Genomic DNA, 63,994 nt, shown 5'->3' on the forward strand with positions numbered 1-63,994 from the left:
CCTGAGATAATGTGTCCGACAAACCCTCTGCTGCCATAGTTTTATGGGATCTCTCTGTACAGACTATGAGCAAACTTAGGGGACTGTTCCTGCTGAATTGTGCTTAGTACAGGGAATACCTATGCTGCCATAGTTTTATGGGATCTCTCTGTACAGACTATGAGCAAACTTAGGGACTGTTCCTGCTGAATTGTGCTTAGTACAGGGAATACCTATGCTGTCATAGTTTTATGGGATCTCTCTGTACAGACTATGAGCAAACTTAGGGACTGTTCCTGCTGAATTGTGCTTAGTACAGGGAATACCTATGTACCATAGTTTTATGGGATCTCTCTGTACAGACTATGAGCAAACTTAGGGACTGTTCCTGCTGAATTGTGCTTAGTACAGGGAATACCTATGCTGTCATAGTTTTATGGGATCTCTCTGTACAGACTATGAGCAAACTTAGGGGACTGTTCCTGCTGAATTGTGCTTAGTACAGGGAATACCTATGCTGCCATAGTTTTATGGGATCCTCTGTACAGACTATGAGCAAACTTAGGGACTGTTCCTGCTGAATTGTGCTTAGTACAGGGAATACCTATGCTGTCATAGTTTTATGGGATCTCTCTGTACAGACTATGAGCAAATTTAGGGGACTGTTCCTGCTGAATTGTGCTTAGTACAGGGAATACCTATGTACCATAGTTTTATGGGATCTCTCTGTACAGACTATGAGCAAACTTAGGGACTGTTCCTGCTGAATTGTGCTTAGTACAGGGAATACCTATGCTGTCATAGTTTTATGGGATCTCTCTGTACAGACTATGAGCAAACTTAGGGGACTGTTCCTGCTGAATTGTGCTTAGTACAGGGAATACCTATGCTGTCATAGTTTTATGGGATCTCTCTGTACAGACTATGAGCAAACTTAGGGGCTGTTCCTGCTGAATTGTGCTTAGTACAGGGAATACCTATGCTGCCATAGTTTTATGGGATCTCTCTGTACAGACTATGAGCAAACTTAGGGACTGTTCCTGCTGAATTGTGCTTAGTACAGGGAATACCTATGCTGCTATAGTTTTATGGGATCTCTCTGTACAGACTATGAGCAAACTTAGGGGACTGTTCCTGCTGAATTGTGCAGGTCACTCAGGATCACAGATGGAGGGCCGCCCATGCACAGCTTCATAAATACAAATCAATCCTGGTATTTGCAATTTATTGTTCCAGGATCCGGTCAGAGTAGAAGGTTCTACAGAACACAACCTGCTCCGGATTAAAGGCAAAGTAAAAAAAGAAACCCAGAATGGAAGAAATGAAAAATCAAAGTCAGATAATAAAAGGTTCATACGAGGCTCTGCCGGCCAATCTCCATGGAGAATTCAGGGGATTTGGAGCAGCCCCGCCCAAAATCAATAAAAATTCCTTCTGAGTCTGAATCAATAGATTCCAAGATCTGATCGACTATTGTCTCTGGACTGGAGGAGGGTGCGGGGAGTAGCGGGGAGTCTCTTTGGCTGTTGTACAGTCCCTGTTGGCTGTCGCTCAGGTTATGGAGTGGGGGGAACTGCCCGTTGGATATGGGGGGTCGCTCCCCCTCTTCGGGGGGTTTGGTACCAGCCATAGACAGTTTGGAGGTGGAGTCGGTAGTGAGGTTGGAGTAGCCCATTGGCAGTTCCAATACGGAAGTCATTTCCGACACTGAGTGTCTCCGGATCCCCGAGCCGTTGGCCACCAAGTTCTCCATCTCGTACTCGGCTACTGGAGTCAGCAGGGGGTTGTTATAACTTTTGGATCGGACCACCGGGTTCTTGGTGAGGATCTCTCCGGATTTGGGGCAGCGCCGGAACATTCGCTTCTCTGTGGGACACAAGGAGGGCTCATTAGCCAATCGCAGGGCTTTAAATTCACTACTTACCAACCGACTACACGTGTAGGTCACATGATCTCAGGTAGGTACAGGGCAATTGCACTCTGGGTAAAAGATGAGTCCCCCTCTAGGTAAGTGAATCCAATATCTCTTAGTACTTACCCAGGTACAGAGCTCTGAATTCTCTGCCCATGGGCTGCTCTCTTACCTGTGGTCAAACAAGAACCTACCTCTGGGTAAGTGATCTGATTCACTGTACTCACTGCTTCTGGGCTCTTTCCCATGAAGTACAGAGAATCACTTGGGTAAGTACTGGGGGAGATTGGAATCACTTACCCAGGGGGAGGTTCCTGTCTGACCATGGGAAAGAGAACAGCCCAGGAGCAGGAAGTACAGAGAATCAGAGCTCTGTACCTGGGTAAGTACTGGGGGAGATTGGATTCACTTACCCAGGGGGAGGTTCCTGTCTGACCATGGGAAAGAGAGCAGCCCAGGAGCAGGAAGTACAGAGAATCAGAGCTCTGTACCTGGGTAAGTACTGGGGGAGATTGGATTCACTTACCCAGGGGGAGGTTCCTGTCTGACCATGGGAAAGAGAACAGCCCAGGAGCAGGAAGTACAGAGAATCAGATCTCTGTACCTGGGTAAGTACTGGGGGAGATTGGATTCACTTACCCAGGGGGAGGTTCCTGTCTGACCATGGGAAAGAGAGCAGCCCAGGAGCAGGAAGTACAGAGAATCAGAGCTCTGTACCTGGGTAAGTACTGGGGGAGATTGGATTCACTTACCCAGGGGGAGGTTCCTGTCTGACCATGGGAAAGAGAACAGCCCAGGAGCAGGAAGTACAGAGAATCAGAGCTCTGTACCTGGGTAAGTACTGGTGGAGATTGGATTCACTTACCCAGGGGGAGGTTCCTGTCTGACCATGGGAAAGAGAACAGCCCAGGAGCAGGAAGTACAGAGAATCAGAGCTCTGTACCTGGGTAAGTACTGGGGGAGATTGGATTCACTTACCCAGGGGGAGGTTCCTGTCTGACCATGGGAAAGAGAACAGCCCAGGAGCAGGAAGTACAGAGAATCAGAGCTCTGTACCTGGGTAAGTCCTGGGGGAGATTGGATTCACTTACTCAGGGGGAGGTTCCTGTCTGACCATGGGAAAGAGAACAGCCCAGGAGCAGGAAGTACAGAGAATCAGAGCTCTGTACCTGGGTAAGTACTGGGGGAGATTGGATTCACTTACCCAGGGGGGGGGGTTCCTATATTATAATACCTAGTCCCGCCAACACAACTTTTGTGTAATTTAATTTCTGCAGAAGAATTTCAGACTTTTATTCAGTTTATAAGAGTCACGTGACCGCTTTTTACCCATAAAAAAAAAAAAGACTTTTGCACTTTCCCTACAGATACACCAGGTGGCACCAGATCTCTGCCATAAAGTGTAGGAAATGTAAGAAATTTCTGTAATGGGAGGGGGAGATATATTTATATTTTCATTGATTAGATTTATATGCAAAAGCCAACGCTGTGTTGTACATAGACAAGACTGGGTGCTGCATAGAGAGACTGCTGAGAGTTGTAGTTCATACCTAAGATGCAGGAGGAGTGACAGAAAGGCGCCTCGTTGGAATAGAGCCCGTAGGTGCCCAGGTAGGGCGACACCACCTTCTGTATGAGCGACTCCAGATTCATATACTCCTCAGTCACCCCTTTGGATTCGTGGACTCCCTGCAACAAAGTGTTAGGTGCCGTCAGTCTACAGACAAGTTGCAATTGGTCTGTGAGACTCATTACAGACGTAAGTTAATGGACCTTTACTTTGTATGAAATCATGTGCTGCAGGGCTGCTTAGAATTCACAGCGGTCTGCAGCAGAGATGCCCATTATTACAGGGACAGTGACATTAGCATTCTGATTGGCTGCTGTCCCCTTAATAGTTCCCACAATATCATGTTGCTTTACTGCACGTACCTGCAATATGAGCAGCATCTGAATGATGGATGGGGGGACGCGGGCACGGGGCCGGGATAAGGCATCGTCCAGTTTAAGGTTGAGGGTAATTATGTTGCGGAAGTGCAGGAGGGCCAGCTGGCGGATGGAGGGCTCCTTTCCCTAAACCGGGACAGACACAAGAATATGAATCTGGGATTGGCTAAACCAGAGCTGCCGTACAGACTGGACAAGTGGAATTACCCAATAAAGGAGTTGTTCCCCTTTAAATTAACTCTTAGTATGACGTAGAGAGGGATATTCTGAGACCATTTGCAATTGGTCTTCATTTTTTATTATTTGTGGTTTTTGAGTTATTTAGCTTTTTATTCAGCAGCTCTCCAGTTTGCAATTTCAGCCGTCTGGTTACTAGGGTCCTAATTCCCCTAGCAACCAGGCATTGATTTGAATAAGAGACTGGAATATGAACAGGAGAGGCCTGAATAGAACGACGAGGAATAAAAAGTAGCAATAACAATACATTTGTAGCCTTACAGAGCATTTGGTTTATGAGATGGGGTCAGTGACCCCAATTTGAAATCTGGAAAGAGTCAGAAGAAGGCAAATAATTCAAGAACTATAAAAAAAGAAGGCCAATTGAAAAGTTGCTTAGAATTAGCCATAACATACTAAGAGTTAACTGAAAGGTGAAGCGCTGCGACCAATCAGCAGGTGGCATTTAGGAAAACAAACACCTGATTGGTTGCTAGGGGATACGAGCCTCGGCTGACACTTTGTCCCAGTTCTTACGGCAGCCTGAGTAAATAAGTGGGTGACACTTGGGTGGAGCTGCTCAGCCTGTTTGGCTTCAGGTCGGAATTCCTGGGAATCATTATAGGAAAACTCCTCCAACATGATCTCCTACTTCTCCTCCAGTAAAACTGACAGTCAGAAGCTCTTCTGTGTCATTAAAACAACGTCTCTGCCTTTTTGAATTCCCATTCAAACAGTTGCAGTACCACTTGTCACCACTATCAGCCAAATCTCCCATAGAGTTACATTAGAATAGCGCCACCGTCTTATTCCTGGGTCACAGTTACTCTATTAAATGGGGGAGGGGTAATTATTGGGGCAGCGAGTTACCTGCACGGGGTAGAAGATCGCTTGGAGCATCGGCAGAATATCACTGAAGAAGAAATCCCACGTTTCTGCTAATGAATCCAGAAGCTTCTGCCCTGGAACATGAAATACAATCATTATATTATGTCTATAATCTCTTCTCTGCACTGCTGCTTCTGACTCCTGATACAACTTCCCAATATCCATTCATTCCTCATTCTCACTGGGTTTATAGTTCTGTGTAACTGTCATTGTGTCTGTCCCTTTCTCTGCACTGCTGCCTCTGACTCCTGATACAACTTCCCAATATCCATTCATTCCTCATTCTCACTGGGTTTATAGTTCTGTGTAACTGTCATTGTGTCTGTCCCTTTCTCTGCACTGCTGCTTCTGACTCCTGATACAACTTCCCAAATCCATTCATTCCTCATTCTCACTGGGTTTATAGTTCTGTGTAACTGTCATTGTGTCTGTCCCTTTCTCTGCACTGCTGCTTCTGACTCCTGATACAACTTCCCAATATCCATTCATTCCTCATTCTCACTGGGTTTATAGTTCTGTGTAACTGTCATTGTGTCTGTCCCTTTCTCTTCTCTGCACTGCTGCTTCTGACTCCTGATACAACTTCCCAATATCCATTCATTCCTCATTCTCACTGGGTTTATAGTTCTGTGTAACTGTCATTGTGTCTGTCCCTTTCTCTGCACTGCTGCTTCTGACTCCTGAAACAACTTCCCAATATCCATTCATTCCTCATTCTCACTGGGTTTATAGTTCTGTGTAACTGTCATTGTGTCTGTCCCTTTCTCTGCACTGCTGCTTCTGACTCCTGATACAACTTCCCAATATCCATCATTCCTCATTCTCACTGGGTTTATAGTTCTGTGTAAACTGTCATTGTGTCTGTCCCTTTCTCTTCTCTGCACTGCTGCTTCTGACTCCTGATACAACTTCCCAATATCCATTCATTCCTCATTCTCACTGGGGTTTATAGTTCTGTGTAACTGTCATTGTGTCTGTCCCTTTCTCTGCACTGCTGCCTCTGACTCCTGATACAACTTCCCAATATCCATTCATTCCTCATTCTCACTGGGTTTATAGTTCTGTGTAACTGTCATTGTGTCTGTCCCTTTCTCTGCACTGCTGCTTCTGACTCCTGATACAACTTCCCAATATCCATTCATTCCTCATTCTCACTGGGTTTATAGTTCTGTGTAACTGTCATGTGTCTGTTCCCTTTCTCTGCATGCTGCTTCTGACTCCTGATACAACTTCCCAATATCCATTCATTCCTCATTCTCACTGGGTTTATAGTTCTGTGTAACTGTCATTGTGTCTGTCCCTTTCTCTGCACTGCTGCCTCTGACTCCTGATACAACTTCCCAATATCCATTCATTCCTTCATTCTCACTGGGTTTTTAGTTCTGTTGTAACTGTCATTGTGTCTGTCCCTTTCTCTTCTCTGCACTGCTGCTTCTGACTCCTGATACAACTTCCCAATATCCATTCATTCCTCATTCTCACTGGGTTTATAGTTCTGTGTAACTGTCATTGTGTCTGTCCCTTTCTCTGCACTGCTGCTTCTGACTCCTGAATACAATTCCCAATATCCATTCATTCCTCATTCTCACTGGGTTTATAGTTCTGTGTAACTGTCATTGTGTCTGTCCCTTTCTCTGCACTGCTGCTTCTGACTCCTGAAACAACTTCCCAATATCCATTCATTCCTCATTCTCACTGGGTTTATAGTTCTGTGTAACTGTCATTGTGTCTGTCCCTTTCTCTGCACTGCTGCTTCTGACTCCTGATACAACTTCCCAATATCCATTCATTCCTCATTCTCACTGGGTTTATAGTTCTGTGTAACTGTCATTGTGTCTGTCCCTTTCTCTTTCTCTGCACTGCTGCTTCTGACTCCTGATACAACTTCCCAATATCCATTCATTCCTCATTCTCACTGGGTTTATAGTTCTGTGTAACTGTCATTTGTGTCTGTCCTTTCTCTTCTCTGCACTGCTGCTTCTGACTCCTGATACAACTTCCCAATATCCATTCATTCCTCATTCTCACTGGGTTTATAGTTCTGTGTAACTGTCATTGTGTCTGTCCCTTTCTCTGCACTGCTGCCTCTGATTCCTGATACAACTTCCCAATATCCATTCATTCCTCATTCTCACTGGGTTTATAGTTCTGTGTAACTGTCATTGTGTCTGTCCCTTTCTCTGCACTGCTGCTTCTGACTCCTGATACAACTTCCCAATATCCATTCATTCCTCATTCTCACTGGGTTTATAGTTCTGTGTAACTGTCATTGTGTCTGTCCCTTTCTCTGCACTGCTGCTTCTGACTCCTGATACAACTTCCCAATATCCATTCATTCCTCATTCTCCATCGGAGCCTCAGACAAATGTGCTGTTGTGCGTATGAAGCTCAGGCTGTAATGTAGCAGGGGGGCCCCGCAGACTCACACAGGGGCCTTTGTTTGGAAGGAACAATATTGTCCTTTTCCGGCCGCTAATCCCAGTGGGAAGGGATGGAATTCACCAGCGCAGTTTCCACGTTCCGAACTGACACAGGGACTCGACTAGAAACCTGCAGCCCCTTATCCAGTTTAGGGGTCACACACTGAACATGGGGGGACGGGGGGGGTCACAGGTGGAGTTATATAGGGGGGACATGTCTGGATCTTGTCAGCCACAGGGTCTGCTCCCCTATATACTACTTAGCTGGGGCCCCCAATAATAAGCCCACTGGTCGTCGGCATGTTGGGCCCTCCAACCAGTAAAATAGGGCCCCAATGCCCCTCATACACACAGACCCCTGATCTACAATGTCAATTCCCCAAAACTCCGCCCATGATGCAACTAAACTCCTCCCAGAAGCCCTGCCCCTTTTGAACCTCATTATTTTCCATATTGGGGCCCCTCTGCCATAGGGACCCTGAGCTGCATAACTGCAACCAATGAATGGAAGGAATATCCCCGAATCTTCCCTGTAGGGAAGCGAAATACATTTACATCTCTGGCACAGGAACCCTTTACACACACAATCATATACAAGTATAGGACCTGTTATCCACATAATGGATCTTTCTGTAAATTGGATCTTCATACCTCAAGTCTACTAGAAAATCATATAAACATGAAATAAACCCAATAGGCTGGTTTTGCCTCCAATAAGGATTAATTATATCTAAGTTGGGATCAAGTACAGATATGGGACCTGTTATCCAGAATGTTCAGGGCCTGGGGCTTTCTGGATAACGGATCTTTCTGTAATTTGGATCTTCATACCTTAAGTCTACTAGAAAACCATATAAACATGAAATAACCCCAATAGGCTGGTTTTGCTTCCAATAAGGATTAATTATATCTTAGTTGGGATCAAGTACAAGCGACTGTTTAATTATTACACAGAAAAAGATAATTATTTTTAATAATTTAGATTATTTGATTATAACAGAGTCAATGGGAGACGGCTATCTTTTAACGTTGAGCTTTCTGGATAACGGGTTTCTGGATAACGGATCCAATACCTGTCCTGGCATCAGCCCACAAAGACTATGCTATAACATATTAAGGGGAACTGAACCTTTGAAATGTAGAAAAAATTCTTACCTTCATAAAACCGAATCTTGTCCCTTAGTATCACCATCCCCTTGGTCAGTAACTGGTTCTGGAATAAAGAAATCAGGGCAGTAATGAGATTTACATTAAAGTCTTTTATTAGAAAGCAATAAAACCAAAAACAAATGAGAATGAAACAAACCCAGTGAGAATGAGGAATGAATGGATATTGGGAAGTTGTATCAGGAGTCAGAAGCAGCAGTGCAGAGAAGAGAAAGGGACAGACACAATGACAGTTACACAGAACTATAAACCCAGTGAGAATGAGGAATGAATGGATATTGGAAGTTGTGTCAGGAGTCAGAAGCAGCAGTGCAGAGAAAGGGACAGACACAATGACAGTATAAAACCAGAGAGAGGGAATGAATGGGAAGTTGTATCAGGAGTCACAGCAGTGCAGAGAAAGGACAGACACAATGACAGTTACACAGAACTATAAACCCAGTGAGAATGAGGAATGAATGGATATTGGGAAGTTGTATCAGGAGTCAGAAGCAGCAGTGCAGAGAAAGGGACAGACACAATGACAGTTACACAGAACTATAAACCCAGTGAGAATGAGGAATGAATGGATATTGGGAAGTTGTATCAGGAGTCAGAAGCAGCAGTGCAGAGAAGAGAAAGGGACAGACACAATGACAGTTACACAGAACTATAAACCCAGTGAGAATGAGGAATGAATGGATATTGGGAAGTTGTGTCAGGAGTCAGAAGCAGCAGTGCAGAGAAGAGAAAGGGACAGACACAATGACAGTTACACAGAACTATAAACCCAGTGAGAATGAGGAATGAATGGATATTGGGAGTTGTATCAGGAGTCAGAAGCAGCAGTGCAGAGAAGAGAAGGACAGACACAATGACAGTTACACAGAACTATAAACCCAGTGAGATGAGGAATGAATGGATATTGGGAAGTTGTATCAGGAGTCAGAAGCAGCAGTGCAGAGAAGAGAAGGACAGACACAATGACAGTTACACAGAACTATAAACCCAGTGAGAATGAGGAATGAATGGATATTGGGAAGTTGTATCAGGAGTCAGAAGCAGCAGTGCAGAGAAAGGGACAGACACAATGACAGTTACACAGAACTATAAACCAGTGAGAATGAGAATGAATGGATATTGGGAAGTTGTATCAGGAGTCAGAAGCAGCAGTGCAGAGAAAGGGACAGACACAATGACAGTTACACAGAACTATAAACCCAGTGAGAATGAGGAATGAAATGGATATTGGGAAGTTGTATCAGGAGTCAGAAGCAGCAAGTGCAGAGAGAAAGGGACAGACACAATGACAGTTACACAGAACTATAAAACCCAGTGAGAATGAGGAATGAATGGATATTGGGAAGTTGTATCAGGAGTCAGAAGCAGCAGTGCAGAGAGAAAGGGACAGACACAATGACAGTTACCAGAACTATAAACCCAGTGAGAATGAGGAATGAATGGATATTGGGAAGTTGTTATCAGGAGTCAGAAGCCAGCAGTGCAGAGAAGAGAAAGGGACAGACACAATGACAGTTACACAGAACTATAAACCCAGTGAGAATGAGGAATGAATGGATATTGGGAAGTTGTATCAGGAGTCAGAAGGCAGGCAGTGCAGAGAAAGGGACAGACACAATGAAGTTACAGCAGAACTATAAACCCAGTGAGAATGAGGAATGAATGGATATTGGGAAGTTTGTATCAGGAGTCAGAAGCAGCAGTTGCAGAGAAAGAAGGACAGACACAATGACAGTTACACAGAACTATAAACCCAGTGAGAATGAGGAATGAATGGATATTGGGAAGTTTGTATCAGGAGTCAGAAGCAGCCAGTGCAGAGAAGAGGGACAGACACAATGACAGTTACACAGAAACTATAAACCCCATCGTGAGAATGAGGGAATGAATGGGATATTGGGAAGTTGTATCAGGAGTCAGAAGCAGCAGTGCAGAGAAAGGACAGACACAATGACAGTTACACAGAACTATAAACCCAGTGAGAATGAGGAAATGAATGGATATTGGGAAGTTGTATCAGGAGTCAGAGGCAGCAGTGCAGAGAAAAGGGACAGACACAATGACAGTTACACAGAACTATAAACCCAGTGAGAATGAGGAATGAATGGATATTGGGAAGTTGTATCAGGAGTCAGAAGCAGCAGTGCAGAGAAGAGAAAGGGACAGACACAATGACAGTTACACAGAACTATAAACCCAGTGAGAATGAGGAATGAATGGATATGGGAAGTTGTATCAGGAGTCAGAAGGCAGCAGTGCATAGAGAAAGGGACAGACACAATGACAGTTACACAGAACTATAAACCCAGTGAGAATGAGGAATGAATGGATATTGGGAAGTTGTATCAGGAGTCAGAAGCAGCAGTGCAGAGAAGAGAAAGGGACAGACCACAATGACAGTTACACAGAACTATAAACCCAGTGAGAATGAGGAATGAATGGATATTGGGAGTTGTATCAGGAGTCAGAAGCAGCAGTGGCAGAGAAAGGGACAGACACAATGACAGTTACACAGAACTATAAAACCCAGTGAGAATGAGGAATGAATGGATATTGGGAAGTTGTATCAGGAGTCAGAAGCAGCAGTGCAGAGAAGAGAAAGGGACAGACACAATGGACAGTTATCACAGAACTATAAACCCAGTGAGAATGAGGAATGAATGGATATTGGGAAGTTGTATCAGGAGTCAGAAGCAGCAGTGCAGAGAAGGGACAGACACAATGACAGTTACACAGAACTATAAACCCAGTGAGAATGAGGAATGAATGGATATTGGGAAGTTGTATCAGGAGTCAGAAGCAGCAGTGCAGAGAAAGGGACAGACACAATGACAGTTACACAGAACTATAAACCCAGTGAGAATGAGGAATGAATGGATATTGGGAAGTTGTATCAGGAGTCAGAAGCAGCAGTGCAGAGAAGAGAAAGGGACAGACACAATGACAGTTACACAGAACTATAAACCCAGTGAGAATGAGGAATGAATGGATATTGGGAAGTTGTATCAGGAGTCAGAAGCAGCAGTGCAGAGAAAGGGACAGACACAATGACAGTTACACAGAACTATAAACCCAGTGAGAATGAGGAATGAATGGATATTGGGAAGTTGTATCAGGAGTCAGAAGCAGCAGTGCAGAGAAAAGGGACAGACACATGACAGTTACACAGAACTATAAACCCAGTGAGAATGAGGAATGAATGGATATTGGGAAGTTGTATCAGGAGTCAGAAGCAGCAGTGCAGAGAAAGGGACAGACAACAATGACAGTTACACAGAACTATAAACCCAGTGAGAATGAGGAATGAATGGATATTGGGAAGTTGTATCAGGAGTCAGAAGCAGCAGTGCAGAGAAAGGGACAGACACAATGACAGTTACACAGAACTATAAACCCAGTGAGAATGAGGAATGAATGGATATTGGGAAGTTGTATCAGGAGTCAGAAGCAGCAGTGCAGAGAGAAAGGGACAGACACAATGACAGTTACACAGAACTATAACCCAGTGAGAATGAGGAATGAATGGATATTGGGAAGTTGTATCAGGAGTCAGAAGCAGCAGTGCAGAAGAGAAAGGGACAGACACAATGACAGTTACACAGAACTATAAACCCAGTGAGAATGAGGAATGAATGGATATTGGGAAGTTGTATCAGGAGTCAGAGCAGCAGTGCAGAGAGAAAGGGACAGACACAATGACAGTTACACAGAACTATAAACCCAGTGAGAATGAAGGAATGAATGGATATTGGGAAGTTGTATCAGGAGTCAGAAGGCAGCAGTGCAGAGAAAAGGGACAGACACAATGACAGTTACACAGAACTATAAACCCAGTGAGAATGAGGAATGAATGGATATTGGGAAGTTGTATCAGGAGTCAGAAGCAGCAGTGCAGAGAAAGGGACAGACACAATGACAGTTACACAGAACTATAACCCAGTGAGAATGAGGAATGAATGGATATTGGGAAGTTGTATCAGGAGTCAGAAGCAGCAGTGCAGAGAAAGGGACAGACACAATGACAGTTACACAGAACTATAAACCCAGTGAGAATGAGGAATGAATGGATATTGGGAAGTTGTATCAGGAGTCAGAAGCAGCAGTGCAGAGAAAGGGACAGACACAATGACAGTTTACACAGAACTATAAACCCAGTGAGAATGAGGAATGAATGGATATTGGGAAGTTGTATCAGGAGTCAGAAGCCAGCAGTGCAGAGAAGAGAAAGGGACAGACACAATGACAGTTACACAGAACTATAAACCCAGTGAGAATGAGGAATGAATGGATATTGGGAAGTTGTATCAGGAGTCAGAAGCAGCAGTGCAGAGAAGAGAAAGGGACAGACACAATGACAGTTACACCAGAACTATAAAACCCAGTGAGAATGAGGAATGAATGGATATTGGGAAGTTGTATCAGGAGTCAGAAGCAGCAGTGCAGAGAAAGGGACAGACACAATGACAGTTACACAGAACTATAAACCCAGTGAGAATGAGGAATGAATGGATATTGGGAAGTTGTATCAGGAGTCAGAGCAGCAGTGCAAGAGAAAGGGACAGACACAATGACAGTTACACAGAACTATAAACCCAGTGAGAATGAGGAATGAATGGATATTGGGAAATTGTATCAGGAGTCAGAAGCAGCAGTGCAGAGAAAGGGACAGACACAATGACAGTTACACAGAACTATAGAGAGCCAGTGTAGAATGAGGTATGAATGGATATTGGGAAGTTTGTATCAGGAGTCAGAAGCAGCAGTGCAGAGAAAGGGACAGACACAATGACAGTTACACAGAACTATAAACCCAGTGAGAATGAGGAATGAATGGATATTGGGAAGTTGTATCAGGAGTCAGAAGCAGCAGTGCAGAGAAGGGACAGACACAATGACAGTTACACAGAACTATAAACCCAGTGAGAATGAGGAATGAATGGATATTGGGAAGTTGTATCAGGAGTCAGAGCAGCAGTGCAGAGAAAGGGACAGACACAATGACAGTTACACAGAACTATAAACCCCAGTGAGAATGAGGAATGAATGGATATTGGGAAGTTGTATCAGGAGTCAGAAGCAGCAGTGCAGAGAAAGGGACAGACACAATGACAGTACACAGAACTATAAACCCAGTGAGAATGAGGAATGAATGGATATTGGGAAGTTGTATCAGGAGTCAGAAGCAGCAGTGCAGAGAAGGGACAGACACAATGACAGTTACACAGAACTATAAACCCAGTGGAGAATGAGAATGAATGGATTATTGGGGAAGTTGTATCAGGAGTCAGAAGCAGCAGTGCATAGAAGAGAAAGGACAGACACAATGACAGTTACACAGAACTATAAACCAGTGAGAATGAGGAATGAATGGATATTGGGAAGTTGTATCAGGAGTCAGAAGCACGCAGTGCAGAGAAGAGAAAGGGACAGACACAATGACAGTTACACAGAACTATAAACCAGTGAGAATGAGGAATGAATGGATATTGGGAAGTTGTATCAGGAGTCAGAGGCAGCAGTGCAGAAGAAGGAACAGACACAATGACAGTTACACAGAACTATAAACCCAGTGAGAATGAGGAATGAATGAATATGGGAAGTTGTATCAGGAGTCAGAGGCAGCAGTGCAGAGAAGAGAAAGGGACAGACACAATGACAGTTACACAGAACTATAACCCAGTGAGAATGAGAATGAATGGATATGGAAGTTATCAGGTCAGGCAGGCAGGACACTTACCTGAAGATATTCTGTGAAAAATGACCCCAGTTCAGTTTTCAGCAGTTGCCTGTGACACGAGGGACACAGAGTTACTTGGGGGACAGACAGACAGACAGACAGAACATTGATATATCGGAAAGCTGCTTAAAATGAAAGTTAAGTCCATTGTGGGTGAAGTTCCCCTTTAAAGTAACAGGCTGAACTCCCAGCAGAGAATGTGACTTCGGGGCCCCCTCCCCCGGGGAGGAAGAGTGTGATTAGAAGTCAGTGCGACTCCCACTCAAACCTGCCGTGAGTTTCCACTCAGTATAAAAACCAGATGTTACATTCCAGCTGTCAGTTTGCAGGGGATGCTGGGAGTTGTAGTAAAGCAATAGACTGGAGAGGTCTCACCAGACCCCAATTGTTCAGAAGTTGAATCCCTTTCCCTCCTCCAATCAGCTGCTGAGCTTTCAGAGTTGAGGGCTGCACTCAATAGGCCAGTTTATAAAGTTGCTTATAGGTGGGGCAATAAAGCCTCGGGGACCCCAGAGTCACCTAAACCTCACCCCCAGTTTTACTGCTCCGAGGAGGAAGCGGATATTAAACCCACACTGATTGGAGCTGCCGCTGGGATTGAACCGCCCAGGAATAATATGAACCAATGGAATCATCAATAACCGGGGTCAGGAATCCTCAGGGGCGGGGAAACATCTAGAGGAGCTTCTTTCAATGATTCCAATAAGGGTTAAAAGGACACTGGAATAACGAGGTCATTGTGTTATTATAGCGCTAACGAGGCCCAGGCCAATCAAGAATCAGCTCAACTGAAAACGAGAAAGAAATTCCTCGTAAAATTATTTGTAGCGTTTGGCTCCGGTCACGGGACAGAGAGACGCGCCCGAACTGCGACCAATACAACTAACAGCGTGCGACTAAACCGACAATCTAAGGTCCCTATCACATTCCCATCGGTCCCTGCCCCAGTGAGCTTACAATCTAAGGTCCCTATCACATTCCTATCAGTCCCTGCCCCAGTGAGTTTACAATCTAACGTCCCTATCACATTCCCATCAGTCCCTGCCCCAGTGAGCTTACAATCTAATGTCCCTATCACATTCCCATCAGTCCCTGCCCCAGTGAGCTTACAATCTAAGGTCCCTATCACATTCCCATCAGTCCCTGCCCCAGTGATCTTACAATCTAAGGTCCCTATCACATTCCCATCACTCCCTTACCCAGTGAGGTTACAATCTAAGGTCCCTATCACATTCCCATCACTCCCTGACCCAGTGAGCTTACAATCTAAGGTCCCTATCACATTCCCATCACTCCCTGCCCCAGTGAGCTTACAATCTAAGGTCCCTATCACATTCCCATCAGTCCCTGCCCCAGTGATCTTACAATCTAAGGTCCCTATCACATTCCCATCACTCCCTTACCCAGTGAGGTTACAATCTAAGGTCCCTATCACATTCCCATCACTCCCTGACCCAGTGATCTTACAATCTAAGGTCCCTATCACATTCCTATTGGCCCCTGCCCCAGTGACCTTACAATCTAAGGTCCCTATCACATTCCCATCAGTCCCTGTCCAGTGAGCTTACAATCTAAGGTCTCTATTACATTCCCATCAGTCCCTTACCCAGTGAGCTTACAATCTAAGTTCCCTATCACATTACTATCAGTCCTGCCCCAGTGAGCTTACAATCGAAGGTCCCTATCACTTTCCCATCAGTCCCTGTCCAGTGAGCTTACAATCTAAGGTCCCTATCACATTCCCATCAGTCCTTGCCCCAGTGAGCTTACAATCTAAGGTCTCTATCACATTCCCATCAGTCCCTGTCCAGTGAGCTTACAATCTAAGGTCTCTATCACTTTCCCATCAGTCCCTGTCCCAGTGAGTTTACAATCAAAGTTCTCTATCACATTCCCATCAGTCCCTGTCCAGTGAGCTTACAATCTAAGGTCTCTATCACTTTCCCATCAGTCCCTGTCCCAGTGAGCTTACAGTCTAAGGTCTCTATCACTTTCCCATCAGTCCCTGTCCAGTGAGCTTACAATCTAAGGTCTCTTTCACATTCCCCATCAGTCCCTGTCCAGTGAGCTTACAATCTAAAATTCTCTTGAATGAATGTAGCATCCACCACGTTTGTCATTCATCCGCCACATTGTTTCAGCAGTCAGAACCAGCAGTCCAGGGAATATAAAACAGAAAATGTGCTTTTTAACAGAAACTGCAGGATTGGGCCCTAAAAATATCCCTTTTCCTCTTTCCTTCCCCAAGATAAAGACTTTCATTCAATTTCTTCCTCTGTCTCCAACAAATGGACTCGATTGCTAGCGAGGAGACAAGTAACAAGGAGATTTATTGCTTCCTCCTCGGATTCCTGACCCCGGATGAACAAGCGCCCCCCCCCCCCGATTGTGTTAAAGGGGAACTAAGAACGTTATTAAGATGCAACATATTTATTTGTTTGAGAAACCCTGCCCAGAAAGGGGAAGCTGAGCGGCACCTGCAGGGGATTCTGGGAGTTGTAGTCAGAGGGATACAATGTATATATATATTATGAGATGGGCCAGAACTCACCGGACTCCTTCATTGAGGCTGTAGAGCTCGTGGTCGGCCAACCCTTTCTTCTGAAATACTGAAATTACTCCATTCTGGATACTGGAACACAGAACAATAAACATTATTGGACAGCTGCAAATATTCTTCTATAACAGCCAATCAGATTGGGAGGGGGTGGGGATACCTGTCATACACAGGCAGTACATTGGCCGGCTTGTTCTCTGACTGGTTGTTCTCCGCCCGGTTGTTCTGACTCATGAAACAATGTAGCAGAAACCAGACGATTCACAGACCTCAGAAGGGCCTTCTGCTACTTTTTGTACTTATGGAAGAACTGAGTTTACTTTGCCTTTAAGAGGTAAAGTTCTGTAAATAAATCAGGGGCCCCCCAGTGACTGATCGAAATTTCAGGGGATTGGGGGGGGGGCAGAAGCCACAGAGGGAGGGTCCCAGCAGAGTTTGGGGAATGTCATTTATTTACCAGAAATTCCACAGAAAATAAACAGTGAGGCCCCCGGGCAGATGAACCCCTCAAGAGTTTAGGAGGGTCCCCTGAAAATGCTATAAGGGGGGGGGGCTGTATCTAATTCTGTTTATTCTTCTGCACATTCTGCACCCTGCGATTGTAACTGCCCCTTAGAAGGATACACTCAAAGGTTCTCATCAGTCCCTGTCCCAGTGAACTTACAATCTAAGGTCCCTATCACTTTCCGATTAGTCCCTGTCCCAGTGAGCTTACAATCCATGCTCCCTATCACTTTCCCATCAGTCTCTTACCCAGTGAGTTTACAATCCAAGGTCCTTATCACTTTTCCATTCGTCCCTGCCCTAGTGAGCTTACAATCAAATATCCCTATCACTTTCCCATCAATCCCTTACCCAGTGAGCTTACAATCTAAGGTCCCTATCGCTTTCCCATCATTCCCTTACCCAGTGAGCTTACAATCTAAGGTCCCTATCACATTCCCATCAGCTCCTGCCCCAGTGAGCTTACCATCTAAGGTCCCTATCACACTCCCATCAGTCCCTGTCCCAGTGAGCTTACAATCTAAGGTCCCTATCACATTCCCATCAGCTCCTGCCCCAGTGAGCTTACCATCTAAGGTCCCTATCACATTCCCATCAGTTCCTGCCCCAGTGAGCTTACAATCTAAGGTCCCTATCACACTCCCATCAGTCCCTGTCCCAGTGAGCTTACAATCTAAGGTCCCTTTCACACTCCCATCAGTCCCTGTCCCAGTGACCTTACAATCTAAGGTCCCTATCACATTCCCATAAACTCCTGCCCCAGTGAGCTTACAATCTAAGGGCCCTATCACTTTTCCATCAGTCCCTGTCCCAGTGAGCTTACAATCTAAGGTCCCCATCACATTCCCATCAATCCCTGCCCAGTGAGCTTACAATCTATGGTCCCTATCACTTTCCGAACAGTCCCTGTCCCAGTGAGCTTACAATCCATGCTCCCTATCACTTTCCCATCAGTCACTTACCCAGTGAGCATACAATCTAAAGTCCCTGTCACATTTCCATCAGTCCCTGTCCCAAAGAAGCTTACACTCTAAGGTCCCTATCACTTTCCCATCATTCCCTGCCCCAGTGATCTTACAATCTAAGGTCCCTATCACTTTCCCATCGATCCCTTACCCAGTGAGCTTACAATCTAAGGTCTCTATCACATTCCCATCAGTCCCTGTCCCAGTGAGCTTACAATCTAAGGTCTCTATCACATTCCCATCAGTGAGGTCCCAAAATTTATTAATGAGAAATATTTAAGGAGGGACCATTGTTACCATGACAACCAGGAGAATACCCTGTTACATTGATGATGGGTGTTTGTCTATTAAACCTCCTCGGCCCAATTAATTAATCAAGGGCCGCGCCACTGTGTCCTGTCCGGGGGGGATCACATAGATACAGGGAGTGCCGAGCAGCTGGGACCCCACCCAGACAGCTGGGAAATCCTCCCGTGGGAGTGTCGTTTATACAGAGGAACAACTGCTGATAAAATTATTTGCCCCAGGGGCCTCTTGAGGGGAACAACAATCATGAAATCTATAAAGGTCACTGATTGGAAGTTCAGATTGGGGCCCAGTCACATGACCTCCATCATTTCCAGGTGCAACAAACTGACTCACCCGTGTGATGGCAACTGCCAGTTTTATTGCACAACCCCAGACAGTTGCACCAGTAAAGGGAGGCCGAACAATAACAAACATTAAAGGGGAACTGCACCTACAGCTAGAAATTACATTTACACAGGATGGGAATATGGATTGCTAGTGTGGGGGGCTACAGTCCTGAACAAAGACCCTCTGTCTGAGCCCCCCCCCACTACAGGCGACAGGATAAACCCCCCGGGAGATGCACAGGGTGCAGGGAGTTGAGCAGTCCCAGTGGTGGCAACCGTCTCCCAAATACACACGATCAGCCCCTTAATCCTGCCCATTCCCTTCCTTAATCCTCGATTTAGTGTGTCATTCCTCCCGGCTCAGCACATGCCGGGATTAGGGAGAAGGGGGAATGTGTGACACTGTTTGGGTGCCGCCTTCTTCCCATTTATTCACTATATATTAGCCAATCAAGAGCCACGAGTCTCACGTGATTTTGTCTCCGATTCTGACCTTTTGTGTTAAATATATTTTATTTGATTTAACATAAACAAGAAAAATTAAATTTAGGAGACTGTTCCTGCTGAATTGTGCTTAGTACAGGGAATACCTATGTACCATAGTTTTATGGGATCTCTCTGTACAGACTATGAGCAAACTTAGGGACTGTTCCTGCTGAATTGTGCTTAGTACAGGGAATACCTATACTGCCATAGTTTTATGGGATCTCTCTGTACAGACTATGAGCAAACTTAGGGGACTGTTCCTGCTGAATTGTGCTTAGTACAGGGAATACCTATGCTGCCATAGTTTTATGGGATCTCTCTGTACAGACTATGAGCAAACTTAGGGACTGTTCCTGCTGAATTGTGCTTAGTACAGGGAATACCTATACTGCCATAGTTTTATGGGATCTCTCTGTACAGACTATGAGCAAATTTAGGGACTGTTCCTGCTGAATTGTGCTTAGTACAGGGGATACCTAATAAGCCTTGCAACAATGGAGTCATATGTAAGCCTGAAACTAAAGCTCAGCCAGTCAAATTTCTATAGTAACCAGGGAAATAACTCCACATCCCCCTCTTAGTTTATCCTTTCATCCTTCATTCCGATGTTCAGACAAATTGTTGTTTCTAGGGTGAGTGAGCCATAGCAACCATATAGCCTGTTCCATAAACACTTGATTTTAGTACTTAAACCTTTGCCCCACAGTGGTTGATTGACTACAACTCCCAGCAGCCCCTGACAGCTGAAGGCGCCCAGTTGATAATAAGAGGAGCCAATAACATACTCTGTACCCCAGGAATCATTCAGCCTACGCCCCAAAGGACTTTGCTCCCCTCTGATGTCACAGGTAGAACAGTCCAGCGATATCTCATGGTGTGGCCCTCGGACTGTGATTGGCGTCATAAAAACAGGAGATAAAGCTTAGATTAAAGGTTCTCAGATCAGAGAGTGCTGTGGGGGCCCCGGGGGCCCAATATGTGTTTATGAGACATTTCCCTCTGGGTCCCCCAGTTCCTCCTAAAACATTCCTGATGAAACTGTCACTTTGATTGTAAGCTCCATGGGAGGGAGAATAAGAACGAGCTGCGCTGCTGTATACGTTGGTGCTATAGAAATAAAGGAGAATAACTGTACCTGTTCCAGGTGGCGTTGGCCCCCGCTCGCTTCTGCTGTGTCCCCCTCTCATCCAACGCGGCTGCTGCTGTCGCCTCTCGTTTGCCCAAGTCGCTGAGGGTGGGCGAACTCATGAATTTCGACCTGCGAAGATTCCTCATAGTGAGCGATCGCCCGAGCATTTGCTACTCGCCGGCACGGGAAACAGAAAGCAGGGGGCGGGCAATAAAAGTTGCCAAGACTTTAATCGGACGGGCCATAAACCCAAAGCCCTGGAGGGGGGGGGGGGGCAGAGCTAATAATATTCCCTGGGGGGAGAGAAAGAACTAAAAGCTTCCGCCAGTGTCAGAGTCTTCAGCGTTACGTGACTCTGTAGTCTCTGTCTCTAGAGGTGGAAATGAGAAAGCGGAAGCTCAGAAACACAGAGAATATTAAAGAGTTGCACAATGTCATCCGGCCAAACTCCTGACAACATTCACCCCCCCGGGGGTCTCGTCTGGCACAGAAATGCCCCCTCCTGGCATCAGAGAAACACAGGGGGGGCACAGAGACAGAGAGAGACAGACAGACAGAGAGAGGAGAAGAAAAGAAAAGCACGATAAAAGCCGGAGGAGGGAGGTGTAGGATGCAAAGGGGGTGACGATTGGCTGCAATAAACAATAGACACCAATATCCCCCCCCTCCTTAACTGATCTCCCCCCCCCTAGGTATTTGCATCTGAATAAAGCCCGACGTTATGTATCAACTCACCCCTCCAGCTAAATAGACCCCCCCAATCTAACACTGTCATTGGAACTGCCGAAACAATAAATCTGAATATGAAACAATAAATCAAGAGTATGAAACAATAAATCAGAGAATTATACAATGAATCAGAGTATGAAACAATAAATCAGAGTATGAAACAATAAATCTGAATATGAAACATTGAATCAGAGTATGAAACAATAAATCTGAATATGAAACAATAAATCAGAGTATGAAACAATAAATCAGAGTATGAAACATTGAAGCAGAGTAAGAAAAAATGAATCTGAGTATGAAACAATAAATCAAAGTATAAAACAATAAATCAGAGTAAGAAACAATGAATCAGAGTAAGAAACAATGAATCAGAGTAAGAAACAATGAATCAGAGTAAGAAACAATGAATCAGAGTAAAGGTGGCCATACACGGGCCGATAAAAGCTGCCGACAGACCGTGTCGGCAGCTTATTGGCCCGTGTATGGGGGCCCCCGACGGGCTTCCCCGATCGAGATCTGGCCAAAAGTCGGCCAGATCTCAATCGGATGGGGTTAAAAATCCCGTCGGATCGTGGCCGCATCTGTTCGTTGATGCGGTCCCGCGATCCGACCGCCCGTTTGCGAACGTGAAGGATCCAATCGTTGGGCCCTAGGGCCCACGATCGGATCAGTCCGATATTGCCCACCTCAAGGTGGGCATATCGGAGGGAGATCCGCTCATTGGCGACATCGCCAAACGAGCGGATCTATCCGTGTATGGCCACCTTAAGAAACAATGAATCAGAGTAAGAAACAATTAATCAGAGTAAGAAACAATGAATCAGAGTAAGAAACAATGAATGAGAGTAAGAAACAATGAATGAGAGTAAGAAACAATGAATCAGAGTAAGAAACAATGAATCAGAGTAAGAAACAATTAATCAGAGTAAGAAACAATGAATCAGAGTAAGAAACAATGAATGAGAGTATGAAACAATGAATCAGAGTAAGAAACAATGAATCAGAGTAAGAAACAATGAATGAGAGTAAGAAACAATGAATCAGAGTAAGAAACAATGAATCAGAGTAAGAAACAATGAATCAGAGTAAGAAACATTGTAGCAGAAGCCTGACAATTAACAGACAAGGTGGAGAAGTGACTTCTGCTACATTGTTTCAACAGTCGCAACTAGAAAGTGAACCATTTCTATTCACAAGACCGAATACACTTTAAAGGGTAAGTAAAGCCATAGTCCTGCTGCACGTGCCTCATGGCAGGTTTCTTGTATCCTCCCAGATCAGCAGCAAAATCCTGTCTCTCCTGTTCCACTGAGCTCATGTTGCTGCGGGAGCTGCCATACTAGTGATACTGGAAGCGCTGCCTTTCCAAAAGCAGATAACAGACTACCAGGTGCGACTTCACCTTTAACTAGAGACTATTATGGAAATAAGAACCTGCAAGGCTCTGGGGGTGTAACTATAGGGTGTGCAGAGGACACTACCGCCCCACAGGGGCCCCACAGGCTCAGAACAAGATAAGATCTCAGGAGCCAAAATAACAGTCAGCTGACTTAAAGGGGTAGTGTGCCTTTAAATTAACTGTTGATGCTGACAGAAATACTGTTAATAAAGTTTATTAATTAGCATTCTGCTCCTCGGCTATCTGGTTACTAGGGACTAATATACCCTGGCAACCAGGCATATAAATATGAATCAAGCACAACTACAATTCCCAGCAGCCCCTGACATCCTTGTTGAGCCACATTAAAACTTATCTTTCTGCTGGTTGTTCTCTTACTCAAAGGGTTAATAAAGCAGAAGGAGAGAACGGGGAGTGTTTGGTATTTAGGGTGGGGCGAAGTGCAACATCTCACTGTGTCCCCATGCGGGTTACTGTACTGAGGACGTGCCCAGTCTCAGACGCCTCAGATTCTGCTACAAAAGCTAGAATCTCAGCTGCCATAAAGCAGGACAGGACTGCTGCTTACAATGGGGATCAGATAGGATCTGTGCAGCCACTGGGACAGAATGTTCTGTTATACAGATAGCTAGAATCTCAGCTGCCATAAAGCAGGGCAGGACTGCTGCTTACAATGGGGATCAGATAGGATCTGTGCAGCCACTGGGACAGAATGTTCTGTTATACAGATAGCTAGAATCTCAGCTGCCATAAAGCAGGACAGGACTGCTGCTTACAATGGGGATTAGATAGGATCTGTGCAGCCACTGGGACAGAATGTTCTGTTATACAGATAGCTAGAATCTCAGCTGCCATAAAGCAGGACAGGACTGCTGCTTACAATGGGGATCAGATAGGATCTGTGCAGCCACTGGGACAGAATGTTCTGTTATACAGATAGCTAGAATCTCAGCTGCCATAAAGCAGGACAGGACTGCTGCTTACAATGGGGATCAGATAGGATCTGTGCAGCCACTGGGACAGAATGTTCTGTTATACAGATAGCTAGAATCTCAGCTGCCATAAAGCAGGACAGGACTGTTGCTTACAATGGGGATCAGATAGGATCTGTGCAGCCACTGGGACAGAATGTTCTGTTATACAGATAGCTAGAATCTCAGCTGCCATAAAGCAGGACAGGACTGCTGCTTATAAATCTGATATCTCCGCCATTATTATCATTATTTCAATGCTCACCTTCTATTGTACCAGGACGGCAAATTAAATGGCAGAAGGGCTCATGTGGGCAACCCCAGGGCTAGTGAAATCGGAGATCTGTAGAGGTTCCAGCGCAATCTCTGTAAAGAGAAACAAGAATTTAACTGATAATTCCACTTTAGTACATTTAATAGATTCTCATAGTAACAATGAGGACACGAGTCACTTTAGGGCAGAGACACACGTGGAGATTCAGGCAATTTAGTCGCCCGTGGGGAGAGGAAGAAGCCCAGCAGGGTATTATGGGAATTCGATGGAGGCTACATGGCTCCGCCCACCTTATAAATAATTCGTTGGTACAAGAGAACCTGCTCAGAGTCACATGAAGGGAGAGGTAGGAACATGCAGGTATGGGACAATGTGGTTACACCTAAAACAGCTGAAAAGCCTGATGGGTAAGTGGGTGTAACAAGTGGTTTATATTGGGGTGTCCCATGTGACCCTTAGAATTAGAATGATGAGTAAGTGGGTGAATCAGAGAGAGAGAAATATGAATAAATATATTTATAATCCTAATTTGCCTCTCACTTCTGCTTTTAGCTGGGACCATGTCACATGACTGCCAAAATGCAACAATAATTGTAAAGGTGAACTTCCCCTTTAATTTCCCCCCATAGCCATCAGTAATCAATAGAAAACAATGGAAGGTCGGGTTATTTACGGAGCAGGAAAGAGAAGTGACCTATTTGCTGTGGGTGTCGCAGGGTTACAGGGCCCTCTATAGGGAGAGGATTCGACTGCAGCCCCCCAGCTCTGCCCCCCCACCCCCGCTCTACAATCTGCCGGAAACCAGTAAAATTAGCAACTTGCTTTTATTAATAGAAAAGAGAGAAATTGCACAAACAGCTGCACCGAGGAGGGACCTACAGCCAGACACAATAATACCTGATCTACAGAGAGACCCGGCCTATACATCACCCCCAACCAGTTGTATGAAGGATTATAAAGGGAAAATTGCTCTGCACTGCCTGTTCCGACACACGACATTTATACCTTGTTCTTACTTAAAAGAATTCAACTTCTTTAACATATGGTACTGTATGTATATATGTGTGTGTCTGCCCTTTATATGGTCACAGAACAACCCCTCAGTGACTTCTAATATCCTTATCATTTACAGTAGGGGGTACATTATCCCTTATAATACATGAGTGATACTCAGAGTTCCCTGTATAACTCAGCCTGCAGCCTTGTGTCTTTATATGGTCACAGAACAACCCCTCAGTGACTTCTAATATCCTTATCATTTACAGTAGGGGGTACATTATCCCTTATAATACATGAGTGATACTCAGAGTTCCCTGTATAACTCAGCCTGCAGCCTTGTGTCTTTATATGGTCACAGAACAGCCCCTCAGTGACTTCTAATATCCTTATCATTTACAGTAGGGGGTACATTATCCCTTATAATACATGAGTGATACTCAGAGTTCCCTGTATAACTCAGCCTGCAGCCTTGTGCCTTTATATGGTCACAGAACAACCCCTCAGTGACTTCTAATATCCTTATCATTTACAGTAGGGGGTACATTATCCCTTATAATACATGAGTGATACTCAGAGTTCCCTGTATAACTCAGCCTGCAGCCTTGTGTCTTTATATGGTCACAGAACAACCCCTCAGTGACTTCTAATATCCTTATCATTTACAGTAGGGGGTACATTATCCCTTATAATACATGAGTGATACTCAGAGTTCCCTGTATAACTCAGCCTGCAGCCTTGTGTCTTTATATGGTCACAGAACAGCCCCTCAGTGACTTCTAATATCCTTATCATTTACAGTAGGGGGTACATTATCCCTTATAATACATGAGTGATACTCAGAGTTCCCTGTATAACTCAGCCTGCAGCCTTGTGTCTTTATATGGTCACAGAACAACCCCTCAGTGACTTCTAATATCCTTATCATTTACAGTAGGGGGTACATTATCCCTTATAATACATGAGTGATACTCAGAGTTCCCTGTATAACTCAGCCTGCAGCCTTGTGTCTTTATATGGTCACAGAACAGCCCCTCAGTGACTTCTAATATCCTTATCATTTACAGTAGGGGGTACATTATCCCTTATAATACATGAGTGATACTCAGAGTTCCCTGTATAACTCAGCCTGCAGCCTTGTGTCTTTATATGGTCACAGAACAACCCCTCAGTGACTTCTAATATCCTTATCATTTACAGTAGGGGGTACATTATCCCTTATAATACATGAGTGATACTCAGAGTTCCCTGTATAACTCAGCCTGCAGCCTTGTGTCTTTATATGGTCACAGAACAGCCCCTCAGTGACTTCTAATATCCTTATCATTTACAGTAGGGGGTACATTATCCCTTATAATACATGAGTGATACTCAGAGTTCCCTGTATAACTCAGCCTGCAGCCTTGTGCCTTTATATGGTCACAGAACAACCCCTCAGTGACTTCTAATATCCTTATCATTTACAGCAGGGGGTACATTATCACATGTATTGAATGGGATGCTAATCCATAAATAACCAGCAATATTCATTGGCTCCAGCACTATTATCAGGATATATTTTACAGGTTATTCGTAGCTTTTGTGTAACACAGATATTGGTGATTGCATGTAAAGTACAATTTGTCAGAGAGAGAGAGAGACGGACACTGAAGGGTTAATCAGCTGACTATCCCCCAGACTGTCAGTAAATGAGCTGCTCGGGCCCCAGGGCCGTTCCTGTATAATTGTGTTGTTAGACAATAAAGCAGCATCTGGGAGACACCGGGTGATTCTGGGCAGCGCGGGGTTACTGAGTGCTTCCAACTATAAATATAAAACAGCTGCAGGGAGTTGGACAGATTTCGACACAGATGATACAATTCCTACGAGACAGGTCGCCTCCTGCATTTATTTCTATACAATCCATTGCAGCTGCCCCCAAACACTGCGTTTGCCCCATAAACACCCGACATGTGACGAGAGCGGGGCCCCCGGGTGACCCCGAACTACAGCTACAAATATATCAGAATGGGAAGCCGCAGGACAGAACCTCTCATCGAAGATAAAAAAAAAGGACCAATTGCAACTTTTCTTTAATTCTAAGGGTTTATTGGGATTGAGACACCCAAAAGGAACCTTATTGGGCAGAGCCGGGCCCAGCGGGATATTAAAAGCCCAGACCAGGGGGAGACGGAGCTACAGAAGTGCGGGGCCCAGACAGACGCAACATAAGAGAATTAGGAGCAGTGACTGAGCCTCTCATATTTGGGAACAAGGGTACCATATGGGCAGTCACGCTCCAAGCGCCAGTCTGGGGCACAACTTCACTCACTGCCATCTGTCTGCCTGGAACACTGGGCAGCCAATCAGAGCACAGCAGGGTCCCCTAGTCCTCTGCTCATTTGCTTCCTTTGTTTAAAGGGGAAGTGCGCTTGTTAGGTATCGACTTATTTATAACAGGGCCCTTCAACAGGTTCCATTCCAGGGAATTATCTGCATAAGTCTGGATGTTCTTTGTGTGTCTGGGAAGGTTCCTCCGGGCAACCCGGGTTCTCCCCCAAACTGCGGTGTTTCTTGCACCCCCCGATGCCACTTATGTCCCCACTAAGGATCTGATGGGGGCGCAGTATTTACAATACGGTCCCCTTTAAGTTTCAGGGTTCTGCTATAGGGAGAGCTGGAGGGACTGTGTCTGTTTATTGCCCAGTAACATTCTCCTCTGATCCCCAGGGAATGACTAATCCGGGCTCAGTTCATTTGGGTCATTTCCAAAATAATTCCAGGCTGGCACAAAGGTTCTGCTTTCCCTGCAGCAACATCCAATCAGACTCTCCCCCTGATTTCTGTACAACCCCCAACCCCAAATATTCTCCTTCACTGTCCCCTCTGCTCCTCTCAAAGGCTGGTCATATAGCATATCCAGTGAGCCTCAGTGACTTCTAATATCCTTATCATTTACAGTAGGGGGTACATTATCCCTTATAATACATGAGTGATACTCAGAGTTCCCTGTATAACTCAGCCTGCAGCCTTGTGCCTTTATATGGTCACAGAACAACCCCCTCAGTGACTTCTAATATCCTTATCATTTACAGTAGGGGTACATTATCCCTTATAATACATGAGTGATACTCAGAGTTCCCTGTATAACTCAGCCTGCAGCCTTGTGCCTTTATATGGTCACAGAACAACCCCTCAGTGACTTCTAATATCCTTATCATTTACAGTAGGGGGTACATTATCCCTTATAATACATGAGTGATACTCAGAGTTCCCTGTATAACTCAGCCTGCAGCCTTGTGCCTTTATATGGTCACAGAACAACCCCTCAGTGACTTCTAATATCCTTATCATTTACAGTAGGGGGTACATTATCCCTTATAATACATGAGTGATACTCAGAGTTCCCTGTATAACTCAGCCTGCAGCCTTGTGCCTTTATATGGTCACAGAACAACCCCTCAGTGACTTCTAATATCCTTATCATTTACAGTAGGGGTACATTATCCCTTATAATACATGAGTGATACTCAGAATTCCCTGTATAACTCAGCCTGCAGCCTTGTGCCTTTATATGGTCACAGAACAACTCCTCAGTGACTTCTAATATCCTTATCATTTACAGTAGGGGGTACATTATCCCTTATAATACATGAGTGATACTCAGAGTTCCCTGTATAACTCAGCCTGCAGCCTTGTGCCTTTATATGGTCACAGAACAACCCCTCAGTGACTTCTAATATCCTTATCATTTACAGTAGGGGGTACATTATCCCTTATAATACATGAGTGATACTCAGAGTTCCCTGTATAACTCAGCCTGCAGCCTTGTGCCTTTATATGGTCACAGAACAACCCCTCAGTGACTTCTAATATCCTTATCATTTACAGTAGGGGGTACATTATCCCGTATAATACATGAGTGATACTCAGAGTTCCCTGTATAACTCAGCCTGCAGCCTTGTGCCTTTATATGGTCACAGAACAACCCCTCAGTGACTTCTAATATCCTTATCATTTACAGTAGGGGGTACATTATCCCTTATAATACATGAGTGATACTCAGAGTTCCCTGTATAACTCAGCCTGCAGCCTTGTGCCTTTATATGGTCACAGAACAACCCCTCAGTGACTTCTAATATCCTTATCATTTACAGTAGGGGGTACATTATCCCTTATAATACATAAGTGATACTCAGAGTTCCCTGTATAACTCAGCCTGCAGCCTTGTGTCTTTATATGGTCACAGAACAACCCCTCAGTGACTTCTAATATCCTTATCATTTACAGTAGGGGGTACATTATCCCTTATAATACATGAGTGATACTCAGAGTTCCCTGTATAACTCAGCCTGCAGCCTTGTGCCTTTATATGGTCACAGAACACCCCCTCAGTGACTTCTAATATCCTTATCATTTACAGTAGGGGGTACATGATCCCTTATAATTATGACATTATTCTATATAAAACAATGGCACATAAATGAATGAAGGTGATTATTATCAGTGGCAGTAACAGACAGATACAGTATCACAGAGGATAATGGGGCGGTGGGTTTTTAAGTGATGGGGCAATTTCCTGGATGTGATTGGTCAGTTATTACATTAGGGGAATAGGGAGGGATTTATTGGGTGCTGGACTACATCTCCCAGCATCCTCCTACATACAATGAAGCCTTTAAGACAAGATGGGAGTTGTAGTTCTCCAACATCTGGGGACGTAAGGATTTACTGTCTGTCGGCAACGTGTGCAGGGAATTCAGAGACGCGAGGGTGGGCGGGACTTCTGATATTTCAATATTTTGGGGTTTTTTTCTGCATTTCACATCTGGTCCATAATTCAGAACAGGTTTCATTGCAGAGAGACTGGGGGGCAGGCAAGGGGAATGCTGGGAAAATAAACCCAGAATGATCTATTTCCATGGATTTGAATACGTTTGCTTCGTCTGTATAATAGTAAACAACAATTTTAAAGGGCAACTACACCAGCATTTCATGTTGCCTTTAAAATGTGTCATACAGACCAACAGCAATATTATTCTAATGTACTCTGCTCATTGTTTTCCAAAATAACTCTGAACACTAGAGGGCAGTAATGCCTTGTTAGTCTAGGGATCACACTTCATGCAGTATGGCAGCCCCTTCCTATTAAATAACACAAATCCTTAGGTACAGAGTAGCAAATCCCAACAAATCAGGAACAAGCTTTGACCTGTCTAAAGCAGCTGATGTAACAAAAGCAGGCGTCTCATTGGTTGCTTTGAAAGCCCAGTGTCTTTATATGACTACCAGGGGGTCCCATAATAAGGAGAGTCTGGTGAATAAATACAGACACCTGATTGGTTGTTACATAAAACTGCCTTGAATGCAAAGCCACGCCCCTGACTTATGGGGACTACTATGGGCTCTAGGCAGACCCCGTCCGTTTGTGCAACATTTTCTCTAATTAGTGTACAGAGCAGGGATGCACCAAATTCACTATTTGGGATTCGGCCGAATCCTTGGTGAAAGATTCAACCAAATCCTGTATCCTAATTTGCATTAGGGCAGGAAAAGGAAAAAGTAGAAAAAAATTCTTCTTTTCACTACCTGCCCCTAATTTACATGTAAATTTGGATTCGGATTCAGTTTGGCCAGGCACAAGGATTCGGCCGAATCCGAATCCTGCTGAAAAAGGCAGAATCCTGGCCGAATCTCGAACATCTCTAGTACAGTGTTAGGGCCACAAATACATTGGTTGATCTAAACAACAACTGCCCATTATAATAACTCTTTGTTATTATAACATAATTAAACACATATGAAACCTCCCCAGCTGCATGCGAGCAGCTCTACTTCCCCTTTAATTTATTTATACGCCCCTAATTAACGACACTGCTCCCCTATATGCTTCCTTGCACAACGACAGAACTAACGTATGAGCAACTGCCAGTTTGTACATGTCATTACTACTGTCACTTTCTGTTCTATTCTCTGCACTGCTGGTTCTGACTCCTGAAACACTGCAGCAGAAGCCAGCTGATAAACAGGCCTGGGAAGAAGCATGCACAGGGATCGTGATTAATGGAGTTGTGGCCTGGAGAAGATGTGGCTATTGCTGCGTTGCTTCAAGAGTCAGAACCAGCAGTGCAGTATACGACAAACAGATCTACGTGGGACCCTCCACCACCCAATATCCATTATGACAAGCAGCCAATCAGGGCTGAGCGGAGACCAGTCGGGGTTACCAAACTGGTTGCACTTGTTTATCCAAAACTGAAGCAAAGTTCACCAATGGTCCCTAAACAAGTGACTGGAGTCACACGGGTGCTGGGTGGAACCAATGGGAGAGGGTCCTGTTGACCTTTAAATTTTAGTATATTATAGTATGGCCAGTTCTAAGCAACTTTTCCATTGGTCTTTATTTTTATGTTTTATAGTTTTCAGCCTTTTTCTCCTGACTCTTTCCAGCTTTCAAACGGGGGTCGCGACCCCATCAAAAAAAAAAACCCAAATGCTCTGTAAGGCTACACATTTTTTGTTATTGCTACTCATCTTTCTATATCATATTTGCGTTCTCTTATTCATATCAGTGCATGGTTGCTAGGGGAAGTTGGACCCTAGCAACCAGACGGCTGATATTGCAAACTGGAGAGCTGCTGAATAAAAACTCAAAATAATAACTCAAAAACTACAAATAATAAAAAATGAAAACCAATTGCAAATTGTCTCAGACCATCGCTCTCTACATCATACTGACAGTTCCCTTTAATGCCGGGTTCTGTGGTGGCCCTAGGGGGCCCCATCTGACACCCCTCACTGCCGTCAATATAAAATCATGTGATTGTGCCGCTGAGCTCAGCACATTCTTCTGGGTCGGATGGAAAAGGGTCACTCAGCAAATCTATAATAAATGTAATTTAAATATTAACTTCCAGCCCTGGGATGGGAATGTGAGTGAGGGTTGGAAGCGTTACTACCTGCTCTGCATTACAATAGATATCAATGGCCACAGATGTGAAACAGACACAACAAAGGCCGCGCGGTTTATTTAATGCGAGTGAGTGACGTTGTGTAAAGGAACAATATTGGCGGAATATTCCGTCTATGAATCTGCTTAGTCTGAATATCGGCAGATTTGTGGTCACATTTAAACCACTTCCTAATTGTTTCTTCTTCTCACGTGGGGGGACAATTTGAGTCACTGGTGGTGTCGGCACCTTTAATCGGACGGAGTTAATTTTAGCAGCAACTTCTATTTTTTATTTTTAATTGTTTCGCAAGAATTTTCCGACCATCTCAGGCCGGGGGAATATTAGAGCAGGTAACGCTCTGACAGTCTTTGTTCTACAAAGTTCAGTGGTTTCCTTTGCTCTAAATGGGTCACATGTAATAAACCTTTAAAATAGTGTCACAATGAGAATCACTGCCATAAAGCAAAACAGGACTGCTGTGCTCCCCCAATAAGAACCAGGAAATAGAATTCTGACACTCTGATTGGCTGCAGGTTAGTTTGGCCTTGAAAATGTTCTAGTGTTTTGATTGGCTAAAGGTTGCACTACCCAAGGCTGGGAAATCATTGGCAACCCCCATCCCAAGAGGTTCTGAAGCAGCTGTGGAGTTTGGGATTAACAGTGACCCACTGCTGCTTCTGACTCCTGATACAACTCCCCAATATCCATTCATTCCTCATTCTCACTGGGTTTATAGTTCTGTGTAACTGTCATTGTGTCTGTCCCTTTCTCTGCACTGCTGCTTCTGACTCCTGATACAACTTCCCAATATCCATTCATTCCTCATTCTCACTGGGTTTATAGTTCTTTGTAACTGTCATTGTGTCTGTCCCTTTCTCTTCTCTGCACTGCTGCCTCTGACTCCTGATACAACTTCCCAATATCCATTCATTCCTCATTCTCACTGGGTTTATAGTTCTGTGTAACTGTCATTGTGTCTGTCCCTGTCTCTTCTCTGCACTGCTGCCTCTGACTCCTGATACAACTTCCCAATATCCATTCATTCCTCATTCTCACTGGGTTTATAGTTCTGTGTAACTGTCATTGTGTCTGTCCCTTTCTCTGCACTGCTGCTTCTGACTCCTGATACAACTTCCCAATATCCATTCATTCCTCATTCTCACTGGGTTTATAGTTCTGTGTAACTGTCATTGTGTCTGTCCCTTTCTCTGCACTGCTGCTTCTGACTCCTGATACAACTTCCCAATATCCATTCATTCCTCATTCTCACTGGGTTTATAGTTCTGTGTAACTGTCATTGTGTCTGTCTGTGTCTGTCCATCCGTCTCTTTCTGTTCTCTGGGTCTGATTCAATAATATAGATCTGTTCTCCTCCAGGCCTGTTAACTGTCTGGCTTCTACTAAATGAGTTTAGGAGTCAGAAGCAGCAGTGCAGAGAATATAAAGTGACAGACACTGCAATTACATTTACACTTCACCTGAACAGTTGGAAAGTTGATTCAGATTATTTCTTGCTTTTTGGTGCAAATAGATGTGCAATAAATGAAGTATTTAATGAAGTGTCTGCAGTAAAATGTATAGTAATTATATATATAGAGAGAGAGAGTATTGTGTATAGTAATATTTATATATAGAGAGTAATGATGTGAGTATTAGGGGAGGAGTCACAGCAGTATTTACCGTATATAATAGAAATAAGGGGCAGTGAATATGATGAGGAGGTGAAAGAAGGGAAATGAATAATTCCAGTAAATGACAATTCGGCCTCATTAAGGGACAGTAAATACCCCCCCCACACAATATTTCGGTACAAAGAGAAGTCGGTGCCCCCCCTGTACAAGTGTCAGTTTCGGGGGAGTCTCCTGATTCAGACGCAGCGGCTGCAGAATAATCGCAGAACATTGGGGGGCTGAGCCCAGAATATCCCCCCCCCCGTCACTCACCCCAAGTCGCCCGAGGAGTCTCCGCTGCAGGGACCGATCCGGACTGAGGAGGAGACTGACAGACTCGGGGGCGCGCACAGGCCCTTTAATCCCACGTGTCTGATACTGGGGGCGCGCCTGCCCCTCCTCACTCCTCCCCCCTCATATTCTTCTCCTTCTCCTCCCGGGGCTTCATTTCTACTCCCCCCCATTAATTCTGCCCCTTCTATTCCCCTCCCCTTTGTCCTGTGTCCCGCCCCCTCCAACTACTGCCCCCAACTCTCTATACTGCCCCCAAGGCTCTATACTGCCCCCCAACTCTCTATACTGCCCCCAACGCTCTATACTGCCCCCCAACTCTCTATACTGCCCCCAACTCTATAAACTTTCCCCCAACTCTCTATACTGCCCCCAACTCTCTATACTGCCCCCAACTCTATATACTGCCCCCAACTCTATATACTGCCCCAACGCTATATACTGCCCCAACTCTCTATATTGCCCCCCAACTCTCTATACTGCCCCCAACTCTCTATACTGCCCCCAACTCTATAAACTTTCCCCCAACTCTCTATACTGCCCCCAACTCTCTATACTGCCCCCAACTCTCTATACTGCCCCCAACTCTATACTGCCCCCAACTCTATATACTGTCCCCAACACTATATACTGCCCCCACTCTCTATACTGCCCCCAACTCTCTATACTGCCCCCAACTCTCTATACTGCCCCCAACTCTCTATACTGTCCCCCAAATATATATACTGCCCCCAACTCTATATACTGCCCCCACTCTCTATACTTCCCCCAACTCTCTATACTGTCCCCCAACTCTATATATTGCCCCAACTCTATATACTGTCCCCCAACTCTCTATACTGCCCCCAACTCTCTATACTGTCCCCCAACTCTATATACTGCCCCCAACTCTATATACTGTCCCCAACTCTCTATACTGCCCCCAACTCTATATACTGTCCCCCAACTGTATATATGGCCCCAACTCTCTATACAGCCCCAACTGTCAATACTGCCCCCAACTCTATATACTGGCCGAACTCTCAATACTGCCCCCAACTCTATATACTGCCCCACTCTCTATACTGCCCCCAACTCTCTATACTGCCCCCAACTCTATATACTGCCCCAACTCTATATACTGTCCCCCAACTCTCTATACTGCCCCAACTCTCTATACTGTCCCCCAACTCTATATACTGCCCCAACTCTATATACTGTCCCCAACTCTCTATACTGCCCCCAACTCTATATACTGTCCCCCAACTGTATATATGGCCCCAACTGTCTATACAGCCCTAACTGTCAATACTGCCCCCAACTCTATATACTGGCCGAACTCTCAATACTGCCCCCAACTCTATATACTGCCCCACTCTCTATACTGCCCCCAACTCTCTATACTGCCCCCAACTCTATATACTGCCCCAACTCTATATACTGCCCCCAACTCTCTATATTGCCCCCAACTCTCTATACTGCCCCAACTCTCTATACTGTCCCCCACTCTCTATACTGTCCCCAACTCTATATTCTGCCCCCACTCTCTATAATGTCACCCAACTCTATATACTGCCCCCACTCTCTATACTGCCCCCAACTCTATATACTGCCCCCAACCCTCTATATACTGCCCCCACTCTCTATACTGTCCCCCAACTCTATATACTGCCCCCACTCTCTATACTTCCCCCAACTCTCTATACTGTCCCCCAACTCTATATACTGCCCCCAACTCTATATACTGTCCCCCAACTCTCTATACTGCCCCCAACTCTCTATACTGTGCCCCAACTCTATATACTGCCCCCAACTCTATATACTGTCCCCAACTCTCTATACTGCCCCCAACTCTATATACTGTCCCCCAACTGTATATATGGCCCCAACTCTCTATACAGCCCCAACTGTCAATACTGCCCCCAACTCTATATACTGGCCGAACTCTCAATACTGCCCCCAACTCTATATACTGCCCCACTCTCTATACTGCCCCCAACTCTATATACTGCCCCAACTCTATATACTGCCCCCAACTCTCTATATTGCCCCCAACTCTCTATACTGCCCCAACTCTCTATACTGTCCCCCACTCTCTATACTGTCCCCAACTCTATATTCTGCCCCCACTCTCTATAATGTCACCCAACTCTATATACTGCCCCCACTCTCTATACTGCCCCCAACTCTATATACTGCCCCCAACCCTCTATACTGTCCCCCAACTCTCTATACTGCCCCCAAACTCTATATACTGCCCCCAACTCTCTATACTGTCCCCCAACTCTATACACTGCCCCCAACTCTATATACTGCCCCCACTCTCTATACTGTCCCCCAACTCTATATACTGCCCCCACTCTCTATACTTCCCCCAACTCTCTATACTGTCCCCCAATTCTATATATTGCCCCCAACTCTATATACTGTCCCCCAACTCTCTATACTGCCCCCAACTCTCTATACTGTCCCCCAACTCTATATACTGCCCCCAACTCTATATACTGTCCCCAACTCTCTATACTGCCCCCAACTCTATATACTGTCCCCCAACTGTATATACGGCCCCAACTCTCTATACTGCCCCAACTGTCAATACTGCCCCCAACTCTATATACTGCCCCAAACTCTCAATACTGCCCCCAACTCTATATACTGCCCCCACTCTCTATACTGCCCCCAACTCTCTATACCGCCCCCAACTCTATAAACTGCCCCGAACTCTCTATACTGCCTCCAACTCTATATATATAGAACTGGCCTTTATATTGTTTCCAGAGTCAGAACCAGCAGTTCAGGAAGGAATAAACACATTTGTACTAAAAAACATATCTGAAACAGTCAATCATGGAGGAGAGCAATGTGTGTGTGTGCAGACTAGAAGTTGAAATATGAGTGCTAGTTCCCCTTTAATGACCCTGCAGTGCTCAGGACTCGGTGCCAGGATTGGGCCCATTTAATTAAGCGCACGCCTGGCCGCCCGACTTCTCTGTGTACAATATGCCGTCAGGTAACAGGAGAACAATAATTACCACAATCACCTACATCTCCTCGGCCCCTGAGGGCCCTGTCATTTATTAATAGAATCCTATTGAAGAAAATAAATCAGTGATAAATTGTAACTAGTACCTGAGTTGTGAGGTTGCTCTTTAGGGTGAGACCTGCTGTTCCTTCATTTCAAATGTCCCCCGTAGAAAATGTGAGCTGTCAGGGCCCATATCTGCTAAACTTTACCCCTTGTGGGACCTAGGGCAGTGTATTTCCTGGTACTCGTGTGACTGTCTCTACTTCCTTTGAACGGGGGAGTGTATTTCCTGGTACTCGTGTGACTGTCTCTACTTCCTTTGCACGGGGGAGTGTATTTCCTGGTACTCGTGTGACTGTCTCTACTTCCTTTGCACGGGGGAAGTGTATTTCCTGGTACTCGTGTGACTGTCTCTACTTCCTTTGCACGGGGGAAGTGTATTTCCTGGTACTCATGTGACTGTCTCTACTTCCTTTGCACAAGGGAGTGTATTTCCTGGTACTCATGTGGCTGTCTCTACTTCCTTTGCACGGGGGAGTGTATTTCCTGGTACACGTGTGACTGTCTCTACTTCCTTTGCACGAGGGAAGTGTATTTCCTGGTACTCATGTGACTGTCTCTACTTCCTTTGCACAAGGTACTCGTGTGACTGTTTCTACTTCCTTTGCACGGGGGAGTGTATTTCCTGGTACTCGTGTCACTGTCTCTACTTCCTTTGCACGGGGAGTGTATTTATTGGTACTCGTGTGACTGTCTCTACTTCCTTTGCACGGGGGAGTGTATTTCCTGGTACTTGTGTGACTGTCTCTACTTCCTTTGCACAGGGGGAGTGTATTTCCTGGTACTCATGTGACTGTCTCTACTTCCTTTGCACGGGGGAATGTATTTCCTGGTACTCATGTGACTGTCTCTATTTCCTTTGCACGGGGGAGTGTATTTCCTGGTACTTGTGTGACTGTCTCTACTTCCTTTGCACGGGGGAGTGTATTTCCTGGTACTCATGTGACTGTCTCTACTTCCTTTGCACGGGGGAATGTATTTCCTGGTACTCATGTGACTGTCTCTATTTCCTTTGCACGGGGGAGTGTATTTCCTGGTACTTGTGTGACTGTCTCTACTTCCTTTGCACGGGGGAGTGTATTTCCTGGTACTCATGTGACTGTCTCTACTTCCTTTGCACGGGGGAATGTATTTCCTGGTACTCATGTGACTGTCTCTATTTCCTTTGCACGGGGGAGTGTATTTCCTGGTACTTGTGTGACTGTCTCTACTTCCTTTGCACGGGGGAGTGTATTTCCTGGTACTCATGTGACTGTCTCTACTTCCTTTGCACGGGGGAATGTATTTCCTGGTACTCATGTGACTGTCTCTATTTCCTTTGCACGGGGGAGTGTATTTCCTGGTACTTGTGTGACTGTCTCTACTTCCTTTGCACGGGGGAGTGTATTTCCTGGTACTCATGTGACTGTCTCTACTTCCTTTGCACGGGGGAATGTATTTCCTGGTACTCATGTGACTGTCTCTATTTCCTTTGCACGGGGGAGTGTATTTCCTGGTACTTGTGTGACTGTCTCTACTTCCTTTGCACGGGGGAGTGTATTTCCTGGTACTCATGTGACTGTCTCTACTTCCTTTGCACGGGGGAATGTATTTCCTGGTACTCATGTGACTGTCTCTATTTCCTTTGCACGGGGGAGTGTATTTCCTGGTACTCATGTGACTGTCTCTACTTCCTTTGCACGGGGGAATGTATTTCCTGGTACTCATGTGACTGTCTCTATTTCCTTTGCACGGGGGAGTGTATTTCCTGGTACTTGTGTGACTGTCTCTACTTCCTTTGCACGGGGGGGTGTATTTTTATGGAGGTATTTTATTGGGGCAGTTAATTAGTGTAATAAATACAATATTATAATAAGTAATGAGACTGTGTTGCAGTCACTTGTTATTATGGGACAGACCCCAGGAGACACAACGAGACTAATAATTAACTCTGTGCATTTAAATTAATATGAAACCAGGAGCCTTTATTTATTTATTTAATGTTAATTAACTCCGTGATGTACAAAGGGCTCTGTAATTGCAGGGAATAATGGGAAGTAGGGGAGGAGGATTCAGTAGCGCGACTGTACATATAAATCAGGGTCAAGCAGGAACAGTCCAACATCAAGAGTTTTTACGGCCGGAGCCGGTCTGAGAGCTGATACTGGGGGTCTGACATGGTGGGGTAGAGATTTTTGGGAGGGGACAAAGTGGCAGTTTTAGACCAGCAGCAAAAGCCTATGACTCAGTATTGTCACCCCAGCGGCAGAACATTGATCTTGGGTCACTCACACGTCTGTAACTGTAACAACATTCCCTCTATAGAGAAGATCCACGAGGCACCGACCCCAGAATAATCAATGGAATCAAATGACTTTATTTCACATTGGAACTGTTTCCCCTCAGGGCTAATACTTTATTATACACTGACAAATAAATAGATCTGAGCTCCCCGCCCCCCGGCAATACATGTTACCCCTGGCACAGATATAGCTATTTAACACTTTGTTTTGTTCCTGCTGAATTGTGCTTAGTACAGGGAATACCTATGCTGCCATAGTTTTATGGGATCTCTCTGTACAGACTATGAGCAAACTTAGGGGACTGTTCCTGCTGAATTGTGCTTAGTACAGGGAATACCTATGCTGCCATAGTTTTATGGGATCTCTGTACAGACTATGAGCAAACTTAGGGGACTGTTCCTGCTGAATTGTGCTTAGTACAGGGGAATACCTATGTGCCATAGTTTTATGGGATCTCTCTGTACAGACTATGAGCAAACTTAGGGGACTGTTCCTGCTGAATTGTGCTTAGTACAGGGAATACCTATGCTGCCATAGTTTTATGGGATCTCTCTGTACAGACTATGAGCAAACTTAGGGACTGTTCCTGCTGAATTGTGCTTAGTACAGGGAATACCTATGCTGCCATAGTTTTATGGGATCTCTCTGTACAGACTATGAGCAAACTTAGGGACTGTTCCTGCTGAATTGTGCTTAGTACAGGGAATACCTATGCTGCCATAGTTTTATGGGATCTCTCTGTACAGACTATGAGCAAACTTAGGGACTGTTCCTGCTGAATTGTGCTTAGTACAGGGAATACCTATGCTGCCATAGTTTTATGGGATCTCTGTACAGACTATGAGCAAACTTAGGGGACTGTTCCTGCTGAATTGTGCTTAGTACAGGGAATACCTATGCTGCCATAGTTTTATGGGATCTCTCTGTACAGACTATGAGCAAACTTAGGGACTGTTCCTGCTGAATTGTGCTTAGTACAGGGAAATACCTATGTACCATAGTTTTATGGGATCTCTCTGTACAGACTATGAGCAAACTTAGGGGACTGTTCCTGCTGAATTGTGCTTAGTACAGGGAATACCTATGCTGCCATAGTTTTATGGGATCTCTCTGTACAGGACTATGAGCAAACTTAGGGACTGTTCCTGCTGAATTGTGCTTAGTACAGGGAATACCTATGCTGCCATAGTTTTATGGGATCTCTCTGTACAGACTATGAGCAAACTTAGGGACTGTTCCTGCTGAATTGTGCTTAGTACAGGGAATACCTATGTACCATAGTTTTATGGGATCTCTCTGTACAGACTATGAGCAAACTTAGGGGACTGTTCCTGCTGAATTGTGCTTAGTACAGGGAATACCTATGTGCCATAGTTTTATGGGATCTCTCTGTACAGACTATGAGCAAACTTAGGGGACTGTTCCTGCTGAATTGTGCTTTGTACATGGAATACCTATGCTGCCATAGTTTTATGGGATCTCTCTGTATAGACTATGAGCAAATTTAGGGGCTGTTCCTGCTGAATTGTGCTTAGTACAGGGAATACCTATGTACCATAGTTTTATGGGATCTCTCTGTACAGACTATGAGCAAACTTAGGGACTGTTCCAGCTGAATTGTACTTAGTACAGGGAATACCTATGCTGCCATAGTTTTATGGGATCTCTCTGTACAGACTATGAGCAAACTTAGGGGACTGTTCCTGCTGAATTGTGCTTAGTACAGGGAATACCTATGCTGCCATAGTTTTATGGGATCTCTCTGTACAGACTATGAGCAAACTTAGGGGACTGTTCCTGCTGAATTGTGCTTAGTACAGGGGAATACCTATGCTGCCATAGTTTTATTTGATCTCTCTATACAGACTATGAGCAAACTTAGGGACTGTTCCTGCTGAATTGTGCTTAGTACAGGGAATACCTATGTGCCATAGTTTTATGGGATCTCTCTGTACAGACTATGAGCAAAGTGAGTAGGCTGTTCCTGCTGAATTGTGCTTAGTACAGGGAATACCTATGTACCATAGTTTTATGGGATCTCTCTGTACAGACTATGAGCAAACGTAGGGGACTGTTCCTGCTGAATTGTGCTTAGTCCTTGTTGAATGGACACTGAGTAATGACTGAGAGGTGAGGTGACAGGGAGATTGTGCACATCATTGTGGGCACCAGAACTAGTGTTATACTTCCCCTTTAATACAATATATATTATCACATTACATGTCAGATCTTTGGGTTATTATAAAGATTCAGAAAGGCCTGATGGGCACAGAGAGCGGCACCACAATTCTCTGGACCTGATACCCGACTGATTTACAGAGATGTCAGCGCCCGGAGCAGTTTAATGCTCTAATCAGCACTTTTCTCTCCCCATATAAAAACTTCCAATGCCAGTGATTTATCCCCCTGTTTGCTGTTGATTTAAATTCTTTAAATGGCATTGAAATGCTCGGCCCGTTTGCCTGTAAATCACCAGCGCTGGGACAACAATAGTCCTGATTCCTTTGGTGCCGTGGGATATAATTGTGGTTTTATGATAAAGTCATTTTCTACCTGATACCAAATAATTCACTATAAGGCAACTTTCCCTTTAATCCAGCCATAACTGTAGGATCCAGTGACAGCGTTGGGTTAGGGCATGAGACAGGGGAACCTCGTTCTCCTCCAGGATTGGGGATCCTCTCCCAGTGATGACACAGTTGTATTAAAGGGCAAATAAAGCAGAGAGATCCACACATTAGAATGCCCATAATTCCCTGCATATTGTTCATTTGCATTGATTTGAATGAGGCCCATAGAAATGAAATAGATTCCCAATGGGATAATAATACTGTAAACTATTTGCCTTTTAGAAACCCTAATCCGCACCCCAATACCTTCTATACTGCCCCTTTACTTTCTACTCCAAAATACGTAACCTCCCTTTTGCTGCAGGGCCTTCCCCTATAAGGGACTCCAGTTATTAACTTACTGGTCACCTGGGCCCATTGGGAGGTCAGTAATAATAACTGCACCCCAATAAACTGGCCATGCCCCAAACCCATTATGCCCCATTATGCCAAAACCCACTCAAATCTTGTCCACCCTGCCTGAGCCCTATAGAAATAGTGATTATTCTTATTATTATATTCATATACCAGTGGGGGAGAAGGACATAGACATTTGTGTGCCCATTGCCGTGCCCAATGATGATGTACCTCTATAATGTCATAAAAATAAATACCTAGTAACGCTGCATTTTGCATCAGGACTCAGGCTGGGAGATTGTGAGCTCTTGTGGTTGGGAAGTGAGATGCTCCAGCAGAGGAGAGGGGGTAAATAAAGGGCAATAAACCGAAAGCAAAAGAATAGAAACCTTGGAAGGTAGGGGCAATAAAGTGAGGCTAAATAAATACTGTAACCTTAACAGGCGCAGTCTTTTGTCAAACTCAACAAGGACTGTTTGCTTTGCAGCTGGAGCCCAGGGCGTGTTCAGTCTCCTCCATCAGAAATATCAGCGGCCAGAACTGCCCGACTCTTGCCAAAACCAGTGAAGCCGCCCAGGCAAACACTTTTATTGGTTCAAATGGAAAGAATTAAAGGGCAATGAAAGGAAACAGGACCGGTTCCACAGGACGGTGACAGTCACAAGTGCCATTAGAGTCGCATTGTTCCACACGTATCCCCCATACAATCCGTCCATTGTCCCCTCACAGTAAACTGGGCCCCCAATCCTGCCAGGGGGAAAAGTCCAGAATTCCCTGGAAGATCTATGAGAGGCGGCAGGAGCCCAGAAAGTGTTGGGAACAGAATTAGAAGCAGATGTTGGGTTGGCAGAGGAAGAATAATAATGTAGGAAGATAATAATCATTATACAAATACAAGAGTGAAGGTCTGATCTGAACTTTAATGGTCTGATTGGTCACAACCACAGTCCTCTGAGAGATACTCATGGGGGAGAGGATTCCCTGGTACCCAAGTGACTTCCTGTGTTTTCTCTTGCTTTCTGGCAGAGATTCTGGATGAACCCTGAGCAATAGCCTCAAAAGGAATGGGAAGTGGCTACTTATGGAAAGATGGAGACAGTAGGAGAAAGACAGTAACAGTATGCCAAGATGGTTTGAGTAGGGCATGATAGAGTCAGTAGGACAAGATGGGGAGAGTAGGACACGATGGAGAGAGTAGGGAAAGATGGAGACAGTAGGACAAGATGGAGACATCAGGACAATATGGAGACAGTAGAACAAGGTAGAGACAGTAGGACAAGACGGAGACAGTAGGACGAGATGGAGACAGTAGGGCAAGATGGAGACAGTAGGACAAGATGGAGACAGTAGGGCAAGACGGAGACAGTAGGACAAAATGGGGATTGTAGGACATGATGGAGAGAGTAGGGAAAGATGGAGACAGCAGTACAATATGGAGACAGTAGAACAAGTTGGAGACAGTAGGACAAGACAGAGACAGTAGGACAAGACAGAGACAGTAGGACAAGATGGAGACAGTAGGACAAGATGAAGACAGTAGGACAAGATGGAGACAGTAGGGCAAGACAGAGACAGTAGGGCAAGGTAGAGACAGAAGTCCAAGATGGAGACAGTAAGACAAGATGGGGAGAATAGGACACAATGGAGAGAGTAGGGAAAGATGGAGACAGTATGACAAGATGGAGAAAGCAGGACAATATGGAGACAGTAGAACAAGACGGAGACAGTAGGGCAAGACGGAGACAGTAGGGCAAGATGGAGACAGTAGGACAAGGAGGAGACAGTAGGGCAAGACAGAGACAGTAGGGCAAGGTGAAGACAGGAGACCAAGATGGAGACAGAAGACCAAGATGGAGACAGTAGGACAAGATGGAGACAGTAGGACAAGATGGAGACAGTAGGGCAAGACGGAGACAGAAGGGCAAGGTGGAGACAGAAAAACCAAGACAGAGACAGAATGACAAGGTGGAGACAGAAAAACCAAGATGGACACAATAGGACAAGATGGAGACAGTAGGACAAGATGAAGACAGTAGGACAAGATGGAGACAGTAGGACAAGATGGAGACAGTAGGACAAGATGGAGACAGTAGGACAAGATGGAGACAGTAGGACAAGATGGAGACAGTACTACAGGATGGAGACAGTAGGGCAGGATTGGACCTTCTAGATCGGAGAGAATGTGATACTGAGGGCGACGTATACAACAATTACAAATTGGCAAATGTAATAGGCGACATATAGGCCGATGGCTGAAGGCTTTTGATGGTGCAGTTGGAGATTCCTCCTAAATTGAAATCACAGGTCCCCTAAAAAGTCAGCATTTCCATGGGCCCGGCCACTACAAGCAGCCTTTGAAATCAGATTTCCGTCCAACCCAACTTGCTGGAAAACATTACAGAAAAATGTCCTCAAATGAAACTTTGGGAGGAAGCTTGGAACAGATTCCGTGGGGGGGGGGGTGTATCGCAGCAGTCGGTTATTTATGGGGAAAATTGTAACAGAAAAGATAACGCTGAGATTTGTATCATTTCCCAAACATGAAATATTTAGTAGGGAAAAAATTGCTTTGCTTTGACACTGGTCACCTGGTCACTATGGGGCTCTCTCATTGGCTGCAGAACAGCAGAGAAAGTGCTTTGTTTCCCAGAAGCCTTTGCTGCAAATGGCTAAGTCTTTACATCATTTGTTGAGTGGTCCCCGGGGCCCCCGTTCTCCGGCCTGTGGAAAACTCATCTTTACAGGAGGCAGAAATAAGTGATGGGGAGTAAATCATGTCATTTATATCTTGTGCCTCTTTCTATTCTGAGAAATGGAAATGGACTGTGTCCGACTCCCAGAATTCTGAGAGAGAGAATGGGGGGCACGACTAGTCCGGGGTATGAGTCTGGGGGGCATCTTCTCACTGCTCTCTGCTGTTTAATCACATTCAGCTGTTATTGTTCTCTCCTGCTTTAAAGAATTCCGGCTGCTTCTTCCCAAGCCTGGGCCAGATGTCAGTAACCCTTCCAACACTTGGAGACAAAATGGAGACAGTAGGACAAGATGGAGACAGTAGGAAAAGATGGAGACAGTAGGGCAAGATGGAGGCAGTAGGGCAAGATGGTGACAGTAGGACAAGATGGAGACAGTAGGAAAAGATGGAGACAGTAGGGCAAGATGGAGGCAGTAGGGCAAGATGGAGACAGTAGGACATGATGGAGACAGTAAGGCAAGATGGAGACAGTAGGACAAGATGGAGACAGTAGGGCAAGAGGGAGACAGTAGGACAAGATGGAGACAGTAAGCCAAGATGGAGACAGTAGGACAAGATGGAGACAGTAGGACAAGATGGAGACAGTAGGGCAAGAGGGAGACAGTAGGACAAGATGGAGACAGTAGGGCAAGAGGGAGACAGTAGGGCAAGATGGAGACAGTAGGACAAGATGGAGACAGTAGGACAAGATGGAGACAGTAGGACAAGATGGACACAGTAGGGCAAGATGGAGAGAGTAGGACAAGATGGAGACAGTAGGGCAAGATGGAGACAGTAGGACAAGGTGGAGACAGTAGGGCAAGATTGAGACAGTAGGACAAGATTGAGACAGTAGGGCAAGAGGGAGACAGTAGGGCAAGATGGAGACAGTAGGACAAGATGGAAACAGTAGGACAAGATGGAGACAGTAGGACAAGATGGAGACAGTAGGGCAAGATGGAGAGAGTAGGACAAGATGAAGACAGTAGGGCAAATGAGAGAGAGCAGACAGTAACCCTTCCAACACTTTCTCTATATTTGTAAACCTGGGGCACAGGCAGTAGATGGGGAGCAAAAAGTCTTGGCACCTTACTTTGACCTGTGTGACCAGGAAGACGAGTCACATGACGGGAGAGGGAAGAAGCAGCTGTGGGATGTGGGAAATCCAGGAAACAGGTTTTGGAAAGAAGAGTCAAACTCCATCCCAATTAGGGTCAGACATGAGGGGAGAGAAGAACAACAGGCGATGGGGAGAGAAAGGACACGGCAGTGGTTTCTGTTTCCTCTCTCTGTCCCTGACTCTGTTTATTCAGCTGCCCGGCACGGGTTCAGCTTCCTATTAGAGTTTCAGCTTATGGGACGAATTTACAAAATCGGTGCAATTCTCCCGTATAAATCCAGTCGTGCCCCTAAAGGTGTAACCCATAGTGAATGTGGCACAGCCCGTGGGCTCAGAATAAAGGGAATATTCACTGGGCTGGAAACTCTGAGTTTAATGAGAGGTGGGGAAACCATTCAGTTTCCACTTGGACTTGGTGGGTTTTGCAGCCCCTTCAACGACAGATGTTTTTTCAATTAGAGGTAAAAAAAAGAAAGAATAAAAACTTGTAACATTCCCTGGCTCCGCCCCCTCTGTTTATATGACGGGCGATGGAACGAAAGGGGAATGTTTAACCCCCGAAATGGCAATGGATATTACTGAGGAGCCCTGATAGGATGGAAATGGTTAATTGGGATTTAGTGAGTAATAATGTTGATTATTGTGATCCCGTAACCTGCGTTACTACCTGCCCTGACACTGAAGCTGAACATAAAGGGAATGAGAGATTTTATGGGCAAACTCTGAGCGATGTTGTTGAGCCCTGAGCTGCGCTTATCTGATCTTTCCCATAACATTGTGCAATATCATCAAACAGAAGCTGCACATTCAGAGAAGGTCGAGATCGTATCTTTAATGGGAAGGAGGCAACCGCCACTTAGAGCCCATTGTCCCACGATGCACCGGTGCCGTCCGGCTGGTACCAACCCAATACACCCCCGAAATAAGTCACCAAACCCAGGTAGAGTGTCAGCGGCAGGGGCTACAGTATTAGTATTACAGTATTACTACCCACTCTCAAGGCTTCAAATGGAGCACTCTCTTCTTTTGTTAGGTCTCAGGCCTACAGATAAGGAGGAGTTCATTGGACAGGGGTTATAACTGGGAAGGGTAATGTGATTTACTAACATGGCCCCATCAGCACAGATGCTCAGAAGATAGTTGGAAAATGATAATACCTATAAATGTGTGTCCGTATGTTCTAAAACGAAAACACTGACTCATCAGAGCTTACAGGTTTAACCCCCTTAAAGGGATACTGTTGTGGGAAAACAGTTAATAGTGCTGCTCCAGCAGAATTCTGCACTGATTTTTTTATATTCAATTTTGAAATCTGACAAGGGGCTAGGGATATTGTCAGTTTCCCAGCTGCCCCCAGTCATGTGACTTGTGCCTGCACTTTAGGATGGAACTGCTTTCTGGCAGGCAGTTGTTTCAACTACTCAATGTAACTGAATGTGTCTCAGTGGGACCTGGATTTTACTATTGAGTGCTGTTCTTAGATCTACCAGGCAGCTGTTATCTTGTGTTAGGGAGCTGCTATCTGGTTACCTTCCCATTGTTATTTTGTTTGGCTGCTGGGGGGGGGAAGGGAGGGGTGATATCACTCCAACTTGCAGTACAGCAGTAAAGAGTGATTGAAGTTTATCAGAGCACAAGTCACATGACTTGGGGTAGCTGGGAAACTGACAATATGTCTAGCCCCATGTCAGATTTCAAAATTGAATATAAAAAAATCTGTTTGCTCTTTTGAAAAATGGAATTCTGCCGGAGCAGCACTATTAACAGATGCTTTTTAAAAAAATTTTTTTATCCCATGACAGTATCCCTCTGAAGAGACGCCGGTGCTTTAAGAATGATAGTGGGGCAGCAGCTACTCCCTCCCCCAGCCTGGGTTTTCCATGCAAACATAACGGAGGGATCTGATTGGGCGGCAGCAGATGGTACCAATAATCACAGGGAATTTGTTTATTTACAATAACAACAAACAAACCATCATTTCTGGGCTGGAGCTGCTGCCGCACGGATTTCCCCGCGGGCGGATCAAACGCTGATAATGAGAAACATGAATTTTTGTATAAAAAGCAGAAGCCGCGCGTCTCTCGTACGGGAATCCGACGCCGCCAGCTGTTTATCAGCGCAGAACAGAGAGACGGGGGAAGGATTCCATTAAGGGGATTCCACTCAGTCGTTACTGGGAGTTAAATAGAAATAGGGGATTTATGTCACTTTTCTACACTGTCATTTAACTGTTTTTTATTGAAAAAAAATAGACTTTTTAATGTATATATATATAATATAAATATAATAAAAATAAACTATACATAAAATCATTTTTTTGGGGGGTCTCTGACATCAGCTGTACTTATACCAATGCTAGGTTGTGAACTCAAGCAGTGGGTGGGACTAGAACACTCTGATGGCATCTTACAGGGGAGGGGCAAGGAGTCTGTGACTCAAGCAGTGGGTGGGATTAGAACACTGAAGAAAGTGTAAAGAGGTAGCAAGAGGGAGTCTGTGACTCAAGCAGTGGGTGGGACTAGAACACTCTGGCAGCTTACAGGGGAGGGGCAGGAAGTCTGTGACTCAAGCAGTGGGTGGGACTAGAACACTCTGGCAGCTTACTGGGGAGGGGCAGGAAGTCTGTGACTCAAGCAGTGGGTGGGACTAGAACACTCTGATGTCTGCTTACAGGGGAGGGACAGGAAGTCTGTGACTCAAGCAGTGGGTGGGACTAGAACACTCTGGCAGCTTACAGGGGAGGAGCACGGAGTCTGTGACTCAAGCAGTGGGTGGGACTAGAACACTCTGGCAGCTTACAGGGGAGGAGCACGGAGTCTGTGACTCAAGCCGTGGGTGGGACTAGAACACTCTGGCAGCTTACAGGGGAGGAGCACGGAGTCTGTGACTCAAGCAGTGGGTGGGACTAGAACACTCTGGCAGCTTACAGGGGAGGAGCACGGAGTCTGTGACTCAAGCAGTGGTGGGACTAGAACACTCTGGCAGCTTACAGGGGAGGAGCACGGAGTCTGTGACTCAAGCAGTGGGTGGGACTAGAACACTCTGGCAGCTTACAGGGGAGGAGCACGGAGTCTGTGACTCAAGCAGTGGGTGGGACTAGAACACTCTGGCAGCTTACAGGGGAGGAGCACGGAGTCTGTGACTCAAGCAGTGGGTGGGAAGAGGGAGTCTGTGACTTAAAGGAGAATTCAACCCTGTAGAAAAAACCCCGTACCCCCCACCCCAGATAGACCCCCTCCCTCCTCTCCCCAGGCTAACTGCCCCCCGGGGAAAAGCCCCATACTTTATACTTACCCCTCGACGCAGATTCTGGCAGTTCCACGCATCCTTCTTCCGGCTCCTCAGTAAGCTGACTGGGAGATCGGAGATTTCTGTCCAATTGCGAAAACCGGCAAATTGCTCCAACTGCCCATGCGCCGAAATACCGGTCTCTCAATCAGCTTAAAGAGGAGCCGGACGATGGGTGCGAAGAACATCTTAACCCAACCATTAACCAACAATGAATATTTATAAATAGATCAATCAGTCTCGCACCCAGGTCATAGAATGAATCTACTAGAGAAAACCCTCCACTAACATCCTTGGAAGATGACATTGCTGCAAATGCTCCAGGCGTCACTGAAACCAGTTGTTTGTGTGATCCCATCAGTCCCATCTAGTTCAACTGTAACAAGATGTTAATGTTTAGCCACGGGAAGAACGAGAGCATTGCCTGGAATTCATTATCCTCCTGTGCCCTTCTTATTAAAGGGGAAGTATACACCTGCCGAACATGAGCACAATGCATACGACTTGCACTGATAAGATCATTTGTATATAAACAAACCCCTCCCTTCCCTAAAATGCAGCCTCTGTAGGCTTTGAGATAAGGAGCGAGTCTTTATACAGAGGGCTGATCTTATCTGGTCATTTGTTTTACTACCTGCTCCTCTGCAAACACTCGCCCGTTTAACTTAACGGTTTTCTTGTGTCTCAGGCTTACTGATAAGGAGGAGTTCTTTACACTGTGCTGGAATTGACATGTGAGAAGACTGAATTATTTAAGAGCCGGAATGCACAATCATGAATTTTGGCACCAAAAGTTCAAATAAGCCTTATTTATATTTAGTGTTGGATTGTGTCGCCACCTAGTGTTCAGAAAAGGTAAATACAGACCAATGGGGAATCTCAGTCCATGAACATTTAAAGGAGGTGGAACTTTTCAATCAATATTCATTATTTATTTTATTATAGTTTTTTAAATTATTTTCATTCTTCTTCTTCTGACTTTTTCCAGATTTCCAATGGGGGGTCAGTGACCCCATCTAAAAAACAGGCTACAAATGTATTGTTATTGCTTATTTTTATTACTTATATTTCTATTCAGGCCTCTCCTATAATGATGGGCGAATTTGTCCCGTTTCCAGCGAAATTTGCGAAACATCGAAAAATTCAGAAAACGCAATTTTTGACGCCGGCGTTAAAGTCAACGGGCATCCGAATAAAGTTGACGCAACGACGGTTTTGACGCGAGCGACTTTTCCGATGTGCGTCCAAAATTAATGCACCGGCGGCGAAACGCTGAAATTGGCCACAAATTCTCTCTTGCCGAATTTATTAACCCATCACTACTCTCCTCTATACATATTCCAGTCTCTTATTCAAATCAGTGCATGGTTGCTAGGGGAATTTGGACCCTAGCAACCAGATGGAAGTCTTTCTGGAAGTCTTTCTGGCAAACAATCAAGCTGAAACACAATTGCAAACTAATAGTCACTGGATCCCTACTATTATTTAATAATAATGATAATAATAATAATTATAATAATAATAATAATAAGCTACATTATTTTAGAGGTTTATCTCTCACCACTGTCACCGGATTTCTGATTGGTTGTTAATTATTAAAGGCGGAGCTCCCTGACTCCGGAGGATCCTCATTAAACTTTCACTCTATTCATTGAGAGACAGAAGACAAATCTGTATTTAATAGATGCGGCAGTTAATTCAGGATTAATGTGACAAAGACTCTGATCTCATTATCCTGCTCCTCCGCTGAGTAATTACCAGAGCCAAATGTTTACTCAACAAACCATCTGTTTCCTAAATATTTACTCCCCCTGCAATAAATCCTGCACAAACTAAACCTGTCGATTCTAAACCTGTCAATCCTTTCCCATTCCTGTGTAACAGAACAACTACTAAATTCCACCACGTGGCGCTATAGGGTTTTGCTATGGGTTTCCTAGTGTGTGCAGCAGTCCTGTCCTGCTTTATGGCAGCTGAGATTCTAGCTATCTGTATAACAGAACATTCTGTCCCAGTGGCTGCACAGATCCTATCTGATCCCCATTGTAAGCAGCAGTCCTGTCCTGCTTTATGGCAGCTGAGATTCTAGCTATCTGTATAACAGAACATTCTGTCCCAGTGGCTGCACAGATCCTATCTGATCCCCATTGTAAGCAGCAGTCCTGTCCTGCTTTATGGCAGCTGAGATTCTAGCTATCTGTATAACAGAACATTCTGTCCCAGTGACTGCACAGATCCTATCTGATCCCCATTGTAAGCAGCAGTCCTGTCCTGCTTTATGGCAGCTGAGATTCTAGCTATCTGTATAACAGAACATTCTGTCCCAGTGGCTGCACAGATCCTATCTGATCCCCATTGTAAGCAGCAGTCCTGTCCTGCTTTATGGCAGCTGAGATTCTAGCTATCTGTATAACAGAGCATTCTGTCCCAGTGACTGCACAGATCCTATCTGATCCCCATTGTAAGCAGCAGTCCTGTCCTGCTTTATGGCAGCTGAGATTCTAGCTATCTGTATAACAGAACATTCTGTCCCAGTGGCTGCACAGATCCCATCTGATCCCCATTGTAAGCAGCAGTCCTGTCCTGCTTTATGGCAGCTGAGATTCTAGTTATCTGTATAACAGAACATTCTGTCCCAGTGGCTGCACAGATCCTATCTGATCCCCATTGTAAGCAGCAGTCCTGTCCTGCTTTATGGCAGCTGAGATTCTAGCTATCTGTATAACAGAACATTCTGTCCCAGTGGCTGCACAGATCCTATCTGATCCCCATTGTAAGCAGCAGTCCTGTCCTGCTTTATGGCAGCTGAGATTCTAGCTATCTGTATAACAGAGCATTCTGTCCCAGTGGCTGCACAGATCCTATCTGATCCCCATTGTAAGCAGCAGTCCTGTCCTGCTTTATGGCAGCTGAGATTCTAGCTATCTGTATAACAGAGCATTCTGTCCCAGTGGCTGCACAGATCCTATCTGATCCCCATTGTAAGCAGCAGTCCTGTCCTGCTTTATGGCAGCTGTGATTCTAGCTATCTGTATAACAGAGCATTCTGTCCCAGTGGCTGCACAGATCCTATCTGATCCCCATTGTAAGCAGCAGTCCTGTCCTGCTTTATGGCAGCTGAGATTCAGTGATGTGGAATATATTGGGTGTCACACAGCAGCACTGGTGAGCTCTTGGCCTAATGGAATAAAGACACTGGTTCCCTATCACATTCTCTTTCTCCTAATATGAAGGGGTGTCTCTGTGTAACAATATCTGCTGGAGAATAAGGCACCAAAGATTTTTTTGTTATATATTTATATATAGTGATCACATCCCCCTTATATATTTATATATAGTGATCAAATCCCCCTTATATATTTATATATAGTGATCATATCCCCCTTATATATTTATATATAGTGATCATATCCCCTTATATATTTATATATAGTGATCATATCCCCTTATATATTTATATATAGTGATCAAATCCCCCTTATATATTTATATATAGTGATCATATCCCCCTTATATATTTATATATAGTGATCATATCCCCCTTATATATTTATATATAGTGATCATATCCCCCTTATATATTTATATCCCCCGTAGAGCTCTGGTTCTGTCTTCCATTAGCCCCTTAAACTCTCTCCCAGTAGAAGTTGTGGAGACTCTTTATAGGGGTTACTAAAGTTTGTGGCTGTGGCCACTAGAGGGAGCACTTGTACCATGAGATATTGTTACACTATTTTCCCTGCCCATAGGGATTCATGTGAATTTCAGAATTCCAGAGAAGTAACAGCGGCTCTCCCATTGGCCGATCTCCCTTCCGTTTAGTGAGTCTCTCGCTGGTTTATGGGATGTGTGGAATTTTTCAATATGGGGAAAATATGAGAATTATAACTCAGATGAATTGTAATAGGGGAAATGACTTCATGATGTTCAGTTGTGTTTAATACAATGTGTTTATGGCAGAACAGTACAAGATTACCACGCTTGCACACCCTGGCTCTCCACGATAGGATGACCCGGTGCACTGTGATGGAGGCCTCGGCAACGTCAACAATACGAATAAAGGAAGAATTCACTGGCACACAAGGGTTCTTTCAAGCAGGTACAAGCCCTTGCTACATTTTATTTGCAGAGGTGCAACGTTTCGGGGTAAACCCCTTTATCAAGCATGATAAAGGGGTTTACCCCGAAACGTTGCACCTCTGCAAATAAAATTTAGCAAGGGCTTGTACCTGCTTGAAAGAACCCTTGTGTGCCAGTGAATTCTTCCTTTATTTATGGCAGAACAGCCAGTGCCGCACAACTCTGGTAATAAATCTGCGTCTGGTCCCTCTTACTCTCCAAAAACTGCTCTAATTGTGTCCTTACACTTACCCCAAGCAAAGGTCACAAGAGTACCAGGAAATACACTCCCCCGTGCAAAGGAAGTAGAGACAGTCACATGAGTACCAGGAAATATACTCCCCCGTGCAAAGGAAGTAGAGACAGTCACATGAGTACCAGGAAATATACTCCCCCGTGCAAAGGAAGTAGAGACAGTGACACGAGTACCAGGAAATACACTCCCCCGTGCAAAGGAAGTAGAGACAGTCACATGAGTACCAGGAAATACACTCCCCCGTGCAAAGGAAGTAGAGACAGTCACACGAGTACCAGGAAATACACTCCCCATGCAAAGGAAGTAGAGACAGTCACACGAGTACCAGGAAATACACTCCCCTGTGCAAAGGAAGTAGAGACAGTCACATGAGTACCAGGAAATATACTCCCCCGTGCAAAGGAAGTAGAGACAGTGACACGAGTACCAGGAAATACACTCCCCCGTGCAAAGGAAGTAGAGACAGTCACATGAGTACCAGGAAATATACTCCCCCGTGCAAAGGAAGTAGAGACAGTGACACGAGTACCAGGAAATACACTCCCCCGTGCAAAGGAAGTAGAGACAGTCACATGAGTACCAGGAAATACACTCCCCCGTGCAAAGGAAGTAGAGACAGTCACACGAGTACCAGGAAATACACTCCCCATGCAAAGGAAGTAGAGACAGTCACACGAGTACCAGGAAATACACTCCCCTGTGCAAAGGAAGTAGAGACAGTCACACGAGTACCAGGAAATACACTCCCCTGTGCAAAGGAAGTAGAGACAGTCACACGAGTACCAGGAAATACACTCCCCCGTGCAAAGGAAGTAGAGACAGTCACACGAGTACCAGGAAATACACTCCCCTGTACAAAGGAAGTAGAGACAGTCACACAAGTACCAGGAAATACACTTCCTCATGCAAAGGAAGTAGAGACAGTCACACGAGTACCAGGAAATACACTCCCCCGTGCAAAGGAAGTAGAGACAGTCACACGAGTACCAGGAAATACACTCCCCCGTGCAAAGGAAGTAGAGACAGTCACATGAGTACCAGGAAATATACTCCCCCGTGCAAAGGAAGTAGAGACAGTCACATGAGTACCAGGAAATATACTCCCCCGTGCAAAGGAAGTAGAGACAGTGACACGAGTACCAGGAAATACACTCCCCCGTGCAAAGGAAGTAGAGACAGTCACATGAGTACCAGGAAATACACTCCCCCGTGCAAAGGAAGTAGAGACAGTCACACGAGTACCAGGAAATACACTCCCCATGCAAAGGAAGTAGAGACAGTCACACGAGTACCAGGAAATACACTCCCCTGTGCAAAGGAAGTAGAGACAGTCACATGAGTACCAGGAAATATACTCCCCCGTGCAAAGGAAGTAGAGACAGTGACACGAGTACCAGGAAATACACTCCCCCGTGCAAAGGAAGTAGAGACAGTCACATGAGTACCAGGAAATATACTCCCCCGTGCAAAGGAAGTAGAGACAGTGACACGAGTACCAGGAAATACACTCCCCCGTGCAAAGGAAGTAGAGACAGTCACATGAGTACCAGGAAATACACTCCCCCGTGCAAAGGAAGTAGAGACAGTCACACGAGTACCAGGAAATACACTCCCCATGCAAAGGAAGTAGAGACAGTCACACGAGTACCAGGAAATACACTCCCCTGTGCAAAGGAAGTAGAGACAGTCACACGAGTACCAGGAAATACACTCCCCTGTGCAAAGGAAGTAGAGACAGTCACACGAGTACCAGGAAATACACTCCCCCGTGCAAAGGAAGTAGAGACAGTCACACGAGTACCAGGAAATACACTCCCCTGTACAAAGGAAGTAGAGACAGTCACACAAGTACCAGGAAATACACTTCCTCATGCAAAGGAAGTAGAGACAGTCACACGAGTACCAGGAAATACACTCCCCCGTGCAAAGGAAGTAGAGACAGTCACACGAGTACCAGGAAATACACTCCCCTGTACAAAGGAAGTAGAGACAGTCACACAAGTACCAGGAAATACACTTCCTCATGCAAAGGAAGTAGAGACAGTGACACGAGTACCAGGAAATACACTCCCCCCCGTGCAAAGGAAGTAGAGACAGTCACATGAGTACCAGGAAATATACTCCCCCGTGCAAAGGAAGTAGAGACAGTGACACGAGTACCAGGAAATACACTCCCCCGTGCAAAGGAAGTAGAGACAGTCACATGAGTACCAGGAAATACACTCCCCCGTGCAAAGGAAGTAGAGACAGTCACACGAGTACCAGGAAATACACTCCCCTGTACAAAGGAAGTAGAGACAGTCACACAAGTACCAGGAAATACACTTTCTCATGCAAAGGAAGTAGAGACAGTCACACGAGTACCAGGAAATACACTCCCCCGTGCAAAGGAAGTAGAGACAGTCACACGAGTACCAGGAAATACACTCCCCTGTACAAAGGAAGTAGAGACAGTCACACAAGTACCAGGAAATACACTTCCTCATGCAAAGGAAGTAGAGACAGTGACACGAGTACCAGGAAATACACTCCCCCGTGCAAAGGAAGTAGAGACAGTCACACGAGTACCAGGAAATACACTCCCCATGCAAAGTACCAGGAAATACACTCCCCCGTGCAAAGGAAGTAGAGACAGTCACACGAGTACCAGGAAATACACTCCCCATGCAAAGGAAGTAGAGACAGTCACACGAGTACCAGGAAATACACTCCCCCGTGCAAAGGAAGTAGAGACAGTCACACGAGTACCAGGAAATACACTCCCCTGTACAAAGGAAGTAGAGACAGTCACACAAGTACCAGGAAATACACTTCCTCATGCAAAGGAAGTAGAGACAGTCACACGAGTACCAGGAAATACACTACCCATGCAAAGGAAGTAGAGAGAGTCACACGAGTACCAGGAAATACACTCCCCCGTGCAAAGGAAATAGAGACAGTCACATGATTACAAGGAAATACACTCCCCCGTGCAAAGGAAGTAGAGACAGTCACACGAGTACCAGGAAATACACTCCCCCGTGCAAAGGAAATAGAGTAAGGAAGTAAAGGAAGTATTTATTTCCTTACCTTCATTACTATTCACACACTATTATTGTTTTCAGGTTTTTGCCCTAGTTGGACCCCCCTTCATTTGAACCCCCTAATCTCCAAGAGTCCTTGCAGTTCCTGAATGTCCAACAGGTGGCGCTGAGATTCCACTAGATGCTGATAAAAGGAATGAAATTGTAACAAATCCATTTCTACAAATACAAATTTAAATCCGTCCAACGTAAGAGCCCATTCAATCAAACTCCCCGCAGGTAGGGCCCCCCAATGTCCCCTCTGTGTAATTTAATGCACAATATGGATTTCTTAATTGCCTAATCCCGTCTCCGCTGTTTGTGATTCTATCACTCCCATTGTGTTTAATCAATTCAAATAACCATCCATTAAAACCACTGGAAAAAAAAAATACATTAACCCCCTTCCTGTGATACATTATAGTCAATCCCCTCGGCAAGAGACGGGAACTATATAAATCCATAATAGGGAAATGCCAGGGATTATATTATAAAATCCCATTTGTTTTCTCGTTAATTACTGCACTGGAGGCGGATTTAGAATTACTCATTTGCATGAAATGGGAAAATAATGTGATAATAATGTCATTTAATATAAAAAATCATTTCTGATTTCCCAAAATGCACTGTAAGGTCATTCATTGTTCCCTGTGGGTGGGGGACTGTCATTAAAGGGGACACAAACCCTCCATAAATTGCGTATATAGTCCATGTAGATTGGTTGCTATGGTTCAACTTTCCCTAGCAACCAGGTTGTTGATGAGAGATGAGCTGTTATGTCGGGTTGAACAAACATCTGTGCAGTAGGAATAATAACAATTTAGAATTTTATCCTCCATTTGATGCTTCGAAATTGCATTTTTGGGTTAACTTCCCCTTTAATGTTCTTGTAGTGACACGAGCTTTGCATTTCAATCTGGCAGCAGAAGGAGCCCAGGGAATGTCCAGGTGTGAGACCATGTGTTCAGATTGGTCTGATGAATTGGTGACACCGGTGGGACCCCCTTAGATTTATTACAAGGGCAAAGACGAGGCGCAGGTAAAACCATCTGTCACATTTCATTCCCTTCACGAGACGGGGAAATAAGAGCTCGTTTGGGCCCCTGTCCGGCCGTATTTCCTACAACAGCTGCTCCTTCCAGTGTCACGTGATACAGGAGCCACAGGGTGGGAGGCTGAAAACAGGCCGGAGATTATAAAGAAAGTGCGTCCCTTTAAATTACCAGCCAATCAGGGGCCCCACAGGAGCCCTTTAAACATCCCTGTAATTAAATGTACTGTCTCTTCTAAATGAAAGTCTATGCAATCTAATAGCGCTGGGCCTTTAAATCTCATTGCAATATATGTCTTGTCATATGTTTATATATAAATAAAGGGAAAGTGTTGGAAGGGTTACTGTCTGCTCTGCTTTTTAAGGGCAATTTCTGCAATAAAGAAACACTATTTTCAAGAAAAGCAAGTTATTTCTATTCCATATCTCTGCCACCCGTGGATTCCTATTCATCTCCCACTTTCCCATTCTCCGGTCACAGCAGGGATCGCAGGGCGGGGGGCGCACAAAGCACGGGCAGAATTTAGGGCTCGGATACAATGGAACGTCCGGCCGTCATTACCGCTATTGGCCGGCTGAGTAACGAGTCCAATCGATCGTCCACATTCATTGCTGGAAGCATAAAAGAGTGGAGAAGATTTGTCTCGGATTGTTGAATGTGCGACGATTGTCAGTGCAACATTGTAGGTTTGAAATATGTCATTTGGTTTTCACAATAAACCATAAAAATCAATATGATAACAAATAGTATGCAGAATAAGAAGATGAATACAATGACATATTATAGTGCAACATTGTAACTCTTCCCCTGTTTCCTTTCTTGCCCTCACGCCTGATCTTAAGGGACTGCCCTTACAGTAAAGAGCCCCTTCCTATGCTGATGGTGAGATCTCCTTTCCTCCCCACCAATGAATCACTCATTCCCCCTCTCTTGGTAGGGAATCCCATAACCTGACTGTCCTTACAGTAAAGAACCCCTTCCTATACTGATGGTGAGATCTCCTTTCCTCCCTACCAATGAATCACTCATTCGCCCTTTCTTGGTACGGAATCCCATAACCTGACTGCCCTTACAGTAAAGAACCCCTACCTATGATGATGGTGAGATCTCCTTTCCTCCCTACCAATGAATCACTCATTCCCCCCCTCTTGGTAGGGAATCCCATAACCTGACTGCCCTTACAGTAAAGAACCCCTTCCTATACTGATGGTGGAATCTCCTCCAGTCACCTGTACTATGCTATGTGACATATTAGACGCATTTTGATACAGACCACTTATATATCTTCTTTCTTCTGAAACTCAAATTGGATTTTCTCATGGGAAATAAAAGTAATGAGCTCCTTGTGCCTCTGATGATGTGGCAGTTTGTTGGCAGTTTATATAAAGAGTAGAGCAGCCTTTGATCTGACATCAGTAAATACATTAAGGGTCGTATCTGTATAAAATGAAGTATTAGGGTATCCAGGGTTACATATCACTATGGCAACTTGGACTTGGATTAGATTTAGTCCCCCCACCTTGTGATGATGAAAAAAGAGGAAAAATGGAGAGTATAGTGGAAGAAGGAAGGAAGGAAGTCAGGGAGGAAGAAGGAAGGAAACCAGGGAGGGAGGGAGGGAGGAAGGAGGGAACGGAGAGTGGAAAAGAGGAAAGATGGAAGGGATAGAGGAAGAAGGAAGGAAGGAAGGAACGTCAAGAAGGGAGGAAGGAGAGAAGCCAGGGAGTGAGGAAGGATAGAACAGAGAAAGGGAAGTAGGAAAGAAGGAAGGGAGGGAGGGAGCAAAGGAGGAAAGGAGTGAGGGAGGAGGAAAGGAAGGAAGGAACGGACAGAGGGAAGGAGGAAATTAGAAAGGAGGTAAAAAGAAGGAAGGAATTAAAGCCAGGGAGGAAGTGAGGGAGGAAGGAAGGGAGTGAAGGAAGTGAGGGAGGAAGGAAGGAAGGAACGGAAAGAGGGAAGGATGAAAGAAGGAAACGAGGGAATGGGGAGGAAGGAAGGACACAATGTATGAATGAAAGGGTGAGTAAATAAATTAATTGGTGATTAGCTTCAGTAAGGCATGAACGTGAACATGAGACATAATTCATGAGTAACTGGTTGAATGGATAAATGGACAAAGGAAAGAATGAATGACAATGATCAATGAATGAATAAGAAAGTGTAAATGAAGAAATGAAGGTATAGATCAATGAACTAGGCTAGAGAATGTGACCAGAATGAATGGTTTAAGGAATTACTTAATGATCACTGATTGGCTTAATATTTAAACAGACACATGAATGAAGGGATTAATTAATTAATTGAATTAGTGAAAGGATGAGTGAATTTATTAATGAGAGAATGGAGAAATGAATGGTGGTGGAACAGAATAAATTAACCAATCACAGTAAATGTAATAACAATGTTTAAAACATCCCAGACGTTACCTATTACTTATTCCAGTGAGGAATTGATCTGGAGAAGCTTTGGTTCTGCTAAATAAATGACTTGTTAATGTTTAGGAATTGGAGAATTGACTTCTCTATATCTTCTCACGCATCTCCAAGACATTTGGCCATTTGCTGGGCTGGAAGAGCCACTGAAGGTTGAAGCTTATGGATTTGGAATTAATTAAGGCACTCGTTAAACAGTTCAGCAGAATTTAATTAAAATGCTCCCATCAACACAGAGCGTGACCATGGCAACAAAGGAAAACATGGGGGTCCTATAGTTATTTATATATTTCATTCATGGATTTATTTCTTTTTGAGTGGGACGGGGATGTGGAGACTTGGGGGAGGATCAGTGGGAGGTCACATTTGGGAGATGCTCAATGAAGAGCATGTGACATGTTCTAGTTCTTCATAAGAACAACCAGTAACATATTTTCCATAGCTCCAATAAAACAGTGGCCTCTAGTGGGTAAAGTGGAAGAAATCTATAAATAACTTTGCAAAGTATGGGGGCATGAAGATCAGGTGAGAAGTGGAGAAGAGATAGAGAAATAATGGAGACCATTATAGTTGAGAAGACCAAGAGGGCACAGGGATTGGGCTTTAAGTGAGGAGAACCAAAGAGGACACAGAGATGGGAGGAGAAAGAAAGGCATGGAGATCAGGAGAGGAGTGGAGAAGGAATGAAGATCATGATAGCCAAGAAAAAGACCAAGAGGGCATAGGGATTGGGTATTAAGGTAGGTGGATCAAAGAAGACATCTAGAGAAGGGAAGAAGAGGGAAGGGAAGGCATGGAGATCAGGAGAGGAGTGGATAAGAGGTGGAGAAGGAATGGAGATCATGATAGTTAAAAAGACCAAGAGGGCACAGGGATTGGGCTTTAAGTGAGGAGAACCAAAGAGGACACATAGAGAAGGGAAGAAGAGGGAAGGCATAGAGATCAGGAGAGGAGTGGAGAAGAGGATGAGAAGGAATGGAGATCATGATAGTCAAGAAAAAGACCAAGAGGGCATATGGATTGGGCATTACGCGAGGAGAACCAAAGAGGACACATAGAGAAGGGAAGAAAAGGGAAGGCATGGAGATCAGGAGAGGAGTGGAGAAGGAATAGAGATTATGATAGTCAAGAAAAAGACAAAGAGGGCACAGGGATTGGGCATTAATTGAGGAGGACCAAAAAGGACACATAGAAGGGAAGAAGAGGGAAGGCTTGGAGATCAGGAAAGGAGTGGAGAAGAGGTAGAGAATGAATGAATGAAGATCATGATAGTTGAGAAGACCAAGAGGGCACAGTGATTGGGCATTAATTGAGTGAGGAGAACGTACGAGGACACATAGAGAAGGGAAGAAGAGGGAAGGGAATGCATAGAGATCAGGAGAGGAGTGGAGAAGAGGCGGAGAAGGAATGGAGATCATGATAGTTAAGAAAAAGACCAAGATGGCACAGGCATTGGCATTAAGTGCGGAGAACCAAAGAGGACACATAGAGAAGGGAAGAAGAGGTAAGGGAAGACATGGAGATCAGGAGAGGAGTGTGGAGGAAGCTAGAAGACAAAGACAGGGTAAGAACTGAAATGATGAGGTGGTGGAAGATGCAGGTAGAAAGCAGAGATCAGGTATGGGACAGGGGAAAGAGGCTATGGAGATCATGGAAGGATTTTGAGAGGACAGGGAAAGGAGTGAAGTCTAAACAGAGATTGAAGTTGGAGATGGAGATTGTGAAATGAGCTGGAAGGAGGCATAGAGGGTTCAGTGTTCAGGGAAGGAGTTGAAGATGGTATGGATGGATATAGGGTTTGAGCACAGAAGCCAAGAGGGCACAGAGACTGGGGTAAGAAATCCGCGGATCCAAACACGCTCGACAAACGGTAAGGAGACATTCACTGCCGTAGAATGCCAAGTAAGACCCATGGATCACCGAGCGCGAGCGAAGCATGCCAACGCTCCTCTGCCAACTCAGATACTCACATGCGTATGAATGCATTCACACCGATCGCGTAGTCGCGGATGACACTGCGAGGGCAGTATAGCAAAGAACGGCATTCATGCGGAGATCACGCTGACACCAGCTAGCATTATTGACCCGCGCAGGACCAGGCGACAAACCGCGACGCTACACGACTCCTAACAGCACGACTTCTGACCGACACTCCGGAGCCAGCATCGCAGCGCTTCGCGACTGGACTGGATACTCACAAATACTCAGAACGACAGCGCTCCTGAGCACACGAGCGGACGAGCCGCAACACCACACCACTCTGTGAAGGCACACACCATTCCACCCTCAAGCGTACGCCTCACAGGCAAGCGCAGCGCTTGGCGACAAAAAGATAAGCCGCGAGTCCATGGACGATAGCACACTCGCGAATCTACATGTATCCCTCAGACATCTACTACGCAACTAAAATTATGAACAATAATCCTCCACTATCCAAATCGCCCGACACTACACAGTAGTTGAGCCACCACGCCAGACCAGAACTAGACGAATCGCGCCGCACCACACGCACAGCACACGCGCGACTCTCTAAAGCCGAGTCAGACAAGAAAGCTCACGCCAGCGTGGCGATCAAGCACCACAGACGCTCCACCTCAAACTGAGCAGCACCACCGAGAGCCGCGATCAACACAACGATGCACACACCACCATGAGCTAGCGAGCGCAGACAACACACCTGACGTCAGCCCCTCTGCCGACAACACCACGTAAAGAATAAGCGAAGCACACAGCTCTCTCAGGCATCCAGCATGCGCGTACTGATCCAGCGACACGCTGGTCCACTAGACATCTGATACGAGACGCGTCACACAAGGAGTAACCAGACCCATCGAACAAGCTGATACTCCGACGCGAACATCTGCGAGCACACTCGTCCCAACAGAGCGAGCGCGCGAAGGTAGCTCTCGCCCCTCAACAGCGCACCACCTACCACGGACTGCGTCTGTCGGCGTCAGCAAGTCGCGGACCACCATATGATCACACTCTGCCGACAACCATCACTAGAAACCATCCACAACTACAGTTCCCGACACCGCAGCGCGTTACATGAAAGAAGTGCGCCCGGGATTCCTGATACGCAGCGCTTTCAACCCCTATGACAACACAACAACGCGATAATAACGCATCAAATGCTCACCTCCATCAGTCTCCGCGTACGCGACTACTCACATTAAGATCAAGGGTCGACATGCAGCATGAGATGAACAACATACACACAGCAAGAAGTGCCAGGGACGAACAACACGCACTACTTATCCACCGACACTTCGTCACTAAGCCGCTGACAAGCACACAGATCTCCTTTGCTGAACTCACCTATATAATCAATGCACACAAGATAGAGAACTCATAGCAACAGCAACGCGGCACGAGCCCGGCGCCACCTTTCAGCTCTCCCATTCATATGGAAATGGTAGTGTTATGTATCAAAGCTTTGTTCATTTAGGAGCTGCCAACCGTAAAGGATAAGTAAACCTTAAAAACAACATATTTCACAGTCATATTAACAGTAAGCGTATCCCTTAATATCTTGGAATTGAAAATAAATAAATAATGAATGTACATTGCAAAAGTGCTTAGAATTAGCCCCCCTCCTCAATTTTACATTCACTGGTTTACTTAGCCTTTAATATGTACACGAAATGTAATACATGTAATAATGTACACGAGCCCCGTGAAACAAGATCACAGGACAGAGATAAAATAAGTTAATGATCTGCCCCTCAGCAACAGCATCAGGGAGGGCAGGAGCATGCTGGGAGTTGCTGGGAGTTGTAGAAAATGTTGTAGGACCTTTTAAAAAGGCCGTTTTA

At 45.1% G+C, this 63,994-nt stretch overlaps 1 protein-coding gene across 4 annotated transcripts; it reads right to left on the reverse strand.

The window, feature by feature from the left end:
* Nucleotides 1–1,187: 1,187 nt before the first annotated feature.
* Nucleotides 1,188–33,941, reverse strand: prr5.L (proline rich 5 L homeolog). Of its 4 annotated transcripts, XM_018250703.2 has the most exons (10): nt 33,787–33,941; nt 23,907–24,007; nt 20,549–20,671; nt 16,818–16,898; nt 14,267–14,315; nt 8,518–8,575; nt 4,925–5,016; nt 3,824–3,964; nt 3,442–3,580; nt 1,188–1,845 (listed from the first exon to the last, which is right to left on the reverse strand). In XM_018250703.2, exons 3-10 carry the CDS (start codon nt 20,659–20,661, stop codon nt 1,331–1,333), a joined length of 1,188 nt encoding a protein of 395 aa, XP_018106192.1. In that variant the 5' UTR covers nt 20,662–20,671; nt 23,907–24,007; nt 33,787–33,941; the 3' UTR covers nt 1,188–1,330.
* Nucleotides 33,942–63,994: the final 30,053 nt, after the last annotated feature.

This window comes from Xenopus laevis, chromosome 3L, assembly GCF_017654675.1.
Source record: "Xenopus laevis strain J_2021 chromosome 3L, Xenopus_laevis_v10.1, whole genome shotgun sequence".
Taxonomy (NCBI): domain Eukaryota; kingdom Metazoa; phylum Chordata; class Amphibia; order Anura; family Pipidae; genus Xenopus; species Xenopus laevis.

Coding starts and splice junctions, on each gene's coding strand:
- prr5.L (XM_041584953.1), bottom strand. CDS start 20,709: ATGCTCGGGCGATCGCTCACTATGAGGAATCTTCGCAGGTCGAAATTC. Junction 5,017..8,517: donor CAAGATTCGGTTTTATGAAG/GTAAGAATTTTT, acceptor TTCATGTTCCAG/GGCAGAAGCTTCTGGATTCA. Junction 3,581..3,823: donor AGATGCTGCTCATATTGCAG/GTACGTGCAGTA, acceptor ACTTTGTTGCAG/GGAGTCCACGAATCCAAAGG.